Genomic DNA, 66,130 nt, shown 5'->3' with positions numbered 1-66,130 from the left:
ATTTGTGGTTTTGACTTTTGATAAAAATGTTTTTTAGTTTACTAATTAAACAAGTCTCTCCGTAAATCCTTTTATCACAGGACTTATATTATTATTAATTTTAAGTATCTTCTAGAGAGAAAATAAACATTAATCAGTAAGTACATACAACTGTGATTGCAGCAATGGTGGACTTGGGCATTCGAATTCCAACAAATCTGAGCTTTCACTGCAATGTGACTTTTTATCTAAGCTACTCTCTATACATTAAACTTGTCGCCATAGTCATATGTTATGCCCTGTCCTAGCCAACGACTCCTACCCATAGAGAATGGGTCAGGTAAAGCCCGCAGCCGACCCGATGATCATCAAGAGGGGTAACAGTAGAAAAAAAACCCCACATTGTCCGGCACCATCAGTTTTTATTTTCTGACCCGACCCACCCGTTACCCTGCTTCATGATTATCGGGTCGGCTGCGGGTGTTACTTGATCCATTCTCTACGGCTAAGAGTCGTTGGCTAGGACGGGGGATAACATCTTATATCTGTCGCGCTGCAACAGTTGAAGACTACAATTAGGGACGGACATTTTATACCCAATGTTGGTATCATCATGGTAATCATAACAACATTGGGTAATAAGCTCTATGTGGACAAAGAATGTACATATAAATAAATTAGTTCGATTATATAATCTAAAGACCTAATTACAAAGACAGTATGTGATTTTGGTAAAGCAACACTTTTGATATTAAGAGTCATTCGATTCGTTGATTTTTTATTTTTAAACCTGAATATTTACAAGGAATCGGAATTCGGTAAGAAATTAGATTGTGTTTGGTCTTTACATTGTGAATGGAATTAGTTTATCTAATGTCTAATTCAATCGTCTCATTGAAGGTTGAAGACGGAACTTGTTTCAGGATTTGGTTTGTATACTTGTGATTTTGGTTCTTAACAGTTTTAGCTCCTGATTGCTTGGATTTCAACCTGAATTATCACTATTTTATGCAATTGATGTTTTCAGAAGATATAGCAACAAGTTTGTTCCCAAAAGGCAAAGCTATTTCATGGATACACAATGCCAATGGAGTTATATTTGTTGAACTTCACATCAGTTCCAGTCCATTGGATTAAATTCACATTGTTTACCAAACCATAAAAACAAAAGTAACACTTTACTCTTGTTCATAATTTGGTTGAGGCTGAGGGGTGTGGGGGGCGCGAGAGGGGGCGCGAGTGGGGGCGCCAGCCAATAATATTGTGACGTGTGGCAGAGAGAGAAACTTGATAAGATGGGTGTTGGTAGTGGTGCTCGCGCCCCGGGACATGGTGTGGAGGGGTGCGAGAGGGGGCGCGAGCGGTTTTTTTTTTATTTTTTTATAAATGTATTAAAAAAACGTATTATTAAAAAAACTCATAAATTATTTAAAAAAACACACATTAATTAAAAAAACACATTAATATCTAAAAAAAATTAAAATACTAAAAAAAAACATTATTCTTATTCTTCGATCAACCTCTTCCGGATACGTTCCTTTTGTTTTTTCCATCAACATTTGGTCGACCGGATTTAGGTTACTGAAGTCTCTTGTAAGGAAGTCCAAATCTCTCATTCTTTTTTTTTCCTTTTTGTCATTAGAGACCACCTCCATGGTTTTGTTGAATTTATTTGGTATGTTATTATATAGAGAAAAAAAAAATTTTTTTTAATAAAAAACGAGCCCAACGGCTCTATTCACGCATTCCCAGACCTCCTTCACGCTCCCCCAGCCGCTAGCCCATCCGCGCCTGCCTCTTTTTCCGCGCTCGCGCCCCTTTCGGGCCCCTCTCGCGCCTCGGTGGTGTGGTGCTCGCGCCCCGGGGCGCGAGCGGCTGGCCTCTTGCGCCCTTTCTCGCGCTCCGCACCCCTCAGCCTGATATGAAATGTTTACATTGCTGATATAATAGCATGCCTTCTACCTTCAGCTAACATGAAATGTTTACATTTTCAAATTAAACAGAGCCTTAACGTTAATACAACCCACAAATTGCAATAATACAAGCATATTTTGCACTCAATCAAAACCTGTATTTTCATATAATTTAAGTACATCCCGTTTTATTCTCTATTTAGCTTGTTGACTAGGAAGCTTCAGTCAGTTAATTCGTTGTTTATCAAAAGGAGTTCTCAATTGCATCAAACATATGAAAGTACAAAAAGAAATTTGGCCACAGAGCATAAGAAGATTCAAATTAAACTGTCTTAAACATTAAACCATGCCCCCGAGATGGAGACTAAACACCAAACCACAGATAAAACAAAAGACAACTAAATACAAACCTAGCATAATCACCCTAACCACCAAATCCATACAAAGTACGTCCTTGACGTTTCAAAGCATAAACCACATCCATCGCCGTCACAGTCTTCCGGCGAGCATGCTCCGTGTAGGTCACAGCGTCTCTGATCACATTCTCTAGAAAGATCTTCAGCACCCCACGAGTCTCCTCGTAAATCAACCCACTGATACGCTTCACGCCTCCTCTGCGAGCCAACCTCCGAATAGCGGGCTTGGTGATGCCCTGGATGTTATCGCGAAGAACCTTCCTGTGCCTCTTGGCTCCGCCCTTGCCCAAACCCTTGCCTCCCTTACCACGGCCAGACATTGTCAATTGAGATTTTGAATTTGAAAGGAATTGGAAGATTTGTGTGTTGTGGTGGATTTGGATGAGGTTTTATAGATGGGGGGAGTGGTAAAAGGCGGGATTTGAAATATTTTGAGTTGTTGGGCGGAGAGTGGAAAATGGGAGGGAGAATGGGTGCCGTTGGATTGTGAGTTTAATGGACGGTGGATGAATGGTTTAGGATTCCTATCCGCGTCGTGTGCTTTCTGTCGGACTGTAACCATGTGTATTTGGTTAACTTTTTGTTTATACCTAATGCAATTTGATGTCATTTTCTTATACTTAGGATCCTTCCACGTCATTCTTTTATACGGCTCGTATATAGCTATACGGTCGTATAACACCTGAATCATGTCAGTTTGTGTCGGAGCTTGTCGGTCATTGTTTGTGGTGTCGTATAGTCCTATACGGGCCGTATAGATTTATACGAGCCATATAGACAATTTTTTAGACATAATTTTAAATATTAATACGTTAATATGGCCGTATAGACAATTTTTTAACAAAATTTTAAATATTAATACGTTAATATCTTACATTTTAATGTATTAAGTACATAGCATACTTGGTTAAATATGATATTTTTTAATAGAATAAATTGTCTATTAACATTTACCTAATATACTCGGCTAAAATAATTTGTAGTTGTACCCCGAGAGCAGTCGGCGGAGCCATCAGTTGCGGAACTTGAGGAGCATAGGTGTGAGGTGCAAAGTTTTGAGAGATCGGGGGTTGGTAAGTTTGGACTTGGTAGGCTTGGCTCGTGTAGTATGGTGCGGGAACAACTTGGGCTTGGTGAACATAATATGGAGGAGGCATCACATGGGCTTGATTGGCACGGGCTAGCAATGGGCACATATTGCGGAGATGACTAGGATCTCCACAATGGTAGTAAGCACGGGTATTTGGAACACCGACTTGAGCTTGGGGGTTATTGGTAGCTTGAGGAGCAGACGGTGTGGGTTGTTGTGGAGCGGCTCGTGCATTTGGAGGTGCACGGCAAGTATTGGCAAGATGCCCATAACGGTTGCACGAGGTGCAAAGACGGCAAGTGGTTGATGCGGGATGATGGCGGTTACAGATCGAACACAAAGGGTGCGGTCCAATATACGGCTTCTTGTTGGGTGCATTTTGGTTCGGGGCTTGGTTGTTGGGTTGGTTTACGGCATAGTTTTGGTGATGAGTCTTGCTTTTTTGTCCATTGTTGTTGTTCTTATGGTAACGGTTAGAGTTGTTGTTTTGGGCAGGCTTAGGGTCAGCTTTAGCATCAGTAAAGGATTCGACTTTACACTTTTCAGCAGTAGGCTTGGAGTCCTTTCGGGACAGTGTACCATCTCGAATGTGATCATCAGTCAAGAAAGCAGCGAGGGTTATAGCTTCCTCCAGCGTGAGGGGGTCTCGACTGATAACCGCGTCACGAAAAATATTAGGTAGTCCGTAGATATACTTGCGGATACCGCGGGATAACGGGGTTACAAGATGAGGTACCACCCGGCTCAGTTCCTTGAATCAGTTCGAGTAAGTAGAGTTATCGCCACCAATTTGTTTCAGCTCCCAAAACTCCGTCTCGAGCCTTTGCAGTTCATGCTCGGGACAAAACTCTCTCTTCATAGCTTCCTTAAGCTCCTCCCAAGGCATGGCCAATGCTTCATTTATACCTTGGAGGTTCTTGAATGTGGTCCACCAAGTAAGGGCACGTTCCTCGAAAACGCTGGTGGCAAAACGAGTCCGTTTGTTGTCCGGACACTCGCTATGGATAAAGATGTTTTCCATCCTCTCAAACCAGCGAAGGAGTTTAGTAGCATTCTCCTCGCCAAGGTAAAGAGGAGGTTTGGCACTCGTGAAATTCTTGTAGTGATAGTTGTTGGTGGGTGCACTCGAAGTACTGGATCCATTCGAGTTGATATTTTGGAGTTGAGCCACCACCTCGGGCAAAGCAGCGGTGAACTCCATGCGAGCAGCTAAACGACGATCATGAGTAGCCGACGGACGGCGGTTTCTACGGCAACGAAGTTGAGAAGACATTCTACGGGGAACAAACGTGGAATATTATAAGGATTGGGTAAGTTGTATAAACGAGTCAATGAAAGACAATGAGGAAATGTGACTAATACGTGTTAGTGACTTGTCATGACTTGAGGGCAAGTCGCAATTTAAAATAATGTAAATAATGTTTGAGCGTTTAATATGTTTCTTCCAATTTAAATGAAAAATAACCAAAAACATACAACAAATCAAATTAAGTGAGTTGGCCTCCCATGAGCTTTCCATTGCAATTTGAATGACCCAACTAAATTGTAAAACCAAGCTTCATGTATTGGGTCTCCCATGAGCGTTCCATGGTAGTTTAAATGACCCCAATTACATAACGGGACTTATATATTGAGAATTGGGCTTCCCATGAGCGTTCCATGGCATTTTATTGGCCCAATTAAATAACGATTAACAAAAAATTTGAGTTGGTCGGCCCATGAGCATTACATTGCATTTTAACTGACCCAACTAATTAACGAATTAACAATTCAATGGAGTTACATGGCCCATGAGCGTTACATGGCATTTTAACTGAGTCAACTAATTATCGAATACACGAATCAAAATGAGTAGTCGGAGAATTTCGTGAATCACCACGGTGATATCTCCAACAAAATATCGAATCCAAACAGGTTATGAAATGGATAGTTGGAGTGCTCATGGGTTGTCATGGATTTTCCACCCAACTAAAAATTTAAAAATAATTAAAACGCAATTTTGGAAAGTTTCCGAATTTAGCCACGAATCACCGTGAATTCGGTTTTTTTTAGGAATGCAATCGTTGATCGGTCACATTTGATTCACTTAAGGTCCGGTTGCATGACATATTGTCCAGCTTTGGCCTAGGGACTCGGGTACTATGGTCGGGTTATCCTCCAGGTAAGGAAAAGCGTCTTACCTTTGGTTCTCGGAACCGTTTTGCCAAGACCCAACTCACAGTTCTCTAGTCCCCTACGGCTACTAACCAAACATGTCATACTCCCATGCCCTAAGGAGAGAGAGTGAAAACAAATCTTGGGAATTCTTTAGAAATTTCCCAAATTAAAAATGCAATTTACTAAATATATTAAAAGATTTTTAAAGATTTGGAAAATATTTTGAAAGTGAGGCATAGCCTCAGATTTGGTGTGTGCAATAATTACCAAAAGTAAAAGATCTAGTGAATACTTATCTAAAAATAAAAGATGTAATAATAACTAACTACCAAAATAGAAAGATATAATATATAATTTCCAAAAATAAAGATATAGCTAACAAATTACCTCAAACGAAAGGATATTGTAAATACTTATCTAACTAAGCTACAAACAATTAATGAGCAAATAACATAGTTCAGATAGGCACGTATGGGTTCCTAACATATGACTAGGACAATTTCTAACCACCTATCTTAAACCTTTGGCTTTGATACCAATCTGACACACCCCAACCTAAGGCGGAAATGCCGGGGCGTGAGCATAATTGCTCATAGCTCGAGGTAACTATCATGCAATAATGGCGACAATATCTAATAATTAATTTATTTCATTTAAAACAAAATATCCAAATATAGCAAATAATTCCAAAACAATAATCCATGACAATAAAGGTAATAATTCAAATAACTTAAAATTAATTTGTTCTTGAATAAGCCTATGGTCTCAACTAGCAATCCATGACTTCAATTCTTCAATTCAAACGATAACCTGCATATACGTAGAAAATACAATAGGTTTGTCAACAATAATGTTGAGTGAGCATGTCATTAATTTTTGCAATAATATATAATATGAAAAGATAGCAAAACGTAAATAAAGTGGTAATAAACCAAACTAATGAGCAAATAAAGTGTCAAGCGAACCATTGCCAAGTGAATCGGGCGCCGGTTAAAACTAGACGGTCGTATGATCATACTATAATGAGAACATGGTGGACCTCTCTGAATGCGCAAATTAAACAAGTAATCAAATAGTAGCATTTATGTCTAGCGATTCACACACAATATAACGTTTGCTAATGATTAAGATATGTATAATATGGAATACTATAAGTACGTATACGCCCCCAAAACGTTTGAAAATGTGTGAAAACGGGGGAATGACAAACTCACCTTAGTAATAAGGGAGTTAATAATAATTAAGAAAAAGAATAACGAGTCTTCTCTCTTGATTGATTCCAGCCAATCGTAAGGGTTCAAGGATATGTTTTGTTTGTTAATGGAGGGTTTTGAACCTTGAAAGAGTTAAGAAAAGTTTCGTGAGCATAAAGGCTTTTGAACTCACAAAACAACAAGAGTGCAAATTCACCTATGATGCCTCTAGAACTCGTGACTATTTTGGGCGAATGTCGGGTCGTTTCTGCACATCAAATGCACCTGGGAATTCAACCAAACTAAACATTAATGAAATCCTTGGAAGTGGGAGAAAGAATCAACGAAATCGGAGTTTGTTTGATACCTTAAACACGATGACAAAGTAAAAGTATCACTGCAGTATCGGTTCTTGCGCAGTATTGATGTTAAGTGGATTTGAAGGTCGAAAACTTGATAAAATGAAATGAGGCCGGTGTTAATCTTTCAGGAGGAGATTGAAGGTTAACATAGAAGAAGAATGGAGTCATTTAGTTGAATTTGGAGTGAGATATGGGTCTTCAAAGTTGACTTTCAGCTACTGGTAGAATCTAGGATAGAGATAGTGAAAGATTTGGTAGATTTTGTAGGTATTGGAGTGGAGTGTAAGGTTGTCCAAGATATTGAAGAGTCCAAGAAGTTGACTTCTAGATATCTTTGCAAGATTTGAAATATCTTTGCTAAGTCAACTATCATCTAGAAGGTAAATAGATAAAGAAAAAGAAATGCAGGAAGGAAACGGTTTTGTAACTTTAAAATGTTATGACTAGATACTTGGAATTGCATATGTTATTTAGTAGAGAATCCAAGGGGTTATATTTTTAGGAGAGTTGGAAGTTATCTCAAGAATTGGATAAAAAAAATGTATGACTTATATGTGTGTGCATATCTCGACAGATTAAGGAAAAAGGAAGCACGTGTATTGTGTTTTAATATATCTATAATTATGTCATACAAATATGATTTAATTTTGTTACTTTTTAAAAATATATGGATCTTACTAGGTTATACATGCACTTTTGTAGTATAAATAAAGAATAAACATTAAATAAATCATGGAGGGCTGAAAGTGAATACTTATAATTGCAAAATTTTATTAAAGATTAGGATCCGGAAGATGTTCGTACAATGACAAAATGAAAGCAAACGAATATGGTAAAAACCCGAAATGTTACATTCTTAAAGTTGCATCTTATTTGATGCTTCAACTTTTTCTGAGGTTTTCCCTTTGAATTATTGTCAGATGTGGAGCTATCACAAACTTCTTCCTTTCTTGAATGAACAAATTTACTTTGGCTTTTCTTATCAGATTTTGGTTGACTTTGATTGATAGAATTATCCTTGATAGCTTCTTGTATCATTTTATGGATTTCATCTTTATATTGGGCGGGAAGTTCCTTATTTTCGTTGTTAACATTCTCTTTGCTTCAAACTTTATTGGAAGGATTATTTTGAGAGTTTGTACTTCCTTCTCTTGACATACTACAATAAAATTTTTAAAGATAAGTTCAATATTCGAGGAATTCAAAACATATCCTTTATTTATATTATTGTAGTTTACAGAAGTACACAACATTATTATTATTAGCCACACTTATTACAACTATTACAATTCTTATTATTTATTTCTTCCAACGGCCGTTTATATTTGATGTATGAAAAGTAGAGTAGGTTTTCTCTAACTTATCTCCCCCAGACATAATTTGTCCATAAAATTCAAGCCTTTAACATATATTTAATAGAGCAGATGTGTAATCATTCATTTTTTAAAATCTTAGAACCTTATATTGTTCCATTCATTTCTAGCTATAGGGGGGGTAATGAATCTCTTTGATGAATAAATCTGCCTTTTAATTCTTTCCATAAAACACTTGGATCATCATAATTAAAATACTCCAATTGAAGCATTTCATCGATGTGTTTATGGATAAAGACATCAGCTGTTGCTCTATTTTGTCCATCCAGCGTATTGTTTTCATTAATTACATGTAACACATCCATTGATTTGAGGTTTCTTTTGACATTTGCTGTGCATGGCATATAGTTATCTCCAGAACTTTTGAGGGCAAAAAATTCAAGCTTTGCAGTATTCGTCATTTTATTACTAAACACAAATTAGATAAATATTAGGAGTACATACTTATTAAAACTGAAAGAAAATACAAAGGTAGAACTATAAATAGATAAAGGAAAAAAGAAAAGATTAAACTCCTTAGATGGAAGATTACAAATTAAGAACAATAAGATATCATCATTATGATGGTTAACATTAAAACTGAGCGAAACATCTTTCAAAATATTATTTTGGGTATTCCTGAGAAGAAAATTTTTTGTATTTGTGAAAAAATTGAGATTGATAATTGGTTATTTGTAGCGAAAAACTTTATAACCGTTTTATAACGGCTATATGGCCGTTTTATCAACGGTTATATATATATATAAATTATTTTGTAAGTAATAGAATAAATGAGATCCAAATGATAATCTATTAAATAAGATGTAAAATAATTATGCATAATAATAATAATAATAATAATAATAATAAACTTGTTTATGATACATAAATAATCATTAGTACATGAATAAAATTTAGTGTGCATAATAAAAGTTATAGAGATAGTAAATACAGGTTAGAGAGTTATTAGTCCCATAATTAGTAAAAGTTTATAATAAGATATCTTTTATATTTGTTTTGTTCTATCATTATAGTTATCTTTTTAATCATTATTAATGATACGCTTACCTTGTTTATAATTGACGTCTTCTTACTTGGTTGATCTTCTTGATTAAGCCACAAGCGATTCGTGCTGATAACGTGTTATAATATTACCACAATTAAAACAAGGTTGAATATATTCAAAGAAACTTTAAGATGGTATTCTAAATTCACCAATGCAATTTACTCTTGCATTTTATCTACTATCTATACACCATAATGATTTACTATTGCGGGAACATGAACATTAAATGCAAGTTGAAAATCTTCATCCATACACCAAACACGTTATAATTCACCAACACGTTTATAACATGACTTTGTTTATTTTCTGTTTCCTTTTTTATTCTCTATAGCGACTCTAGTGTATTAACTAACTTAGTTAATACCGACCGAATTCCCACCACATCAAATCTGAAAACGTTTTGATACCCTTTCAGCCATACCACAACTATGCTTTTGAGATTTCTTGATCTTTTGTTATGGCGAGTACACCGATACCAAAAACGTTTCCGCCAACGTTAATACACATGAAAAACTGCTCGAGAGTAACGGTAAACCAAACGCGAGATAGAAATCCTAGTTTTAAATAGATATCACATAACGCCTCTTGAACCCCTTTGAACAGAAGCCACAACGAGATAGATCTATACATATCAGAGAGAGAATGAGTAAATTCGACCCATGGCCCGTGTTCTTCAATCGTAACTGGCCCTTCCTCATGGGATTCGCCATCACCGGAACCATCATCACCAAATTCTCCCTCGGCCTCACTGGTGAGTATGCTTTTTATTCCATCAACCATCTTCAAGTTCATATTCACTAATTTATACTATATATAATACATAAGTCATGGGCAAATTAAGACACCTCTTTTTTAAATAATTTACAACTTATAATGCATAATGCACACATTATATAGCATGTAAGATAAGGACAAACTTGTCCATTAAAAAATATGCCTATAAATAGTTACAACATTACCCCCTCAACTTTACTCAACTTTTGTAAATTTAAGAAATAGTTACAACTTTGGACCTTCATCTTTACCGATGTATTTCTTTTAAATTTAATTGTTAACCAACTTCCCACCAATGATTTTCCAGCGGCCGTAACTTTTTCATATGTTAATATTCTTTTAAGAAAATTACACCATAAAAATGAGCATTTTATTGTCTTTAATTTGGGTATGGTATTGCTATTGTTTATTCCAATTAAAATTAGGATGTTACGTATGGGTCGGTTTTAACAGCTTCAAAGTTAAGCAATAAGTCAAACCGTCGGTTCATATTTTTTCATTGAAAACCGAAATTGAATCGTTGAAAATTCAAACTGAATCGTTACTAATGGTTTGGTTTCACACATTGAGCTTTAACAATAAGTTTACCGACCGGCCCGGTTTTATATGGCCAATTTTCAGTATAAAGCATAAACCAAACCGTTTGCTATGGTTTGAACATTCTGAAACCAGTTGACCAAAAGTGATGATCGGTTTAAACTTTTTAAGGTGTCAAACGAACCTTGAACATCCGTAATTTTTACATGATTACTAGAATTTTCTTTCCCCGCCACATCGCACGATCATCCATCAATACTATATATAATGTAGCACTCATGGGCAAATTAAGACACTAGGTTGTTAAGTAATTTACAATATTTAAAACTTTATGTACACTCTATAAAGCATGTAGCATAGGGGCAAAGTTGTCCACTACAAAATGTGTTTTACGCAAATTGAATTTGTTAGAAAATAGTTACAAAATTGGCCCTTAAACTTTATTAACCTTTTGTAAATTTAAGAAATTGTTACAACTTTTACCCCTCATCTTTACTCATGTATTTGGCAGGTTTATATATTTTCTTATTTTTCTTCTATATTACGTTTAAGGAAAAAACAGAGCTTACCGATGCATCGTATTTATTTTTGTCGACGTTTCCATATAAAATTTATTCTATAATGAGGTACGGTTTATAATGTACAAATCACAAAAGCATTATTGTACAATTCAAATATGTAACTATAAATCAATAAAATGTTTAAACACATAAATATACATTAAAGTATAACCCATGTTATGTTTTAGTTTATAAATTCTGAAATTACAAATTCAGTCCTCCATTTATACAACTCACATTACAAAAACAAAGCAATAAAATCAACTTAAATTAATGTTGTATGAATTTGTAACGGCTTCATAAAAAAGTATGAAGGCCAAACCTAAACCGTGGGCATAACCGTTAGCAATGGGTTTTCGTCGAAAACCAAAAACAACCGGCCAGAAGTTAATGGAAAAAACTAACCGTGAAATCAAGCCATTGACTAGTTTGAACGGTTTTACGGTTTTAAATCAAACAACGAACACCCATAAACTTGTTACATGATTACCAAGGTATGTGTTTCTCGTTGCATTGCGTGGGCATCCGCCTAGTTAATAATTATGCTATGCCACAGAGGAGGATAGGAACAACTCCGTCTTTGCCCAAAGACACAACAGGTACCATATCATATCGTATCATATCCCCTGATTTTTATAACCCTAGATTTTTAATTTAGCTCCATTTCTTTAGCTTAATAATATTAAGGCAGCTTCTGTAATTTTGCAAGATGATGATCTTGAATTATTGTTCAATAGTGACCATGTTGAAGCTTTTAATTATTTGTTGATTATTATTGCAATGAATCTGCCCGTTCATCTCTTTGTTGCCATGCATTGTGTTTTGTCTCTCGTGCAGGTGAATGGCTGTTGAATACGCATCAAGATACAATATTTTTTCTATATGTTTACTCGTGACTATGAAATTTGTATTGGTTTTAGTTTCAAACTGTTCTGAATGCTTCATCAGTAGTACTAAATTTGAACAGAGTTAAATAATTTTTGTGCTGTTATGAATGTATCCGGTTGCTAAACCGTGGAGTGTATCTGGCTTCTGCTTTGAGAATGGTTATTCTACGGCCTTATGTGATGTTGTTGTCTAACCATTTTTAAGTGTGAAATGAGTTGACACGAGCCACCCTTATTACACTAGCTAATTTTGGACGGGTCTAATCTAAATGTGACCAGTGACCGGTAACGACACCCTCAACTGTCACTGTCTGATACCATGAGCTAAACCGATTTTGATAAGTTTTTACATCACTGTCTGTTGTCACCATCTACGACTCCAAGATCGTCTCCACCTGCTATCACCACTGGCCATTATAAATACAAATAATGATGATTTTAATTTGATTTATTTTCCTAAAACAGCCCAATTCAATCTAACTTCATTTTTGTTTGGAACCTGTTTTTGATCTGTTTTGGTCAAAAACACGACTTTTTTTTTCAAAATAAGCCGTTTGACCTGTTACTTTATGTACCATTCTGCCTTGTCGGGCAGAGTCGGGCTTGCTATTGATCTGCTTGATGTTCAAAAGGACAAATAAAAAACAACATTACAAGTAGAACAATTCCAGTTCCGCCTTGTTGATTCATTTGATGCTCAAAAGGACAAGTACATTGCCAAATTACAAGTAGAACAGTTCCAACTGTCTTGTGCTTACTATTGATTTAATTGATATTCAAATGGACAAACAAATAGCAAAAATTACATGTAGAATTCATTTGATGATCAAATGGAAAACAAATAGCAAAATTGCATGCATAAACATTCCGCCTGTCTTGTCGGGCATTTACTATTGATTCATTCGATGTTCGAAAAGACAAACAAATAGCAAAATTACAAGTAGGACCAATTTATTTGATTTGGAGAATAAAATTTTAGAAAGCAAAAACAAAACACACAACTGAAAAATATCATCACATCAAACACTTGCTTGTTTGTTTGCATGCTTATACCTACTTGGCAACTCCAAGCCTTAGCCTGAAATCTGCCTCCATGAGAGGAAGACCATCACACAATTTTATCTTGGGCTCCCATCCAAGCAACTTCTTAGCATTCGTGATGTCTGGTTTCCTTTGCCTTGGATCATCCGGCGTGTTCTCCACCATCTTAATCTCTATTCCCGGATTTATAAGCTGCATTTCAACACATATTTTAAACTCATCCCTTTCAAACAAATCAACAAACTAAAAGGAAAAAGGAAAAGAAAAACTAACCTCTTTCACTGTCTCAGCGAGCTCAATCATTGTAAATTCACCTGGATTACCAATATTAATCGGCCCGGTGTTCTCCCCTTCCATCAACCGAATAAGCCCATCAACCTATATAATCGTGAAATAGTCAATGTTTAACCACACACAGCCAATCATATATCCATATTATTTCATGAAATACCATATCAGAGACATAACAAAAACTGCGAGTTTGGGTTCCAGGAGCTTGAACAGTCAAAGGTTCATCACTGCAAGGATTAAACGAGTAAGAACATAAACTTAGCTATTCAAATAACAAATTTAACCTCTTTACAATTAACAGTTAATACTTACCGAAGTGCTTGAGCAATAAAATTACTAACGACACGCCCGTCATCTATGTTCATCCGGGGCCCATAAGTGTTGAAAATACGAGCGATTCTAATTTCTGTAAAATAAAAAAAAGGATTAAACACAATTAATTAAATCGAACTATTAGTATACATATAATAGCTGTAACATGTTACCGATTCCATGTTGCCTATGATAATCGAACATCAAAGTCTCTGCCACACGTTTTCCTTCATCATAGCAACTCCTAACCCCTGCAAATTACATCAAAGAAGCAAAATCAAATTTCATTGCTTTTACTTACATTATTTCAGAAATTTAATCGAACATTCTGCATATAACAAAGACAAACGATCACGTGGGCTTACCAATCGGGTTGACATTACCCCAGTAGGTCTCGGGTTGAGGATGCACAAGAGGATCACCATACACCTCTGAGGTTGATGTAAGCAAAATACTAAAAATACAAATAAATGTCATACATAAACGCACATCCCAAATACCACGAGAATCCAACGTTCCAAAATTTATATAAAATATTAAAACCTTGCTCCAACTCGCTTTGCAAGACCAAGCATATTCAGCGTGCCAATCACATTCGTCTTTATCGTCTGTCACACGTTACAGTTCCTTAAAATCCCAATTATAATTTTATCCTAGTTTCAAAATGCAATGAAAATGAGGACACACACGCACCTTTACGGGATTGTGCTTGTAAAAAATCGGCGAAGCAGGGCATGCAAGATGGTATATCTGATCCACCTCAACCAGCAACGGTTCCGTGACATCTGCAAAGAAGTATAGAATATTGTTATCATTACAGAAGAAGAACATTTACTACCAAATGCAATTAAAAATTAGTAATTTACCATGACGAATAAGCTCGAATCTTGTGTGACCAATCCACTTTCTAAGATTGTCTTTTGAACCAGTAAAATAATTATCAGCAACAATCACCTAAGTGTCAAACACATACATAACACGTATAAAACAAGTATGAGATACGATATAACACATGAGTTTTATGGCGTGTAAACACGATACCTCATTCTTTTCATTTTCCATTAGTTTGTCCACTAAGTGAGAGCCTATAAATCCAGCACCACCAGTAACCAATATCCTCATATTTGACTGCATACATATTTGTAAGTTGAGTTTATAATAAAAGTGAAGTAGTAGTAATAATAATAATAATAATAATAATAATAATAATAATAATAATAATAATAATAATAATACCTGAAAGAATTTGGAGTTACGGAGAGGAGAAGGGGTTGGAGGCGGTTTTGTAGCTTTGTGATCTCCATTTGAAGCCATTGTTAAAAGCCGAATCTGGAAGAAGACAGTAAAGGTTTAAGTTGTGTTGTGTGTGGAATCACAGATGCAAAGAGACACTCATATAAAGAAGAATATGAATGAGTTACTTACAATCTCACCAAACTCGGAGTTATTATTATTAATTGAATGCTTGGATATGACGATAGGAATGGAAACCTAATGATGGCTTCTCCATAACAAACATCACAACTAACGGAAACATGGAGAATTTAATAATATAAAAATTGGTTGTTCAGTGGAAGTAATACTTACGCCAGCTTTGAGAAAGTCAAAGGATCGTCAGCTCAGCAGACACGATGCCACCTATCGATGGAATTGGAGTTCGAAACTGCGTGTGATTGTGTTCATCTGAAACCAATGGTTTGTTGTTTTGTTGAGTTTGAAACTGATGGATTCACTTTCTTTTTTAGTCTTCGGGTGGACCATGTCAGGTTCGTAAAAGTAAATAGTAAGGTGCTGTTTGTTTTTGAAGACAAAAATTGTCTGCAATCTGATTTTATCTGATTTCATGTCTGCAACTTAAGATGTGGTCTGAAGGTCTGCAATCTGAAAATATAATACTGTTTGTTTTATAAACTGGGTATCGTCTACATAAGCTGAAAATTAGTTACCTATCATACATATCACAGTAAATAGAAGTCATTTAACGTCTGTAGACTAGTAAAATAGCTGGTGGTGGGCGATGGACGGTGGTTGTGGCCGACGGGTGGGTGGTGGTGGTGATGGATGGTGGTGGTGGTGATGGACGGTGGTGGTGGGTGGTGGATGGTGGTGGTGGTGGTGGTAGTGGACGGTGGTTGTGGCGGACGGTGGGTGGTGGTGGTGATGGACGGTGGTGGTGGCGGACGGTGGGTGGTGGTGGTGGACAGTGGTGGTGGCAGCGGCGGCGCACGATGGGCGGTGGTGGTGTTGGACATTGGGTGTTGGTAGGATGTTAAGAAGTGTGAAGATGTTAAACAATAGCTTTTTTTTAAAAACCATAAAAGCAGTTTGCAGATCTTATTTAAAAAAAAAAACAAACAGTCTTCAGAATCTTATGTCTGCGCGCCCACAGACATAAGCCTCCTGCAGATGTTTTAAACAAAAACAAACACCACCTAACTGATTTTGATTTGTGAACGTCATATTGGTGTCGGTGTGACTTACTTTCATAAGATTTTGATTAAAAATAAACCTATTTTGACTACTACATTTCAACTTTAGTCATGGTTAAAAAAAATACCTAAAATAGTCTCTTTTTTTTTTCCGGGTACGACGGAATTTCAATACCGTCCGAAAGAAATTGTGGACATTTAAAATTATGCCACGTTTCAACGTATTAACATGGACCCGACGAAATTCGTTAAAGAACCGTCGGACCCGACGAAATTCGTCATCTTCAATATCTCAACCCCCTTAACCTCCATAACCTACCTTTATATCTATCTTTCTTATTTCTTCACAAAATCAAGCAAATTTATAATATAAATTGCTTAGTTTTTCACATAGTGTTCAATTTCAAGGCCCTGCTTGCGGTGCTCACATATAATGTATATATGTGTGAATCACCCTCGGGTGAGCAAAAGTGAAATTACACTAATTTTGACGTTATTTTACTAATCTCGTGAAAATAACGTTAAAAGTGGCAGAAGATTAATCAAGCATCATGTGGTGGCGTTGATAGCCGAAAGACAAGGGTACATGCACCAGTCGGGCTGGTGTCCCGATGGTTGAGTGTTATGTGCCTTATGTCCAAGGCTTGATGCAAAAATACTATCGAGCCGTGGGTCTCACTGGAAGCAGCCTCTCTATTCATACGGGGTGGAGGTAAGGCTGTCTGCATCTTACCCTCCTCAGATCCTACCATAACTTTGCTATTGGTGGGATTTACTGAGTACAATGATGATGATGATGATGATGATAGTGTTCAATTTCACTCTAGAATTCAAAATCAAAACCTCCCTGAATTGAAAATCTATGGTTCGACAGACCAATTAAACAGACGGATCTGACGCAAGCATGAAACTTAACTGTCGGATCCGACTGTTTATTATTATGTGGCCTAGAACACGAATCCGTCGGATAGTTTAAAAAACGTCGGATCCACCGGAAAATTTGAATACGTGTCAAACATTTTATAGGCTATACTAATCCGTCTGATCAACTCTTGTTTCTGTCGGACCTGATGAAATTCTTTGGTTGGTCAAAGTAGACTATTTGGGGAATTTTCCCTAATAAATATCAAGTCTTGGTTTTGGATCGCTTCAATCGGTTTGCCAAGAAGACATTCAACATAACATTGTTATTTTGTTTTTAATAATCTATAATATATATAAACGAAAACCCAAAAATTATATGTGTCGCAATGTGGTCGCTCCCCCTTTTATGGAAGCCATTAGATTTCTTGATGTTTAAATGGAGGTCTCTCATTGATTTAACCCAAATTCATGGGTATGGGTCTTACCAAAACCATATAGCTCTTAAATGGGTTATAACATCTCATTAAATTAAAAATTAATCTTACCAATTATTTGATATGAAAATCCTATAAAATAGGGATATACTAAAATTTAATATTCAATTTAAAAAGAAAAAGATATTATTTATAATTAATAAACAATTTTATAGTAAAAAACATAAGCGAGCCATGGGTCACAAAATCCAGATAGTTTTTAAACGGATTATAACATATCATTTATTTATGAAACTTTTCATCATCAAACCCTAAGTATATTATTAACTTTTTTACAATAAAGAAAATTAAAATCTAAAAAATAAATATTAAAAAACGAAAAATGTAAAACAACTATTCTCTCAAGCCATTAGATTGCTTTATTTGTAAATGAAGGCTTCTCACACATTTTACCCGAATTCACGGGTAAAGGTCTCACCAAACCCAAATAGCTCTTAAACGAGTTATAGCATCTCATTATATTAAAAAATAATCTTATTAAATATTTGATATGAAAATCCTATAAAATAGGAATATACTTAAAATTAATATCCTATTTTATTTAAAATTAAGAAACAATATTATAATAAAGAAATAAACGGGTAATGGGTATCACCAAACCCAGATAGCTTTTAAACCGGATTATAACATATCATTTATTTGTGAAACCACTTTATCATCAAACCTCAAGTATATTAATTAGTAACTTTCTTATAATAAATAAAATTAAAATCCAAATATACATATATAAATATTAAAAAACGAATGATGTAAAACAACCCCGTAATACGGGGGATAAAATCTAGTATGTATTGTGTGTGTGTGTGTGTGTGTGTATATATAACTATTTTCTTGACTTGTAATTGTAAATGGCTTTAAGGCCAACTTGTGTTTGTTTTAGTTGCTTATTTTTATTTTTATACTTGTGACACTTTAATTGTTAACATCTTATTGCTCCAAAGCAAAAGGAGTCTCATTCGGCAGAAGAATGAGCTAAAGTAGTGCTTAGTCTGCTAAGACAAAGACAGTGTTAGTCTCATCATAGAAGATGGTCACGTGCAATAGTGTGTGCTATTGAATATGTTGCATTTGGTAATATGAGGGGGCACTTATAGTGGTTTTCGGGTCCTAAGCTCTACTCAAGGAGTAGATATAGCACATACCTTCATTTTCCTTTAAGGAGTTAAGTAACATTCTTTTATGCTTCAATAACCTTGGGTTAATCAATACTTCCTTTTTGATGTAACTTGTTGACTCTACATTATGGCAAGGAGGCTTGATATTGTTCACCAACACCCCTTCCTTATATTCGTGTTAGACTTTGTTGTCTTCATCATACGGCTAAAACTTAGTCATTTAGCATCCTTATTTAAGTATAAACCTCATTGGTTATCACACGTCCATGTTTCTAGAAGACAGGCAAGGATTGCTAATAACTCATTCCTTGCTGCTTGATGGCGTGACCAAGCTGATTACTCTCCTATTTTCTAATGGTGTATTGCATATTGCAAGAAAAGGAAGGCATTTTGCATTACCTTGTCATCAACCCCTCATTCAATCACGATGTTGTACAAAATAACTTGGGAAGATAAGCCATCTCTGTATTTTTTTTTCTTCTTTTTGAAATGGAAAGAGTGTAGAAGATATAGTTTGTAAAGAAGAAAGATGGGTTGAAATTCGGTAATGCTCAATGATAATTATAGTTTTTTTTTTGTTTAAATACTAAGTCATTACCGGTGTTTAATAGTTAGAATTGTTTATAACTTTTATACACACACACACACACACTAATAAAAGAATACCACTTTGTGCCACTTGTCACTTTCTCATCCCTCCTCACAATTTTAAACCCATTTTCAATATATGGTTTCATTTCCGGATCCCGCATGGGTCTTACCCGACTCAACTATTCATTTCTGGATCTATATATTGTTATAACCTTATTTGTTTTTATTCAACACAATCGCAACCCTCCCCGATTAGAAACCTAGGTCCTCCTTTCTTTCCAAAATGTCTTATTCGTATGATAAATTTTAGGGTTTCTTACATACTAATTAAACACAAAGAATCTCGACGTACGAATTTGTTTAAGGATCATTTCATCTGATAAAGTTAGGGCTTCTTACATAATTCAATGTTACATGAAGTTAGGCCTTCAAGTGTGTTCTTCGTATCTCGCTACAAGAATTTAAGGCTTGAGGTGTGTTCCTCAACGCTAGATTTGTTAAGATTTTTGGTATATACTTTTATGAAATTCGGTGGTCGATAGTTGTTTAGAATATTTAGTATCTTATTTCATTTTTTATTAGTCTAATTCACTGATGGAGTTACACTGTTTTGGTTATAAGTTTGTTAGAATAAACAATATAGGGTTAATCCATTTTACTCTATTATGTTGTTGGATCACGTGCAGAGATAAAAACATTTTACTCTATTAGCCTATTTGATGGAGTTCCTAATCTTATGTATTTGGAGTATATGCTCAAATAGCTATAGAATTATTGTTCTTTAAAATGGTATATATAGCATGAATGATATGTTCTAATAGCTTCACTTTATAAGTATTGGTTACTTAAGAAGGTGTCACAAGTTATCTACTTATGCTTTGCATTGAAGAAACATGCAGTACTATATAATAGTTTTATATAATTTACTATAAAACGATTACAATAAAGTGGCAGGCAAACGGGCAACAAGCTGCGCCGCAACCCCCTTTTGAACAGCAAAGCCAATCCTGCTAAAAACGAAGCTTTGGGACCTAGAAGCTGAAGAGGTTCCGTGTACGACGCGCTGAACCCTACTAAAAAATTTCACAGCCTCTGGAGCCAGAAAACCAAATGTATCAAAGGCAAATGGTAGAAAGACATGTTGATTATCTAAACAAGCTTTCTCGTGTTTAACAACTTTGCCCGATTCAGCCTTCAACGCAGCCTGACCCACAACAAACCCACGGTCCCTGAGCCCAACAAGAGGAGACACTCCTGTAAGATCCACACAAGCGTGTTTCCCCCCTGCCCACCCGAACACAAGAATATCAGCTGGTCGTAAAGTAGACCTCCCTTCAATAGGATCCGTGAGAAAGTTAACAGGGGCCTCCTTTTTAGCAGAAATCCCTGCACGTTTAAGAACATCACACAGAACATCCCTAACCAGATCATGTCTGTATTTAAAGCCAGGCAATTCTTTGCAATGCACCGCATGATCACCAAAAGAATCCAAACAGACCTTACGACAAATTGGGCAAGGTTCATCCGTCGGGAACATAGGGATCATTAACCGGTACTTAAGGATAGCCTGATACTCCAAACCCGACATACGTTGGCCTAATCCTTCAATGGGGATGGCCGTTAGAAAATCCTGAGCCCGAGGAGCCCAAAGGCATTCAAACACCGCCTTTTGGCGAGGGGATAGATCAAACTTCACTTCTAAACTCTTGACGATTCCACTAAATAAGGCACTCGCCACAACATGTTGGGCTTTAGGGGGGGCGGTGTCCTTATTAGAGAACCCGCTAAGATCAAAATCTGGAAGTGAAGTACGTAAACGATCCATCGCACACCCATAATCAGAGTCCAACCCATAAATATCACAACCCCGAAGAATATGGTCTTGCAAACACCACGACTGTGCTCTCGAAGCCACAAAAGCATATGTAGATACATCCTCGGCCGAACAGAGACCCAACCCCCCATAACGGATCGGAAGTGATGCCAACCTCCATTGGAGATCCCCAAAGAACGGACCTCCACAAACCACGATGTCCTCAATCGCCCTCCGAAGACCATTGTCAAATATAGAAACAGCTTCCCCCACATACATAGGTTGGCATGTTCTCAAACCGAACAAAAGCTTGGCGACTCCCATACATGAGCGAAGCAAAAGAAGCTCGCATTGAGGATCCCGAAGTCTTGGGAGACAGCTCATCAGTTCCACAGCGCTAGATGCTCTTTTCATAGCCAAACTGCTGATAAACCCCGCATCCTGGCTTACAGCACCACCAAGGAGTTTCACGCCAAGCACCGGCCTTCCAATCCCGCAAGGGAACAACCCCTCCTGTGTCTTCACCCCATTGCATGTTGGCCAAAATAACTCTGTTTTCTTAACGTTTAATTCAAGACCCAAACGAGGCCCCTCAGACCTGATAATATCTAATGCTTTGGCTACCTCTCTAGTATCCCCGATAATCGTGCCATCATCCAAGTACCAAGCATGAAAGAGAAGCTTGCACCGATCTCTGATTTGGTGAACAAGTGGGTGCAAAGCTAAGGCAAAAAGGAGAGGCCCAAGAGGGTCCCCCTGTTGAACCCCAGTGGTGGATTTAATGAAAGTATCACCCACATATAACCTAGCCGACTGCCCATATAAAAAATCCACCCAAAGAGAAATGGAAGGACATCGACTCCGAACCTCATGTAGAAGGGTCGTCCTATCAACTAAGTTGAAGGCATTGGAGAAATCAACAGTAAGCATAGCCAATGACCCATCCGAATGAAACTGATTTAGAAACCTGTTCGCGCTATGAAGCACGGCCTCTGCCCCACTGGGGACTCCCACCCCAAATTGAAAGTCACCGAGGTATTTAACCATCTCCTTCCCGACACCCCTCATAGCCACCTTAGAGACCAACCGCCTCCAAATGGCCCCAACGGCAATAGGTCTAATCCCATTGTCCGGTTTAAGCAACGGCGTAAGTGGGGCAGAGGCAACAAACTCTGCCAACACCTTAGGACACCTTCCCCCCAAAAATAAATTAACCACCGCAGAGATAGCCTTGAGCAAACCATCCGCAATCGGAGACCCCTCTCCGCACAACGCATCTAAAATGTGTTGCGCTCGCAAACCGTCCCGCCCACACGAAGTCCCTTTAGGGAAAGACTTAATGCACCCAAGCACACTATCAACGTCCACGACAAGGGGAGACTCAGAAAGCAAGAAAGCAGGCATAATCGGAGGTGCCATGATGGGATGCTTGGATGTTGAATATTAGCCTTTTACTTCCATTGATACGATTTTGGGTATTGTTTATTAATTTAAGTTTATGTTGATTAATAGGGATTTGGTGGCAGTCTTAGAACCAAAACCCGAGGTGGTTTTCCTCCAAGAATATGGAAAATCTGAAGATCGATTTATCTCAGCCAGATGCAAACCCACCCTAGCTCCGCCTCTACCGGAAGCTCTGTTGATTTCAAAGGTAAAACTCATGAATAACATACTTTCTATTGTTTTTGTTTGGCGATTCGCTTGATTTACAAACATTTTAGTACGAACGAACCATAACTTTCAAAATATTAGGGTTTTTGAATGGTTCGTTTTGATTTACGTAACATATCGATTTAGTACCTTATGTTTTTTTACTTCAATGGTAGGTAGTAAATTGATTTGATTTTGTCTTTCTTTCAAGAAATGTAAACCCTAAATATATTTGTTTGTTGTTTCCTTCAGTGATTGATGTGGTTGCATTGGATCCATGTGAGGATGATTTTGGCATTTCGCTTAAAAGGTTCTTATTGGCCCATGTTATGTAAACCCTTAATCTTGAAATTTTGGTATATTTCGTCAATTTTAATGCATAATTTTGAGTTCATTGTAAACTATCAGCCAATATTTTGATTTAATATTTAGTGATTACATAAAAAGATGTACAATTAATTGGATTTATTCTTATTTTTTTAAAAGTTATACAATTTATGGTGAAAAAAAAAACTCTCAAGGTCAAAAGCATAAAGAAAGGCATACAGTTTCTTGGCCTCAATGAGTTACTTTTAATTTAATCACTAGATTGAATCTTATTTCTATGTTTTTCAATTTATTTCTATAAAATGTCAATTTTATATTAACATTTTATTGATTTTGTTATGTGTGTAGCCGAATAGGCAACGATGGAATCAATGCAAGCATTGTCAATAGTAATAAAGAAAACTTCAATATACAAATTTGTTGGTTCTGTGGTTCTTATTCTTTCATAGAGTCGAGTATAGTTTCATAATTTTAACTTCTTTTTTTATTTCAGCTGTTTAATTTATATCTTTATTTTAAATGAATACAAGGATTACGATCTGCACAAGGAATTGGAGTTGTGTTAGTGTTATCTTCATTGTTATTTGGGCACAAGAACAAACGCCTTACTGGAATTTATTCTCTAAAGGTAGATACTTATAACAACTACCTATCTATTTATCTACCTTTTTATTTATTATGATAATAGCATTACCTGTTTATTAGTACATTATTAAGGTGTTTAGTATGATTTATATTCAAAATATGAAACCTACACACAATTTTAAAATAATACAATTAGTACAAATCATATCTTTAGTATGGTTTAATTCACAACCCCTGTTAATGTACTTTGTTTTATTTTTACATGATGAGCTTAAAATCTATCATCAATTGATGTTACGCTTATGAACTTATGATGGTAAGTATCAAAATTTGATTATGATATGCTTACTAAAATTCACATCTATATTTGTCAAACTATAAGTCAAATATGCAGTCCAACTTTCCGTTAGTTATTTACAGAATTTTAACATTATGTTTTCTATTAGCTGACCTTTAACATTAGTATGTCTTTTTCATTTATCCTGGCAATTACATTCATATGAAGAAGGTATATTGACTAATGCGAAAGTTTTATTAAGATTTATGAATTGCCTTATCAAAAGTTCCAAGCATACATGGACAAAAGATATTGATTCTTTATAAACAAGGTATTAATCAATACAATCACAAATGTAAACTACAAAGAATTTTTTACTAATTTGTAGCATTTGTGTAAAATTATTGTTTTGTAATTCGTGTAATTTTAATGTAAATTGCCATTGTCTTAACAATCTATGATAATTGTGTTGTTGACTGTATTTTGCTTAATGACTTAATTTTGAAATTTTCATCTATTATCGTGTAATACACGGGCCTCAAACTAGTATAGTTATATTAGATATAGAATTCATTTTTAACATTCAACAAACGTCTATTGAGCGCCCTCAATGAATTTGAACCATGGTCTTGAATAATACAAGTGATTAATAATAATAATAATAATATATCATATATGTTACTAGAAACGAGTCAATTACGAGTTTGTAAAATTACTACCTCGTTCATATAAGAAAATAATAATAAAAAATGATTCCTTTTTTCATATTAAGGTTGATTGCCTAGCACTTTGTAAATGGTATTACTATGAACATAGGTGTCATGTTGTGGCTGTAGTTTAGTGGTAAGAATTCCACGTTGTGGCCGTGGAGACCTGGGCTCGAATCCCAGCAGCCACACACACAATTTTTTAGTTTCTTTTGTTTTGTATAGTACAGCTTATTTATACATCCATCATACTACTATATTTTCGTCAAAATTAAAGACTAACCTTTCCATCCTTTGTTGAGACTTATGAGACCCTAAATAAAATCTCCTTTGGGATTCATATGTTTAAATGTATCTCAAAATATTTTGTATTATTAATCTGAATATTAACAATTTATTAACGTAAAAGATAAAATCATGTCTTTTTCAATAGAAAGAGGGTTTGCAGAGGTTTTTTTTTGTTTTGCCACTGTCGGTATCGCATATACTTACATACCAAAAGACCAAAACCAAACGGAAATATGACATTTCAGTTAGAATTTATAACTACTATATTTTCGTCAAAATTAAAGACTAACCTTTCCATCCTTTGTTGAGACTTATGAGACCCTAAATAAAATCTCCTTTGGGATTCATATGTTTAAATGTATCTCAAAATATTTTGTATTATTAATCTGAATATTAACAATTTATTAACGTAAAAGATAAAATCATGTCTTTTTCAATAGAAAGAGGGTTTGCAGAGGTTTTTTTTTGTTTTGCCACTGTCGGTATCGCATATACTTACATACCAAAAGACCAAAACCAAACGGAAATATGACATTTCAGTTAGAATTTATAACGAACGGTTAAGTTCTTTAGTTATTTGAGAATGTAGAATGTTAGGTTGACGAACAGTTCCTTTTACATCTGGGGCAAGCAAAGCTCGTTTCAATATTAAATCCAACATAAGTTTGTTGATTTAGAATAGACGAGAAAAAAGAGACAACTAGACAAGTGATTTTATTTAACACATCTACAAGTAACCATACTTCCATATATTCGAACTCTGGTCTCCTAAACTTGGGTTCTTATTTAAACACTGGATCATACAGTGGCATGCATAAGAAATATATTATTGCATGATAACTAAGTTATCCGATAAAACATGCATTATTTACTCATATTATAACTTCTAAACTCGGACGACTTTCAGGATCAACTATTCCAGCAATAAGGGCAATCAACACCCATACCATAAGAATCCCAATAACCGCAGCTCTTAACACCCGCTCACACCCTTCATTCACGTCACCAAACTCATGATCTGGATTGAATCTCTCAAATCCCACACCATCTGCATTTAACTGTCGGTTGCTTGTAAATTCGTCAAATTGAGGTAGCTGCATATGAGCATTGCTAAGCTTTGAACATCTTGAACATCCACATTCTCCACCAAGATATGACGGGAACGTCTGCAGGTACTCCGAGAGGGTATTTTTGTACATTTTCCCTACTATTTTAAGCTTTTGTCGAGTTGCAGGTCTCAGAACCTAAAAAGCAACGTAGCAAGTAAGAATATCATAACATAATAATGTTGTTCATTTAAATTAAAGATTTATAAGCTTACTTGAATGAAGGTTTGTGCAATCACTCTGCCAACTGGCGGAAGCCGAATAACAAACAAACAACCGAGACGATTTGGATAGTTTTCTTGCAGAGTAACTGAACAGGATCTAAGTAGTTGCATTGGGAATCTTAAAGATAATCCTTCACAATCCACCAATACTGTGATTTGAGGATTTTCAGCATCAACTAAATGTAATATTCCATGTTCTACCTGCGATACTGTGATGGCAGATATTGTTATTGTTGTTATTATCGTTATAATGATTTAAGTTTATCTAATTGTGACAAAAATATACCTATTGCTTGTGCAAAGCGAGGCCTGTCGCCAGGTGGCAAGCTGATGCAAGCAACGAGACGAATGATAAGACAGGGGCGGTTATTGACATCAGATCCATGCCAAAACACCATATTTGACCACATCTCAAGTTCTTCTTCTGAGAGAATTCTATACGTCTCTCTCCAACGTATTGACTTTTTTACTAACACAAGCAGACATGAAAAATCACCATTCGCAGCAGTATGGAATCTACGAAGCTCATCCTCGTTTATTCTGCATAAACATCCTTCTGTCATGCTTTTCTTGCAAAAAGAAACAAAAATTTCGAAGAAAATCAAAGATGCACCAAGCCACCAAATAACCTTTCTGGTAAACAAAGACCCTGTTTGTCCAGCTCTCTGTAAAGATCAATCAGCCAATTTGAAGATGCTTGATGGGACTGATCTTCACCATCGTCCCTGCGAAGGACATGAGTCACATGCCAAACAAACATAAACAGAAGATGTTTGACTGTTCATTAACACACACACACACACAACACACAAAACAATACACAATTATACTTCTTCACATACGTCACGTTAATATCAGCCTGTGTAGGAGGCAACACGGGATGTGATTCTGATACAGTGTTAAGATCACTTCTATCTGAATTTTCTATATCATCTGAATTTGAACCATTTTGCGCTGACTGATTAGAGAAAGTTGTTGCAATAGAGAGCACTAGCAATGGCCTTGACAACATCTAAAACCGAGAAATTATTATTTAATAAGTAACTAGACAACATTAAAAAGGATATCCAGGTGATCTTTCTGTTATCAACTATGCCTTCAAACGAATTGAAGGCTCAATGAACCGTTCAACAGGAAGTTCTTTTATTTAATAAAAGAATGAACATAAACAAAAAAACTCTGATCATTTAGTTAAATGAACGGACATGAACACGTGCCTTGTTCTATCATTAATGCTGATGAATGTTTGTCCATCTAGTTCTGTTTATGTCCGTTACTTTACATTTGTTTAAGTTCGTTCGTTTACGTTCGTTAATAAATATACTTAAACGTTTTAGGCCCAACACGTTGTTCGCGTTTACTTTTAATTGGTTTCAACCAAGTTATGTTCGTTCGTTTACGCTCATGAACTATTCGTTTACACAGTTAACAAACTAACACAAACGAATAGGGACATATTAGTTTTCTTAGCGAATGAACAGAAAACATCGTTCGCTTAATTGTTCGTGTTCGACCATTTGTTCGGTTCGTTTACTGGCCTACATGAGATATAAAGTGAGATAAACACATACATGTGCCCCTCTAATCAAATTCCTGAACGGATCCCACCTTTGGAGCCATTTAAGTGGTGGATAGCATAAAACTTGTAAAGCCTGCAGACCGGACCATACAAAAGGGTACCTGGCCTTTGATAATCTCCTTACGGTCTCCAAGGCGCCAACTTTCAGTAAAAATAATGACACGTCAATCGCAGCCGATTTTCTCATTTTCCCGTTATTTAATAATAATAAAGGTATTTTCTTTAAAGACGTGTGGGAAAAAGATTTAGAGCTAGAAGCATCTAAAGTTAATTTGGAATCCTTTTTGCTGGTAGCTGAACTTGCTGCTTTGAAGTTTGTTGTTGGAACATGATTTTGAAATGCGTCTCCCATTGTAAAGAAAACTGGTTTAGTGATCTTGTCACTCAGAGAATAATATATGTGACCAGACCCATACTTTTCACAGTATACAGATGTACACCTACAATTTAAAAACGTAAACCAGTTTAATATGAGGTGAAAAACCAGATGAAATCAAAAAGATATTGTAGAAACAACAGAGAGCTAAACAAATGAGGATAAACACAAACGGACACTCAAATTCATTTCATTTCTTTGTCCCTTCAGTTTGCAAGTTGCAACTTAACAGTTATACTCTTTATAGTTTTTTATATTACAATAAAAGGATCCAATTACAAGGGGCAGGTAAGCGGGCAACAAGCTGTGCCGCCACCCCCTTTTGAATGGCAAAACTGATCCTATTGCAAACAAAGTTATCGTTCTTCGGCGTCGTTGAGTTACTGTGCACGACCCGCTGAACTCTTTTCAGAAACGTAGCCGCGTTGGGGGCAAGAGACCCAAATGTATCAAAAGCAAAAGGAATGAAGGTGTGTTGATTGTCAACACATGCCTTCTCATGTACCTTTAGTTCATATTATGCATTTCTTGGTACTTACCTTGTCTCCAAAAGGAGTTCAGATTGGACTTTAGGATGTCAGATATAATGCATTTAGAACTTCAACAACTAATTCAGTTTTTTCGACGGTAAACTTGATAAATTTCATAATAATTAACTACTCTTAACAACATAAACAACAATTAAGCATATTGAAGTTAAAAAAAACTACAAATATTCATGGTTTCTGATTCATCTCCATAGTAAAGACAGCACATTCCTAACCAGAGGGGTGACTTAGTGGCCCAGACTTATTCCTACTAGAAGCAACCAATTAAGTATTATACTACCATCCCATGATCCCAATTCAACACGAGTAAGTAAAAGTTGGAAGTCGAATAAACTAATAAATTATAACACCTTCGCCGCTTATGTCGGTAGTATAAGTATGCTATCTCAATTCAACACATTACTAGCCACATGGATGACTACATGACCACAGTCATTAGTGGTCAATTACATGAATCTTCAAACCACATTCACCTGCGTATCAGTATTATACAGAACATGCATGATGCATCCTTAGTTAAGCTTCATTCCAGAAATAAACAACCCACTACCAGAAATATACATATGCAAATGCCTATATCTAGAAAACGGAGATTGTAAGAACAAGAAAATATATTGAGCACTATCTTGATTCATCACAACAACACTTGCATCTTGCATTAACTATTGAAGTTAGAATACATTCACTTAACTTTGGAACAAAATCTGTGTTCAGGATATAGGTGCCATCCCCGAAAATCGCTAACAATTTTTGGACTGAAGACGAGAGAAAATTGAGCCTTAAGTAATAGTTTTCTTTTTTTTTTTATTAAATTTTTAAATGGGCTTAAATGGATTGGGTAATTGGGTTTATACATTAAGAATACATATTATTTTTCAAAAATATACGCATATAAAAATTTAAAAAAAAAATTCGGGCCTCGCCGCCATCTCTGTCTAAAGATTCCCTGATTTCAAATACAACAACATTATGCTGAAACAAAACTTTTAATTGGCAGGTGAATTGAAAACTAGATCTGCTAATTATTATTTAAATAATTAAACAACAAATCTTCACCTTCAGAGGCGAATGAATAATTAATACAGCAAAGAAACCCTAGATCTTCAAAGCTAAAAGTTATGGAAATCGCAGATAATCATGACAGCCAATAAACATCAAAATTAAATCTAAATCAATAACATCCGATTAAATAAACAAACAATAATGAGAAGATGTATGTATATGTATGAAATAAATATCGTCACCTGGAAGAAGAGCTGAATCACTCATGGAATCGATTGATCTCAGATTGGAAATTAGTGAAACCATCCACGTCAGTGGGACACTTGGCTATCAACCTTGACTTGAATCTCCCTAATTATTAATTTCGTCTTTTCATTTAACACACCATGATTCTTTCATGTGCTTAGACTATGACCTTTACACATTTTCTCTACAACTTCAGTGTTTGGTATTATTAGTTAACACTAACATCTACAATGTTGACTAATATGAACTAGTTATCCTGAAAACCCAAATTGGTTAAATATTTGAGTTTCATAAAAAAAATATATAATTGAGTTTAAATACTTACGACTATTAGTTATTATTATTATTATTAGAGTGGGGGAACCAATGTGTAGGGGTATGGTACTAAACCCGGTTTTACGACCCTAAATTTATTATGTTTGGCTTATTTTATTATATGGACTAATACAATGTTATTGGGCTGAGGGGGTTTTGTGGAGGTAACCCTAACTGGGCTAGGCCCATTAGGGTACCATGATGGTGGCCATGAGACTCTATATAAGGAGGTCTCCACCTCCTTATTAAGGGGTCATGCTCAATAAGAGCCACCACCACTTTTTTGTGTCTGTAAACAAGAGATCCTCATGATTTCTTAGCAGTCACCTCCACACCCCGAAAAACCATTGCAGGTCTCAAGCAACCGCAGAAGAAGATCAAGACGTGGTTCGTTCATCTCGAAAATCCGTGGAAACATCGTCATGGATCAGGTCAGATTCATTTCATGCATCGACATTGGCGCCATCCGTGGGACGGCAACGAACTACCCTTCGATCTTCATCTCGGCTGTCAGATCTCTCCCAGGGAAAACCCAGATCTGGAAGTTTACAGAAAAAGGCTTCAAGGCCTGTTCTATTAAAGCTCAAAAAGATCCATAGATCTAAAAGAGGCTTCCAGATCTGTGCGAAAAGAAACTGCCGGACTCGAATGATCAAGTCTCCGGATCTGTGATGGTTTTAAATCTGCTCCGAGCTTCAGATCTATCCAGATCTGATTTACAGATCTAGATCTAGATTACAGACCTGGATTTTAGGTTTAAAATTGCAGGTCTAACTCTTAAATTGCAGATCCAAAAATTACCAGACTTCCGCCGCCATGTACGCGCGTCCGCGGATTCTCATTCCGCAGCCGTGCATGTGCCGCCGCGGGAACCACCACGTGGGTTTCGCGCAAAAGACCTCCACCATGTGGGTGTTGCGCAGAAGACTGCCATCACGCATGCTCGCCAGCGGGTCACCATTCCGCCGACATGCGTGAGCGCCCGTGGAAACCACCGCGGAAACCACAATGTGGGTTTTGCGCAAGAGACCTCCGCCATGCACGCGCACTCGCGAGTCACCACTCCATCGCCGTGCATGCGCGCATCAGGCCTCGCGCCAAACTTAAAGGTTGGGAATCCTCATAATATCCCATATGGCTACACGCCAAACTTAAAGGTTGGGAATCCTCATAATATCCCATATGGCTACGCGCCAAACTTAAAGGTCGGGAATCCTCATAATATCCCATATGGCTACGCGCCAAACTTAAAGGTCGGGAATCCTCATAATATCCCATATGGCTACGCGCCAAACTTAAAGGCTGGGAATCCTCATAATATCCCATATGGCTACGCGCCAAACTTAAAGGCTGGGAATCCTCATAATATCCCATATGGCTACGCGCCAAACTTAAAGGCTGGGAATCCTCATAATATCCCATATGGCTACGCGCCATACTTAAAGGCTGGGAATCCTCATAATATCCCATATGGCTACGCGCCATACTTAAAGGCTGGGAATCCTCATAAACCCATACGGCTTCGCGCCATACTTAAAGGTTGGGAATCCTCATAAACCCATACGGCTTCGCGCCGAATACAAGACCGAACGCGGCTCCGCTCCGTTCAACTTGCACACCACCATGATGCTTGAGCGCAATCGCATATCACATGCTCATGCACCACATATGCTCACGCATCACATATGCTCACGCATATTACATATGCTTACGCATCACATGCTCTCACATATCACAGTCTACGCGCACGCGCACACAACATCTGCGCGTGGCGCATAGCGCAAAGTCTACGCGCACGCGCATGCAACATCTGCGCATGGCGCATGACACGAAGCCAGAGCCTATGCGCACGCGCGTGCAACATCTGCGCGTGGCGCATAGCACAAAACCAAAGCCTATGCGCAAGCGCATGAAACATCTGCGCATGACACACAGTCTACGCGCACGCGCACACAACATCTGCGCATGGCGCATGACACAAAGTCTACGCGCACGCGCATGCAACATCTGCGCGTGGCGCGGGACATAAAGTAGCTCGTAAGTCGCCTCACGCGCAAGCTTTATTATTCTTATAGCTCGTAAGCCGCAACTCGCGCAAGCTCAATTATTATTATAGCTCGTAAGCCGCAACTCACGCAAGCTCCATTATTATTACAGCCCGTAAGTCGCCTCACGCGCAGGCTTTATTGTTCTTACAGCTCGTAAGCCGCAACTCGCGCAAGCTTCATTATTCTTACAGCCCGTAAGTCGCAGCGCAGGGCTGTTCATGAGTCGAGCCAGGGTGGGTTAGAACTCGAAATTAAACGAAATAGCTTAGCTAGGCTCTAGCTCGATTTTGAAGTTAAACGAGCTTAAGATCGAGCCAACGAGCCGAGCCATGACCCGAGCCGAGCTTGGGATGGGCTTGTCTTGTTTACAAAAATGAGCAAACTTAGCTCAGGTTGTTTCAAATCAAGTTTTTTTAGCCAGTGTTATTCGAGCTTTTTGAACGGCCATAATGACTTTTGGGGCCTTAAATTCAAGACTGTTTTGGGCCTTGATTTGTTTATTGAGTCCAACTCAACTAGTGAGTTGGTCCAACACAACTAGTTTTAAAAGTCCACTGTGTAAAAGAAAATAACAAATAATTTATATATCTATTAAAAAATTTGTTTTGCCCCTTTTCTATTGGTCCATTTGATTAACTTCTATAAACACAAAGCATTCTTAGATTTCTTGATAATATAATAATTCAAAAATAAATTTAAAAATCACCAATATCATTTTGAAACTTAATTTGCATTTATGTCTATTAACCATATGTTACTTTGTAATTTTGAATTCATTTTGAAACCTAATTTGCATTTATGTCTATTAACCATATATTACTTTGTAACTTTGAATAAATGAAAAGAAAGGACAACATGGATTTTTATCTATTTAACTTTAATTTTTAAATGTTCTTCAATCAACAGAAAATTTTCAAACGGATTAATCCCAACAAGTAGGTTATATATTTCTTTTTATGTGTGTCTAATTTCATTAACTTAACTCATATAAATTATTTGTTGTTCTTTTACCAGGTTCAAGGCATCTATATCTATATATCTATTAAAACATGTTTTGACCCTTTTCTATTGGTTCATTTGATTAATTTCCATAAATACAAAGCATTCTTGTAATTTCTTGATAATATAATAATTCAAATATAAATTTGAAAATCACCAATATCATTTTGAAACTTAATTTGCATGTATGTCTATTAACCATATGTTACTTTGTAATTTTGAATTCATTTTGAAACCTAATTTGCATTTATGTCTATTAATCATATATTACTTTGTAATTTTGAATAAATGAAAAGAAATGACAACATGGATTTCTATCTATTTAACTTTAATTTTTAAACGTCCTTCAATCAACAGAAAATTTTCAAACGGATTAATCCCAACAAGTAGGTTATATATTTCTTTTTTATGTGTGTCTAATTTAATTAACTTAACTCATAGAAATTATTTGTTATCTTTTTCTTTTACTAGGTTCAAAGCATTAAATAAACAACTAAGAAAGCTACACGTCTTCTTTCCTCTCATACATAATATACACAAATGCAAACTTCTTTTGTTTTATTTTGGCTTTGTTTTCATTTATATTTCTATCATGACTATCTGCTAAAAGTTCAACTTTGTATACATATATTTCTAAAAGAATAAAGATGTCTTTCAACTATAATTAGTTAATGTTCTTCAATTTAGATGGAATTTTATAGATAAACTTTATGTAAAATTCAACACTTTATTACATAGTATATTAATTTTTTAATTATTAGTATATGGTTAAATGCTTTCTAATATGCCAACAATCAAGCAATATCAGAGAAGATGAGGACAGAGTCAAAAAGTAAAAATCCTGGTTTATTATTTCAAAAATTAAGAAACTATACAAGGAGGTTGGATTATATACATCATGTATATTTCTTTTGATCTTTTTTCTTTTCAAAATTATTCAACCACATTATAACTTACTATTTTCCCTTTCTTATTTTTTATAGTAAACTTTGCATTATAACATTAAATATTAGTTTCTAACTTTTCTTAAAACTTGATTTGTGAGTAGTGACAATGTATTTGAATGCCATTTAAAAGTTCTTTATAAGCATTCTACTATGTAATGTAATCTTTTATAAGTCTATATCTTTTAATTTTATGTTTCTGTTTGAATTACTTGCATTATAAATCATGTTTCCGTCCCAACAAACAAATAAAAAATATACTGTCGTTTGAAATTATATATGTTTAATTGTTTGTGATTTATATGGTTCGTTATCTTGAATGTATTGCTTCCATGAGTAGGATCACTATACATTTCTTGTAAATCTTATAAAATTATTTTATTATTATATATTGATTTGTAAATTGTATTTTAAAGACTCAACAAGTTAGAGGGTTGACAACGAGAGATGGATACCCTCCACCTGTATTTGAGGTTGAGTGTGTGTCGGTTGAGTTCTAGAGGCACGAATGACCGATTTTTGGTGTTATTTCATGGTGAAGAAATCGAGTACCTAAGTTCTGATAGTGTTAGTGATGATTTCGATCCGGCTTTTCCGTATTTTCCGTAAGAAGTAATCATTTAAGAAAATATAAAAGAAGGAACAGTCTCGAAGCAACTAGGTGTAGAAAAGAACCTTAACACCGCCAAGTAATATATTTAAATTTAAAAAAATAGATAAGTAGAAGAAATATTCAGCACGTACCCTCTCCAAAAATATGACATTTGCCCGGTGTTAAGAGGCAGGAACATTCTGGAATTCAACCTCTTTTCCCTTTATAACACCGCCCATCTTGTTCCACTTTTCATTCACAAAAACAAAGGTGAAGGACCAGCTATCGGAATTGATCTCGGAACAACATACTCGTGTGTCGGCGTTTGGCAACATGATCGTGTTGAAATCATCGCTAATGACCAGGGTAACAAAACCACACCCTCTTATGTCGCCTTTACGGATACTCGGAGATGCTGCCAAGAATCAAGTCGCCATGAATCCAGTCAACACTGTTTTCGGTATCATCTCTTTCTTTCTGTTGCATGTTAAATTTTAAAAAATTTTAGTTAGTATCTGCATGTCTAAATCGGTAATTTGTTATATGTTATTATGCAAATGCCAAGCGTTTAATCGGAAGGAGATTCTCAGATCCGTCGGTGCAGAGTGACATGAGGCACTGGCCGTTCAGAGTCGTACCCGGCGCCGGTGACAAGCCCATGATCGTGGTGTCGTACAAAGGCGAAGAGAAACAATTCTCTGCTGAAGAGATCTCGTCCATGGTTCTAATCAAGATGAAAGAGATTGCTGAAGCCTTCCTGGGGACCACCATTAAAAACGCGGTGGTCACCGTGCCTGCTTACTTCAACGACTCCCAGCGTCAAGCCACCAAGGACGCCGGTGTCATCTCCGGGCTTAATGTTATGAGAATTATTAATGAGCCGACTGCCGCCGCTATCGCCTACGGGCTGGACAAGAAAGCTCCCAGTGTCGGTGAGAAGAACGTGTTGCCTTTGATGTGTCTTTGCTCACTATCGAAGTGAAGTCGACTGCGGGTGACACGCATTTGGGAGGTGAGGGTTTTGATAACAGAATGGTTAATCACTTTGTTCAGGAGTTCAAGAGGAAGAATAAGAAGGATATTAGTGGGAATCCGAGAGCGTTGAGGCGGTTGAGAACCGCGTGTGAAAGAGCTAAGAGAACGCTTTCGTCCACCGCTCAAGCACCATCGAAATCGATTCCTTGTACGAAGGAATCGATTTCTACTCGACTATTACGCGTGCGAGGTTAGAAGAACTGAACATGGATTTGTTCAGGAAGTGTATGGAGCCGGTGGAGAAGTGTTTGAGAGACGCCAAGATGGATAAAAGCAACGTTCATGATGTGGTTCTTGTTGGCGGGTCTACTCGTATCCCGAAAGTGCAACAATTGTTGCAGGATTTCTTCAATGGGAAGGAGTTGTGCAAGAGCATTAACCCGGATGAGGCAGTGGCGTACGGTGCTGCGGTTCAAGCAGCGATTTTGAGTGGTGAGGGTAGCCAGAAGGTTCAGGACTTGCTTCTGTTGGATGTGACGCCTCTGTCTTTGGGTCTGGAGACCGCGGGCGGTGTGATGACGGTGTTGATACCGAGAAACACCACCATCCCCACCAAGAAGGAGCAGGTGTTTTCCACTTATTCGGATAACCAGCCCGGGGTTTTGATCCAGGTTTACGAGGGTGAACGAACACGAACCAAAGACAACAATCTTTTGGGGAAGTTTGAGCTTTCCGGGATCCCACCGGCTCCTCGTGGAGTTCCGCAGATTACTGTGTGTTTTGACATTGATGCTTGTAGGGGTATGGTACTAAAACCCGGTTCTACGACCCTAAATCTATTATGTTTGGCTTATTTCATTACATGGACTAATACAATGTTATTGGGCTGAGGGGGTTTTGTGGAGGTAACCCTAATTGGGCTAGGCCCATTAGGGTACCATGATGGTGGCCATGAGACTCTATATAAGGAGGTCTCCACCTCCTTATCAAGGGTCATGCTCAACAAGAGCCACCACCACTTTTTGTGTCTGTGAACAAGAAATCCTCAGGATATCTTAGCAGTCGCCTCCACACCCCCGAAACCATTGCAGGTCTCAACATAGCAGGTCACCGGCGCAGCCGCAGAAGAAGAAGATCAAGACGTGGTTCGTTCATCTCGAAAATCCGTGGAAACATCGTCATGGATCAGGTAAGATTCATTTCGTGCTTCGACATTGGCGCCATCCGTGGGACGGCAACGAACTGCCCTTCGATTTTCATCTCGGCTGTCAGATCTCTCCCAAGAAAAACACAGGTCTGGAAGTTTACAGAAAAAGGCTTCAAAGCTTGTTCTATTAAAGCTCAAAAAGATCCATAGATCTAAAAAGAGGCTTCCATATCTGGGCAAGAAGAAACGGCCTGATTCGAATGATCAGGTCTCCGGATCTGTGATGATTTTAAATCTGCTCCGGGCTTCAGATCTGTCCAGATCTGATTTACAGATCTAGGTCTAGATTACAGACCTGGATTTTAGGTCTAAAGTTGCAGATCTGACTCTAAAATTGCAGATCCAGAAATTACCAGACTTCCGCCGCCATGTACGCACGCCCGTGGATTCTCACTCCGCAGCCGTGCATGTGCCGCCGCGGAAACCACCATCTGGGTTTTGCGCAAGAGACCTCCGCCATGCACGCGCACTCACGAGTCACCACTCTATCGCCGTGCATGCGCGCATCAGGCTACGCGCCAAACTTCAAGGTTGGGAATCCTCCTAATATCCCATATGGCTACGCGCCAAACTTCAAGGTTGGGAATCCTCCTAATATCCCATATGGCTACGCGCCAAACTGCAAGGTTGGGAATCCTCCTAATATCCCATATGGCTACGCGCCAAGGTTGGGAATCCTCCTAATATCCCATATGGCTACGCGCCAAACTTCAAGGTTGGGAATCCTCATAATATCCCATATGGCTACGCGCCAAGGTTGGGAATCCTCATAATATCCCATATGGCTACGCGCCAAGGATGGGAATCCTCATAATATCCCATATGGCTACGCGCCAAACTTCAAGGTTGGGAATCCTCATAATATCCCATATGGCTACGCGCCAAACTTAAGGGTTGGGAATCCTCATACCATCTGCTCACGCATCACATATGCTCACGCATATTACACATGCTTACGCATCACATGCTCACACATGTCACAGTCTACACGCACGCGCACGCAACATCTGCGCGTGGCGCCTAACACAAAACCAAAGTCTACGCGCACGCGCATGCAACATCTGCACGTGGCGCGTGACATAAAGTAGCTCGTAAGCCGCCTCACGCGCAAGCTCCACTATTATTACAGCTCATAAGACGCCTCGCGCGCAAGCTGTTATTATTCTTACAGCCCGTAAGTCGCCTCACGCGCAGGCTTTTATTATTCACACAGCTCATAAGACGCCTCGCGCGCAAGCTGTTATTATTCTTACAGCCCGTAAGTCGCCTCACGCGCAGGCTTTTATTATTCACACAGCTCATAAGACGCCTCGCGCGCAAGCTGTTATTATTCTTACAGCCCGTAAGTCGCCTCACGCGCAGGCTTTATTATTCACACAGCTCATAAGACGCCTCGCGCGCAAGCTGTTATTATTCTTACAGCCCGTAAGTCGCCTCACGCGCAGGCTTTATTATTCACACAGCTCATAAGACGCCTCGCGCGCAAGCTGTTATTATTCTAACAGCCCGTAAGTCGCCTCACGCGCAGGCTTTATTATTCACACAGCTCATAAGACGCCTCGCGCGCAAGCTGTTATTATTCTTACAGCCCGTAAGTCGCCTCACGCGCAGGCTTTTATTATTCACACAGCTCATAAGACGCCTCGCGCGCAAGCTGTTATTACTCTTACAGCCCGTAAGTCGCCTCACGCGCAGGCTTTATTATTCACACAGCTCATAAGACGCCTCGCGCGCAAGCTGTTATTATTCTTACAGCCCGTAAGTCGCCTCACGCGCAGGCTTTATTATTCACACAGCTCATAAGACGCCTCGCGCGCAAGCTGTTATTATTCTTACAGCCCGTAAGTCGCCTCACGCGCAGGCTTTTATTATTCACACAGCTCATAAGACGCCTCGCGCGCAAGCTGTTATTATTCTTACAGCCCGTAAGTCGCCTCACGCGCAGGCTTTATTATGCTACAGCTCGTAAGACGCTCCTCGCGCGCAGGCTTTATTATTCTCAGCTCGTAAGTCGCCCCCAGCGCCAGCTCAATTATTATTCTCAAAGCTCATAAGACGCCTCTCGCGCGCAAGCTTTATTACTTTCACAGCTCGTAAGCCGCCTCGCGCACCAGCTCAATTATTATTCTCAAAGCTCATAAGACGCCTCTCGCGCGCAAGCTTTATTACTTTCACAGCTCGTAAGTCGCCTCACGCCCCAGCTCAATTATTATTCTCAAAGCTCATAAGACGCCTCTCGCGCGCAAGCTTTATTACTTTCACAGCTCGTAAGTCGCCTCACGCGCCAGCTCAATTATTATTCTCAAAGCTCTTAAGACGCCTCTCGCGCGCAGGCTTTATTATTCTTAGCTCGTAAGTCGCCTCTCGCGCGCATGCATTATTATTCTCATAGCTCGCAAGTCGCCTCTCGCGCAGGCTCTATTATTATAGCTCGTAAGCCGCCTCACGCGCAGGCTTCATTATTTTTACAGCTTGTCACCATCATGGGGAAAACCTCCCAAAACTCAGACAATAAAGACAAGGCCAAAGAAAAGGGAAAAAACCGCCTCACACCTTATAAAGTCCAGCGCTCCACCTAGACGCTTGTGCGCCCAGGAGCAACACTGGACTTGGGGGGCTTGTAGGGGTATGGTACTAAAACCCGGTTCTACGACCCTAAATCTATTATGTTTGGCTTATTTCATTACATGGACTAATACAATGTTATTGGGCTGAGGGGGTTTTGTGGAGGTAACCCTAATTGGGCTAGGCCCATTAGGGTACCATGATGGTGGCCATGAGACTCTATATAAGGAGGTCTCCACCTCCTTATCAAGGGTCATGCTCAACAAGAGCCACCACCACTTTTTGTGTCTGTGAACAAGAAATCCTCAGGATATCTTAGCAGTCGCCTCCACACCCCCGAAACCATTGCAGGTTTCAACATAGCAGGTCACCGGCGCAGCCGCAGAAGAAGAAGATCAAGACGTGGTTCGTTCATCTCGAAAATCCGTGGAAACATCGTCATGGATCAGGTAAGATTCATTTCGTTGTTATTGGGCTGAGGGGGTTTTGTGGAGGTAACCCTAATTGGGCTAGGCCCATTAGGGTACCATGATGGTGGCCATGAGACTCTATATAAGGAGGTCTCCACCTCCTTATCAAGGGTCATGCTCAACAAGAGCCACCACCACTTTTTGTGTCTGTGAACAAGAAATCCTCAGGATATCTTAGCAGTCGCCTCCACACCCCCGAAACCATTGCAGGTCTCAACATAGCAGGTCACCGGCGCAGCCGCAGAAGAAGAAGATCAAGACGTGGTTCGTTCATCTCGAAAATCCGTGGAAACATCGTCATGGATCAGGTAAGATTCATTTCGTGCTTCGACAATGCTAACGGGATCTTAAACGTGTCTGCTGAGGATAAAACCACTGGGCAGAAGAATAAGATCACGATTACTAACGATAAAGGAAGGTTATCAAATGAGGAGATTGAGAAGATGGTGCAGGAGGCGGAGAAATACAAGGCGGAGGATGAGTAGCATAAGAAGAAGGTGGAGGCGAAGAACGCGTTGGAGAATTACGCGTATAACATGAGGAACACAATCAAGGATGAGAAGATCGGGTCATAGTTGTCGGCTGATGATAAGAAGAAAGTGGAAGATGCAGTCGAGGAGGCGATTAAGTGGTTAGATGGGAACCAGTTGGCGGAGGCTGAAGAATTTGAGGACAAGATGAAGGAGCTCGAAGGGATTTGCAACCCGATTATTGCAAAGATGTACCAAGGTGGTGCTGATGGGTCGGGTATGAGTGGAGGTATGGATGATGCTGGCGCTTCGTATGGTGGTGCTAGCGACGGTGCCGGAGCTGGGCCTAAGATTGAAGAGGTGGACTGAGATCAATAAAGGGATGAATGTTGGCTTTATGTTGAGCAGTTGGTTTGGATTGTAATGTCATTTGGTTGATAACATTTTTTTGTTTTGTATTTGAGCAATTGTGAGTTCATAGTTCATCAAAGACTTAAAAAACTGTTTCTTTTATCTTTACAAAGCCCCACGGGTTGTGTTTATTTTATGATCTAGGACTTGATTCTATATTTACAAGGCTTCAAGTACTCACTATCGCTGTTGACTTTCTAAAAAGTCAAATCCTATACAAACAAGAATTTTGGCCATTCGCACTATTCTACTTCTACAATCTACAAATGATATGATATGTTTGTCCGTGAGTTAGTGGCTCAATTTTGATCCCATTCTAATACCTTTAGTAAAATTTGAACCTCTTTGTTCCTATTTTGACCCCATGGCCTAAAAGATTAAGACTTGCTTAATTTTCCTTTAAATACATCCAAAATTCCAAATTTAACTCGCAACACATTTAGGATACATTTCACATTCTAAATATTATAATGAATAACTGCTGCTTAATACAGTTGGCTTAGAAGTTTTAACTTTTAACAAGTGAGAAGAAGCACTAGCTACTGGCGCGCATACTTTTGGGCTTCATTATATTAACCGCAACCGGTTTAGTATAGATTCTGAACTCCATGGACTTCAAATTGAACTTGTAAACAATTTTCTTGTTTGGGTCTTGGACTCTTGGGCCTACATCCTAGTGGTCATAACTCATCAGGACATGATCACATGAATCAAGTTAATCACTTTTTTTTTGTCCACTTCCAAGAATGGAAAAATGTCTCACTTGAATTTAAACTAGATCTTTTACCTGTGTTTAGCGGCGCGTGGCAACTTTCGATCATGCATATGCTCTTTTTTATAATGTTATACAAAATGCCAAAACTAACTAGTCATTTGCATGCAAAAATGAAATGAAAAGCTAAGAGTTTGACAAATATAAAATGGCCAGATACGCACTTCCATTTAAACGTTTGATTGATCTGGTCAAAAGGGGTTTGTTTTATCCATCAGAAATTCAATTTGCTGTTTTTCTAGACAAAGCTGATCGGATGCTCCATGTCGGTTTTCCATATATTGTTGAACAAATAGTTGTGACAAGAACATCAAAGCATGATCTTTTCAGCAACTATACCAAGTCGGATCATAAAACCTTACCCACAAGTATGTAAAATATTCATCAACTATTGATGTGTGTGCTAGCGCATTTTTTCATGATGTTTTCATTCTATTTAACTTACCTCTGGCCCATATAAAATTGTTCATGCCCGTTTTGACTCGCATACATTTGGTCACAACCCATTATGACCCAACCCTAGTCGACCTTTTTAAAAAAGGCCCGTTTTGACTTGAGAATGGTATGACTGCTTACAGGCCTGCCAACACTGATCCACTTGTTTTGACTACAACCTGTTCTGGCCGATACGCCGAGATTAGAAGACTAATTTCCTTATTGTTTAGTATTGCTGCCTTTCTGGTGAAGTGGTGATCACTCACATTACCGGAAAAAGTATCAATATTTATTAGTTGAGAAGGTTACATACAGCAAACCAAGAACCCGAATCATAACGAGAATTAAGAGAGTTACATCCACATTGAGTCTCAACTGATAGAACAATTGATACAAATGCAGTTACTCTTGTTTCAAACAACTTTCTTTTTAAGATAAGGAGCTGCTAATTAATATTTAATCTAATAGTTGCATGAATGTTGCAACAATCACAGCCCAAAAAACCCCAGAAATGCGTTAACGGCAAATTGTAAAGTTGCATCATCATCTTGTATTTAGCAAAGTTACACCCCTAACTACACTACTAACTGTAACAAGAAATCAATAGCAGAACGTCCACATGAATTTTGTTGCCGATTGCATCACCAAACTCGTCTGGAATTCAAAATGTTACATTGAAGCTCATTAATGAGCCAACATGTTCCCTAATTCATTGTAAAATCTGTGTGAAGTGAAAAATAACTAGGGACATGTGGGCACAAGACTCATTGCTATGCATGAAGGAGTGAACAGAGAGCACAAGGTGGATCTTAATGATAGTTCAGCTATTCACAATCTTCAAGTACATAAAAGGAAATAGCGGTAACCCACCCGCGTTTCGCTGCGGGCACCGACCGATGTAAAAAGTAACCAAAGTATAAATCATTAACAGGCTAAACACATGATCCAAATACATATATATTTGTATCTTAAAACATATATTATTTGTACGTTAAACAACCGGCCATTTCACTCACATTTGATAAAGAATTAAACATACAGAACTAAATTAACTTCAAATAATTTTACTTCAATAATCTAGGTCCATATTACTTACATAAATTTTATATAATTAATTCTGAATACATAGGGACAAAAACATATATAGCTCAAACAGCAGGGACCAAAGTTGCACATTGTGCACTTTATATAAATCTATAAATACATAGGTCTATCAAATGCTACTACATCAACCACATTTTTGTTATTTTTTATAGTTCAAATTAACAAATATAGAAACTAACTTTCAGTGGGTGTCACGTAACAACCTCTAATTTGACCTCCCTAATGGGGCGTTTGGTTCGTGGAATTCGTTGGAATTGGAATTGGAATTTCATTTTGAATTGGAATTGGAATTGGAATTTGAAGGAATCTTTTAAAATCCTATATGTGTTTGATTGATACATTAGTTTATGGAATTGGAATTCAAGGTTATAAAAAGAGACAAATTTACCCTTTAGAATTACAAAATAAAATAAAAACTCAAACTCAAATATTAATGAAAAAATATTTTTAATAACCACAAGGAGTGATTTCTATCAAGCCATAGTCACCTTCGTCGGATCTGCACAACTCCGTCACCGGTATGTGTCTGTAAAAAAACCACCGGAACAACCGCCGGTTTCCATAACAGCGCGAAGAACCGCCGGTTACCATTACTGCCGGAACAACCGCCAGTTGTTATAACAAAAACTTGATGGAGTCGGTCGACATCTTGTAACAGTGGTCGCGACAAGATGTGGTGGCTTGGTTCAGATCCCACTTGGTTCAGATCTGGCGGAAAAATGCGGGTGTGGCGGCGACGCTTAGGCGGTGTTTCTTGCCGGAACTACGTTGATGGTGGTGTTGACCGGAGAAAATGGTGGTGACAGTGGTTGCTTAGGTTAGGGTTATTTGTGTAAAGTCCCTAACATTCCTTTAAATCTTTTGGAATATAGAAGGAATTTAAATTCCATTAGTTGATGAATTTGGTTGGAAATTAATTCCAATTCCAATTCCAATTCCAATTCCAATTCCAATTCCTTCTTTATCTAACCAAACCGGTCACACAAAGGAATTCAAATTCCAATTCCTTTGAAATCCTCCAATCAAACAGGCCATAAGAGTACTGTTAAGTGTGGCAATCTTGACCCAAATCATTTCAAATAAGTTAATTTGGGTTGTTTTAAAAATTATATGGGTTGGTTTAGGTCATAGATTTTAACTAAATGGGCCAAAATGGGTCACTTGAAATTCTACCTTATTTTCGGGTCAAAATGGGTCGACAGATTTAAAGAAATGGGTCGATGTGGGTTAGTGTCTTAAGGAAAAGTGGCAGGCTCGGGTTGAAACGGGTTTTGGATTGGAACGAGTTCGGTTTAGATTTTGGTTCGGATTACGATTCGAGCCGACACGAGTTTTCGCACTAGACGGGTTGGGTTTCGGTTTCCTTTGTTTCTTTTTGGTCGGTTTCAGAGTAGTGGACGGGTTGGGTTTCGGTTTCTTTTGTTTGTTTTTGGTCGGTTTCGGATTCGTTTTGGGGTTTTTGTTTCGTTTTGGTTGGTTTTTTCAGTTTCATTTCTGTTCGGTTTCAGTGTTCTAGTTTCGTTTTGATCGATTTTTTCTGTTTCGATCAATTCAGTTCAGTTTTGATTTTTTGTTTAGTTTTCGTCGAATTTTCGGTTTCAGTTCATTTCTCGGGCTTTTTTTTTGAACTAGGATAACGGAGGAAACGTTTTAGTTATTTTACTTTTTTCATTTTTGATTTATATTTTGAGTTATGATTTTTTTTTATTATTTTTTGAGAGGTTTTGATGTTAATAAAAACCTTACAAAAAAATTCAAAAATATTAATAAAAAAATCAGAACTCAAAATATAAATAAAAAACGAAAAATGTAATAAAAACTAAAACGTTACTCTATTGTCCTCGTTCTTAAAATAAAAAAAAAACAAAATGATCCGAAACCTGTTTTGACCAATTCCGACCTGAACGAACCTCTTGACCCTAACCCGTTCCGACCCGAACCAAAACAACCCGTTTTTTAGTTGACCCACTCCGACCCTAACCCGTTTCGATCCTAACCCATTCCGATGCATGGCCCGTTTCGACCCAACCCAACCCATTTGCCACCACTAAGTACCTTAGAATGCTAAAGTGACACCGGCCTAATCTTAATGTTCGAAAAGATTGAAAGGGTCCGAGAGGTCCGATCGTTTCACAATATGATGTACACAGCCTTATCCTAATATCCTACACTACATATTTTTGTGCAGAAGGATGTTTTCACGGCTTGATCCCAGGTCATGAAGGCAAATGTTAAGAATGCTGTTAAAGATTACTAACCAAGTAAAAGTAGAAGAAGGCTATTTCGATACTTTTCAAAGTATACAGTCTCTGCTTAAAAGATGAGATTTTTGAGTTTGGTGAAATTAGCATACTAGAGGGAGATTTAAGAAACTGGGTTTATGTTGAATACCTCATTTTGTCTAATGAACTCCTTTTTCTTCATCTTTTATATCTTAATTCTAACACAATTGAGTTTTGAGTCATGTCAAGTTTCATAACAACTGAATTGAAAATAACATTAGATTTGAAGAAAGGATAGTTTAAATCAACTTAAACCTTCACTCAAAACATCATATTCATTATTTCAAAAGCATCATACTACAACACCAGAAACTAAACAACTAGAAACTATCAAAACCCAAAAACCACCACCACAACACCTTAATCCACCTCCTCAATCTTGGGTCCAGCACCACCGGCTGCGCCACCAGTCGAAGACTGCCCCTCCTCATCCATACCACCCATATCCGGCCCACCAGCACCACCCTGATACATCCTAGCAATAATCGGATTACACACTCCTTCAAGCTCCTTCATCTTGTCCTCAAATTCTTCAACCTCCGCCAACTGGTTCCCATCCAACCAGTGGATTGCCTCCTCGACTGCATCTTCCACTTTCTTCTTATCATCAGCCGACAACTTTGACCCGATCTTCTCATCCTTGATTGTGTTCCTCATGTTATACGCGTAATTCTCCAACGCGTTCTTCGCCTCCACCTTCTTCTTATGCTCCTCATCCTCCGCCTTGTATTTCTCCGCCTCCTGCACCATCTTCTCAATCTCCTCCTTCGATAACCTTCCTTTATCGTTAGTAATCGTGATCTTATTCTTCTGCCCAGTGGTTTTATCCTCAGCAGACACGTTTAAGATCCCGTTAGCATCAATGTCAAAACACACAGTAATCTGCGGAACTCCACGAGGAGCCGGTGGGATCCCGGAAAGCTCAAACTTCCCCAACAGATTGTTGTCTTTGGTTCGTGTTCGTTCACCCTCGTAAACCTGGATCAAAACCCCGGGCTGGTTATCCGAATAAGTGGAAAACACCTGCTCCTTCTTGATGGGGATGGTGGTGTTTCTCGGTATCAACACCGTCATCACACCGCCCGCGGTCTCCAGACCCAAAGACAGAGGCGTCACGTCCAACAGAAGCAAGTCTTGAACCTTCTGGCTACCCTCACCACTCAAAATCGCGGCTTGAACCGCAGCACCGTACGCCACTGCCTCATCCGGGTTAATGCTCTTGCACAACTCCTTCCCATTGAAGAAATCCTGCAACAATTGTTGCACTTTCGGGATACGAGTAGACCCGCCAACAAGAACCACATCATGAACGTTGCTTTTATCCATCTTGGCGTCTCTCAAACACTTCTCCACCGGCTCCATACACTTCCTGAACAAATCCATGTTCAGTTCTTCTAACCTCGCACGCGTAATAGTCGAGTAGAAATCGATTCCTTCGTACAAGGAATCGATTTCGATGGTGCTTGAGCGGTGGACGAAAGCGTTCTCTTGGCTCTTTCACATGCGGTTCTCAACCGCCTCAACGCTCTCGGATTCCCACTAATATCCTTCTTATTCTTCCTCTTGAACTCCTGAACAAAGTGATTAACCATTCTGTTATCAAAACCCTCACCTCCCAAATGCGTGTCACCCGCAGTCGACTTCACTTCGATAGTGAGCAAAGACACATCAAAGGCAACACGTTCTTCTCACCGACACTGGCAGCTTTCTTGTCCAGCCCGTAGGCGATAGCGGCGGCAGTCGGCTCATTAATAATTCTCATAACATTAAGCCCGGAGATGACACCGGCGTCCTTGGTGGCTTGACGCTGGGAGTCGTTGAAGTAAGCAGGCACGGTGACCACCGCGTTTTTAATGGTGGTCCCCAGGAAGGCTTCAGCAATCTCTTTCATCTTGATTAGAACCATGGACGAGATCTCTTCAGCAGAGAATTGTTTCTCTTCGCCTTTGTACGACACCACGATCATGGGCTTGTCACCGGCGCCGGGTACGACTCTGAACGGCCAGTGCCTCATGTCACTCTGCACCGACGGATCTGAGAATCTCCTTCCGATTAAACGCTTGGCATCTGCATAATAACATATAACAAATTACCATTTAGACATGCAGATACTAACTAAAATTTTTTAAAATTTAACATGCAACAGAAACCGAAAACAGTGTTGACTGGATTCATGGCGACTTGATTCTTGGCAGCATCTCCGAGTATCCGTAAAGGCGACATAAGAGGGTGTGGTTCTGTTACCCTGGTCATTAGCGATGATTTCAACACGATCATGTTGCCAAACGCCGACACACGAGTATGTTGTTCCGAGATCAATTCCGATAGCTGGTCCTTCACCTTTGTTTTTGTGAATGAAAAGTGGAATAAGATGGGCGGTGTTATAAAGGGAAAAGAGGTTGAATTCCAGAATGTTCCTGCCTCTTAACACCGGGCAAATGTCATATTTTTGGAGCTGAATATTTCTTCTACTTATCTATTTTTTTAAATTTAAATATATTACTTGGCGGTGTTAAGGTTCTTTTCTACACCTAGTTGCTTCGAGACTGTTCCTTCTTTTATATTTTCTTAAATGATTACTTCTTACGGAAAATACGGAAAACTTCCCGAATACTGTTGCATTTCAATACATATATTGAGAAAAATGTATACTGAAAGAATTCAAAAGAAAAAAAAAATACATATATTTTTTAAAAGGGACTTTTTTGTGTTTTGATTATCACACTCTTTAAATTCAGAGTCGTTTCACTCTGGTTAGATTATGATGTCTTAACCGGACCAACGCTTGCTTCAGAGTTTCGCTTGGGTGTTTTCCCGGAAAACCATACCGTCGACTGCCACAAGAGTAGAACTCTCTGACGTAACAAACAGTGGGACAAAAATCCGGGTGGACTCAAGATTCAAACTGACAACCTCGTAAGCTTTAGCTTAAATCATTCGTTGTCATAATCCATCAAAAGTGACACAAGTGATGATCCAACTTGGATCTCTACTTAAGAACCTAAATCTCCTGTCACTAGGCCACTGATACATTTCAATCATTTAATTAATTAGTCAACCAATTTTTAGTAGTAAATTACAACTAGTAAATGATACCGTTGCGACGGGAGCATCACAGTGACTCGATTTTAATAATTATTTTTACTTCTAAATGTATGTAGAAATACGACTGTCTTTGTAAAACTAAAATGCCGTGGAGAAAATTAAAAAAACATTATATTTGACACATTTTTTATCATGCATTGCATGAGCTCGGCATTGAATCAAATTATATTGAAGCATACTTAGAAACATTGTCGTTTGTATTCAAATTTAGGTTAAGATTAAGTTGCGAAAATAAGTTAAAAATATATAATATTTGACCTACATCGATTTTGAATGAAACTTCGGTTCAAACGTAAATAAAAATAAGCATTCATGATCGTATATTTGAAAATTAAGAAAACATATTATATTAAAATATGTATGAGTAAATATATTAAAATCAAAAGTTAATTATATAAATAAATAAAGTAAGTGTGGTGTCAATAAGTAAGTGGTTTGAAGTTTGTGAATAAGTGATTGTCTGATAATGAGCAAGGAATATCCGTCTTTCTGCTAAAGAGGATGTATTGAACTCATGATTCATTAGATACTTTTTATGAATGTCAACTAAGTCTCGTAAGTAAATTGCTCCCGGTTGTTCAATCATTTGATAACCAGAGTCATTCTTTGATAAATGATCACTATGAGTCAGACTCAATAAAATTTGATCAATCCTTTTTTCTGTCGTTAAGGTGGAGAACTGAACAAAGAATTCTCTTTTTTCATCATCAATCGAATCACTGTTTGCAACCCAGGATTCTATTTTATCATCAATCCAGTCCCCGTTCACGTTTTTTCTTTTTCTTATCAATGAATAAATCTCTTTACTTGTATGACTTAGATGTCTCGTATTTCTCGAAAAAGTGATTCGATTGATGGGATTTGGTATGATACTTATGACATCGATAAGATTGATATTCAAATATTTCTTCTTTAATATATTTACTATTTCATGAATAATGACTTATGTGAGTTAACTATCATTTGCTTTTTAATATATATATATATATATATATATATTTATAATATATATACAAGGGAGATTTCAAATGAGAACCTCTTTGAGTTTTAAGAATTCGAAAGAACTCAGTGTAACAATTTTTTTTCGAAATTTTTTTTACACATACGTAATATATGTAGGTTACATATACGTAAAAAGTTTATAGAATTTTTTACGCGCCGAGTCGACTTATTACACATGTGTAACGGACGTAAAAATTAGTGTAATCACTTACAACTTTATTCTCTCTCATACTTTGATTTTTTAGTTAGATTTAATCTCAACCACACAATCCAATCCATTTAATAAAATGTGTGGCTAAGAATTAAGTTATTAGGTTCTTAAAACTCAACATGGTTCTTAAAATATCCCTCCCCAATATTATATATATAAGGTGGGTATGACTATATATTATTGTAGCATACCGGTCGTATAGGCTAGATGACTTGCATGAATCTCATGGTATGTTAATCGAGTTGACCTATGGGACTTGTAAAGTTGTAGAGCTTCAACAAGCGTCAGACATAACATCTCGACAGACTTGTCAAGTTGGCAAGGCATAAACTCGTATAGCTAAAAGAGCCTGATGTATGGGTTTCGAAGATGGTGTATGAAAACAACCACCATATTTTAGTTTGTTATTAAAAATGAATTGGCATTTAGTTGGATTAATAATTCCACTCATTGAAAGGAAAAGAGCATGAGTTCGAAAGTTCGAATCCTAGACATCTATAGGTGTAGAATATAACCAAGTCGTACCTAGAGTCCTAGATGAGCTGCTGGTTTTGTTAAACTAACATAAAATTATTAGTTAAACATGTATGAGCAGTATTTTCTTCTCAAACAAACTTTTGGACTCACTCTAAAATAAATTTATTTTCAACTTGAAGTGAGATTAGAATTACCATCGAAAACTTTATATATAAACTTAAAATTCAAAAAATTAGATGACTCAACCCGATAAAAGATCTTTATTAATAAACATACAAAAATACCAAAACTATGACCCTAGTAAAACAAAACTTACATTTGTCTGATTGCAAAACTGCATAATTGTTTATACATTGTGCTTAACTTAAAAGCACAAACCAGTTATTATGTAATTTTTATCTCACTCTTTTTATTGTATTTGCGAATCTCTATAATAGAATAATATGATTTTCACTTTTAATAACTTAAAATAAAATATATTCTCTTGTATATTCTATACATGATGAAATTTTCTTTATTTGATAATCATCATCATCATCATCGTACTCAGTATATCCCACCAATAGCAAAACTATAGTAGGGTCTGAGGAGGGTAAGATGTAGACAGCCTTACCTCTACCCCATAAGGATAGAGAGGCTGCTTCCAGTGAGACCCCCGGCTCGATAGTAGTTTTGCATCAAGCCTTGGACATAAGGCACATAGCACTCAATCATCGGGACACCGGCTGATCGGTGCATGTACCCTTGTCTTTCGGCTATCAACGCCACTACATGATGCCTGATTAACCGTCCGTCACTTTTAACGTTATTTTCACGAGATTAGTAAAATAACGTCAAAATTAGTGCAATTTCACTTTTGCCCACCCGAGGGTTCACACATATATACATCATATGTGTGCACCGCAAGCAGGGCTACTTTATTTGATAATAATAATATAACAAAGAACTGAAAGGTGTGAGGAATTAATGAATGTAATATTAGACACATATTGGATTAAATTTAATTTGCATGTTAATATTGATTTTTATTTTTGGCACAACAAGAACAAGAAAATATATTAGAAAATGTGCAAGTGTTTCCAACGGAGGACTAGAAACAAGATAAAATCAAGAGTCGAAAAACAAGAAAAAGACAATAAAAAAACAAAAAAACCCATTTGACTAGCCACTCAAGCCATGAAACAAGATGGCAGGGACCAGGGAGTTAACCCAACCGACCGGCGGACCTTAGTTTTAACGAACCGAACAAACGTCCTCTAGTTTCTTTAACCGTGTACTTGGTCTGGAGAGTCTAAGTACTAAAAATCTTATCGTTAATTTAAATGAGTGGGAATACATTTTAAAATAAATAAATAAATATATAGGATTGAATTAAGTTATTACTAATACCTAAAAATCATGTATATTTTCAAAAGCTCATATTAAAGTTCTTTATTTTCTGTAATTGAAAAAAGCAGTTTTGAAAGTTGAAACCGAAGTTGGTTTTTGGGCTATGTAAAGTGAACTTGACAAATGACAACCCTTTTTTTTTCTAATTTTACAATAGGTTAATACAATATATCGGCCCATTTAGCATAGCCCACAGGCTACAGTCTATCGTAATCCAAGTGTTATTAGATTGGATTGGATTGGATTGTTGGATGCTTAAATGTTAAAAAGAAAAAGTAAAAAAATCTGGTTCATGGTTCGAAAAAATTCTGGAATTTGAACTATTGATCCAAACTAAAACCAGTCCAGTTTCAAAACTGAACCGCCAGCTTATACCATTTTTGGATCCTGGCCGTTAAAATCCGGTGAAAACTAGCCTTTTATTCTCTAAACGACCCTAGAGCCATTTTAAGCTTTTTACGATTCAGTTAAAGCTCAATACAACAAATGTTATAATGTAGTGTGTTTTTTTAAGGAAGATGGAAATATGATTTTGAAAAACCAAACAAATTCATATTACAAAGCGGTGAAATATGCCCCGACTGAGGATCAAGCAACAATGTCAAAGGATGCCAACATATGGCATTTCGAGGAATGTGTGACTAGGGATAGGATGGCATTTTTATTACGACTAAACTCCAAACAACGACAGAACAAAGCGGTCATCATATTATATTTGGGGATGAAATTAATGCAATTAGTTTTTGCTAGCTAGGGAGTGACAGGAAAAAAAAAGGTGAAAATTGAAAGTGATGTGTAGTATTTCCTTAGTTAGAAGTGTTTCCAACCAAAGATGATAGTTGGAAGTATTTAAATCCAATAACCCATATACTTATCGTAATTTCAAGAATGATACTAGCTTTTGGTCCCTTTACTATATTTTAAGAGTTAGAACCCAAAGTTTGCATAAACAACATAATTATCTATCAAGTTAAAAGGCTGCGAATAAATATTCTGAAACAATAAGCAAAATTGTTTCCTTTCCGGAAACAGGAGGTTACATATTAAGAGATGATACAAGTTAGAAAAGAAAAGGAGAAATGAAAAGATAAGCTAAACCAATTGGGAAGTAGGGGTGTAAATTTATCACACAACATGAAAACACAACATGAATCTAACATGAAATTCATGAGTTTAGGTTTGGTATAACGTGCTCGGATCAGTTTCTAGTTGACATGTGAAACCGTTTAGCTAAACAATAAAACATATTGTCTTCGGGTCAATCTACGAACATGCATGTCGTGTTCAGGTTCACGTGCTTGACATGATTTTCAGGTTCGTGTCAAACTAGACCAGTCAGCGATACGCGAACACACCTCATTTAGCACCCTTGTTTTGAAGTAATATACGCACTAATTTAGTTATTTTCTGTTGAATAATGCTTGAATGATAAATAAAATTACATTGTTTATATTTAAGATATAAAGTTATAAAGTGGTCACGGGAAGGAAAGTTAAATAAACAAGAAAATGATATGAAAACAAGAAGGGAAAATTCCCAAAATAGCTCTTTTTAGAGAGAAGATTCCCAAAATAGCTCTTTTTTCTTCAAAATAATTTAAGATTTGGATTGGGAAGACGCATTGGGAAAAGATAATAATAATGAGGGACCAGTCCAAATTCTGAAGGAAAGTAACGTAACAGACGGGATATTGGAAAATAATGAAATTAAAGTTCAAATTATTTTGTAATCTTGGAGCAAAAGTCCAAATTTTTCTTTCAAAAAACCGTCTTGAGAGACTGTTTTTTTATGTTTCCTACCTTTCCCGTCCATATTTTTAAATTCTAGGAAAAAGAGATTTTGAAATCTCGTCTTGAGAGACGTATTTATGATGAATTTGTTCTTAACAGACGAGATTCTTTCTTTCTTCCAACCTTCATGCTACACACACACACACACTTATACATACATACATACACGTACATATATATAAACATATATATATATATATATATATATATATATATATAAATTCCGTATATATATGTATGTATGCGTGTGTGTGTATATATTCCGTATATATATATATGTATATACATACATATGTATATGTATGTATATACATACATGTATATATGTGTATATATATACATATATACATATATGTGTACATACATACAAGGTAAGGTTAAAATGAAAACCCATTTGAGTTGTAAAAACCCGCGAAAACCCTATGTAACATCGTTTTTTTTTGTTACATGTAATATATGTTGTAACATTTAATACAAAACATCGAAACATAAAAAAAAATGTTTTGCTATTTTTTAACATTTTTTTACTAATTTTTATATATGTTTTTAGAAGAGATAAAAAGTTATATTTATATTTACATTTTTTATTCACTTAAATTGTGGACCATAAGATTTAAACATTAATTAAAAACATGTAGTTGAGAATGAGTTTCTAGCGTTTTCACAACTCAAGTGGGTTTTCATTTTATACTTAGCCCATACATACATATACATATATGTATACATACATATACATACATATACATATGTATGTATATACATACATACATATATATATATACACACACACACACGCGCATACATACACATATATATGGAATTTATATATATGTATGTATGTATGTATGTATAAGTGTGTGTGAGTGTAGCATGAAGGTTGGAAGAAAGAAAGAATCTCGTCTGTTAAGAACAAATTCATCCTAAATGCGTTTCTCAATAGGAGATTTCAAAATCTTTTTTTTCTGGAATTTAAAAATATGGACGGGAAATGTAGGAAATATAAAAAAACAGTCTCTCAAGACGGTTTTTTAAAAGAAAAAGTTTTGGAAAAATTTGGACTTTTGCTCCAAGATTACAAAATAATTTGAACTTTAACTTCATTATTTTCCAATATCCCTTCTGCTACGTTACTTTCCTTCAGAATTTGGACTGGTCCCTCATTAATATTATCTTTTCCCACTACATCTTCTCAGTCTAAATCTTAAATTATTTTGAGAAAAAAAATGCTATTTTAGGAATCTTCACTTAAAAAAAAGGCTATTTTAAGAATTTTCCCAAACAAGAAAGTGGGCAAGTGATGAAGTGGGCTTAATAATTAATTTGTCACGACATGGAGACTTTTTGGCACATTGTGTTCTAGGTATATGCCAATCATGTAATCTCTTTACACGTTGTATTCGAATTAAGAAAACAAATAAAAAGCACATAATAAAGCAAATAAATCAAGAGTAAATTATGTAGTTGGTACGTATGCTAATATCATATTACACTTTGAAATAGTTATCACTACTATTTTTACCTCGCGTTTTGCTACAGGAGGTAACATTTGATCAACTATTTAGATTATTCTTGCGTCGCGGCGGTACATAGACTTGTGATTCTTCATCTCTATCCACGTCATTGTGGTTCTAAATTAGGGTCCCAAGTTTGACTTGTTAGCGTTACTACAATACTTTAAAAGTTACTAATAAGCACTAAACATAAACAGTCCCAAAATATATCTATTTATTAAAATGGTATGTAGCAAAACATATAAAGTGACTTTCATTACATTGAATGAGCAAAAATTTGTTTTAGTATTGTTATAACCAGCTTTCATTACATCAAATGAGCACGAAGTTGTTCTAGTATTGTTATATTTGTACATTGTCGTATGCATGTTGACCCATTTAAGTAAGCGTGCATGTTTCGGCTATAAACCGGTGAAACGAGTAAAGGTGAGAATTTTGGCCTGTTTTATATGGGACTGATTGTCATCTGCATTTTAAATAACAATATTAAGATGATAATATAAATTCCCACAACAAAAACATTATGCCCAAAAGGTAACTTAAAAAAAGTCTTGTAGATGTTACCCAATGCCGAGAGAAGGGTGCTTTCGTCTTTCACCTTAAGCTCATGGTGCTTCCACTCGCTATGAACATTGTTGTACTTGACAGATGCCGAGAGAAGGGTGCTTTCATCTTTCACCTTAAGCTCATGGTGCTTCCATTGGCCATGAACATTGTTGTACTTGACTATGTATGTCTGCATGTAAAATAATAACGAACTTTTGCATATGGTGATGTTAACATTTAACAAATCTTGAGTACTATAGCCACTGCCCCTACTATGCACAGCTAAATCAAAATGAGACATTTATTTTGACATAATACTATACAATTTATGCTAGTACAAAGGAAATAAGTCCAAAGCATCTAAAAACACATGCCATATTACTCAAAAAGTTAACGTAATAAAATGACGTACACCTAACTTATATTAATAATGGTGGCAAAAGCTAATGCCAATGTATAGTGTAGACAACATCTTCAATTACAAAAACAAATAGCAAATGCATATACTATGTAAATACATAGCTTAAATAGACAACCACAACTGAAAAGCAACAAAGAAATAATTCAAGGCTTTAAAACCCATGCTTCAAGAACTACGAAAGCAACTGACATTTTATCGAACACCTGGTCTGCACCTAAAAAAACACTACCTAAAAGCATAATTTCAGCAACTTCAATTTCATCAATATACGTCCTAAAAGCCTAATTTAAAAAGTCACCAACACCAAACAATATGAAAACACACACCTGAGATTGAATTAAGGTCGGATTCGAGGAAAATGTGAATTAATATGCAGCTTCTTATAAGTCCCCAATTGCCTTAAACCCTAGAAATCGCCCGATATACTAAAGGTTCCTAATTTCTGATAAGGTTTTGGTCAAAATAACATCAGTGACAAAACTAAGTTCTAAGACGACGGCGATGGAGTGTGACGGTGTCAGGCGTCGGAGCACTTGCAGAGGGGAGAGGTTTTGTGTGTATGAAGGAAAAGGTTGAAGACATGTTGCCGCCGTTGTAGAACAAACGGTAACGGATTAGAAAATGCACGCAAATATTAAGGTTGTGTTCCCAAGCTCCTTAACGAAAGAAAGGAAAAGAAAGGGACGGAAAGAAAAAAGGATGTGCGTTCCCAAGTTTTATTTTGGAAAGAAAAGATAAAAATCTTGTGTTCCCAAGTCTCATTTAAGGGAAGAAAGGAAAGGAAAGGAAAAGCAAAGAAAATATTATGTTTTGAAGGGTTAATGCTTTCCTTCCAATTTGGAAAGAATAGGATGGAAAGGAAAGGAAAGGTAATTATATTAAATGAAAGGAATGGAAAAGAAAAGAAAGTTTTCCTTTTCTTTCTTTTCTTTCATTAACTTAACTCGGGAACGCAGCGTAATGGAACATATATACGTGAAGAATGGTTTAGTAGAGAAGATAGGAGACAAATTAGAAGTTAGTTATATCACTACAACATGGCACCAAATTAGAAAAAAATAGAGTTGTACAGACTGTAGAAGAAGTAGTACTCCTCATCTACAGTGTGAATATGTGAGACAACGGTGATTTGCAAATTAGTATGTATATAATACCCCTTCACTTAAAAGACTAAATTAAATAAAATTAGAAACCCAACATATTATATTTGACGATGTGGAAAATAATATTGTTAATAGATACATCATTTTTCATACCACTTATTCTACTCAAATATTCAACGTAAATAAGCATACTCCATGGCAAGATTGTAATTTTTGAGTTTTTTTCTTTTTTGAGAAACTTATGATTTGCCTCCTTGTACTTTATGAGTGGACGCAGCTTATAGGTCCATTCTTGATTTTGCGCGTATTATACGCTTATCGTTTCTGGGCAGGCTCTCTTTGACCCCAGCCGTTAGTTGACTATCCTTTGACCCGTTAAAAATGTTGAAATTACTTTTTACCCCTGGATCTTCAATAATATACGTTCGAAATAACACCATCGTCTTCATCTCATCCGTCCTAATATCATATCCGGCTCAATACTCATATTCGTTGGAGCTCGATGTCTCAATACTCTTCCTCGCTGTCTTCCGGCTCACAATCCAAGTCACATGCGTTCAATCAATCTGAGGTGCGAAGCTCGTGTGGTGCAAGGACTTTTTACTGAATCTCCATGACCAAAGCAAATCCGGGACGACGATTCTTATGTTGTGTAAGTGTTTAATTAGTCACAAATTAGGGTTCTTGCGTGTTCATCAGGCTTGATTCTATTACTTAAGAACTCAAGATAATTAAATTAGGGCAATTGTATGTTTTTGTCAAATTGATTATGTAGATGTTTATGTCAAACATATAAACTTAAGAACTTGATTATGTTGTCTTGATTATGTGGAGATAGTGCAGTTTAGGTTGATTCTTTGTTGATATGTTAAATTCATCATAGAAGGGGAGTTGTGGATGGCTAAAGTGGGCTGATGATCCCACTTGTCTCAGTTGTGAAAAGGTAATTCATGTTATGGCGAAGATGGTGAACAAGAAAGATGAGTTTGCAAGAATGATAATCAACGAAGTAACAAGGTTGAAGATGTTAGGAATTAGTTGGTTGTTATTCTATGTGTTTGTTTGTGTTTATTGACTAGTTGTGTAGTTTGTATTTGCAGTATCGGATAATGTAATGTTTGTACTTGTTAATCTAGTTTATGTGAAGACTTTATATTCCTTTAATCCCTTTAGTTGTTTGTGTTTTGCACATTAGCAGTCATGTTGTAGTCACAATGAAATTGTATAGTTCGAGAATGATGCAGGGGAGTTGGGAAAGCATGATTGTATGGTTGACAATGAAGCGGGTTAATTACAAGACCAGATTGTTGAAGTTGACAAAGAATGGGTCAATTGGAAGAGCATGAATTGCTGGCTTATTTAGTGCAAGAAGATGAAATATTCAAACAAAATGAAGAACATGAAATGGAGCTGGGCCATGATTATGACCCTTAGGTTTTGAAAGCAGCTTATGACTATACTATGGCCGGAGGAAGATTACTATCATGATCCATATGAAGGCGAGCACAATTGGGACTCTGACTGGTCAAATGATGATTGCCATTAGAAGTAGCAGTGTAGTTGATTTCTAGTAGTTGTAATATTTGTACTTTAATTGTACATAAATGTTTGTACTTTAATTGTAGAGTGATTTGTTACTTTGAATAAGTTGTTCTAATAAAAGTGTTTTGATTAAGTTTCTTTTGACTTGGAAGCATTTGTCAAACCATCACAATCACAATGTCAGACAACTAGTTTTAAAAATGTGATATAACAAATCACAATTAACATTCCACATAAAAATGTCATAAAACAAACCTTCATAGCATACTACTAGTTCAAAACCATAACAACATAAACCATAACTGTTTTGATATTGTCTAGCACAAACCACCCACATCCACATCATAACAGCTCACCTTGTTGACATCATTAGGGTTGACTTGGTTGGGGAGCTCCTTACGTGTTTGTAACCGTATCTGGTGGAGGCCTGCAACTCCTGATGTTGTGACCATACTCTCCACAATTTTTACATTTCACACTCTGCCCCACCCTAGTCAGTTTGCCTCCTATAGAAAACACTTCTTGAACCTCCTCTATTGTCAATTTGTCAACTTCCTATTCTCTTAGCTGTCATCTTCTTTTTTCTCATCCGGAACCTTCTTCCTGTTCTTCTTGAGCCTCCCAGTCTATGTGAAAACAAAACAAAAATAAAGTCAAATTGCTTAGTTGTTTGTCAATTGTTGCACATACTAGACTGCTACTTACCTACTTATGATGTTTATGTGGAATTAATGTTGTTGGGCACTCTAAACGGGTCCACATGTCAGGCCCTGGGATTGGCCTGATTTGGTGCACATACACTTTCCTCCAAGTGTCTAACTAGCATGCTTCATCAACCCACTTTTCTAGTGGACCAACAGGGATGTTATTTTTCTTCCATGTCATATAGAGCTGCAACCCCATGTTTGCATGGCATTTCTATCAAGTCCCACCTTATGCATGCGCAGGTCCTGTTCTCCACATTCACAACTCAGTGGCTCTTAATACTTTTAACCTACCAACATAGTCACCATATTAGCACATGATGTTCATAAAATGATACTATCACAAAGAATGCCATGTTCTATAATGTTACTTGGTAAGTAGCTTCATCGACCATCATAACTGATAAGCTATTTTCTTATGCTTGTATTTCATCCTAGAGTTTGGTTGCATACGGTTTTAAGGGGCACTTAGCAGTTGCTTGTATTTTCCTCACTTTCACAATCCTCTTTGTCATATACTCTTTGATAGACTCTAAACATGTTATGACAGGCTTGTCCCTTGCTCCAACCAATTGGTTGTTAAAAGATTCACATAGGTTGTTCAGTAATGTATCACTCTTTGCCCTTCCTGAAAAATGTGATCTTGACCAACTTTTAGCTGGGATTTCATTAAGATAGAGAAACAAATCAAGATTAAGTTTCTTAATCTCCTCTATAACATTGTTGAAGTAAGGGACAGAAGTGGCAGAGGCTGCCCTATAAAACAAGCATTTATACACATCTCCACGCCAGTTCTGCCTAATGTTTTCATGAATGTGTCTACAACAAAACCGATGCTCGGCCCAAGTTAAAACTTTCTCAAGAGCTGGAATGAGTCCCTACAAGTTTCAAACTAACATTTTGATGTACTATGAGTTTGCATATAATGTTTAACAAAACTTAAATCAAGACATACCTTTTGTCTGTTACTAATAAAGGTGAAATTAGCATTAGCAGGAAAGTCAAGATCATCTCCAATATACAATCTCAGGTTGCTGTATTATTTGGTGAAATCATCTTCCTTCTTTTCCCTAGCTACTAGCTTAGCTCTTCTCACATTTACTCCTGAAACCTAGATTTGGTGTTTCTGCTGGATTTTTACCTTCAATAATTTGGCAGCTATGTTCGGATTTGTTTGAAGCTCTGATTCAATCTCCTTGGCAACTGTTGACATGGTGTACAAACCGATAGACAGACTTTTTAGACACTGATGGTTGGGAATGCTTTTCACACACCAACTATTTTCAATAGAGGCTCTTGAAATCTGCATAACCCAAGGGCAAATGGGTTTGATTTTCCTTTTTGATACCTTAGGCTTCTCCTCACTTGTCACATTTGACCCCTGACCAGCAATCAAATTGGGATTGATCCCCAAACATATCACACTATACCTTAATGGAACACTTTTCTTGATATGCATATCTCTTCTAGCATGAAGAGCATAACTCTTAACCATCTCATTCAACTCATCCTTTGTCTGTATTAGTTATTAATTGACCAGCATAAAAGGGAAAATCACCATTGACATTATTCCTTTGTTTCCCCTTAAACTGTAACATCTCGGATTTTTCATTTATGATTAAACGGATATGGGAATGTAATTCGGATCTTTCCAACTATTTAAAACTTGTATTTAACTTGGTTTAACTTATTTTATAATTCCATAACTTTCATTTATGCCAAATAGCCCTTATAAACTCTTAAAATCGTTTAAAATGGCTTAAAATGCATTTTTGGAACTTCAGGGACTAAAACTATCAAAAATCAAAATCTGGTAGACATCCTTCCTTCGCTTAGTGCAAAGGAGGAACCCCTCTTTCTTCGCGTGGCTCGAAGCAGCACCTAATCAGCCAAAATCATTTACGATTCTCGTTTAATGCTAAATGTTTCTCTAAACGACCCTAAATCATGAAAATTAAGCTACAAGTTAACTAATCTAATATTATGAAGTGTCTAGATTCATTCTTTGTGATTTGATCGATATATTGAAGATCACAAGACCCGATTTTGTCAACAATATCTTATTTGGTTTCCTAAACGAGTCGATTTCTTATTCTACAAGTTGTACCTCTGATTATTTAAACAAACCACATCTCCAAACCCTAGAATGTTACAGAAATATTATCTCTCAGCCATCACCCTTATTACACACTCGAGTTCTTCTCCGTTTTTGTTATATTACTCAAGATACAAGTGTTCGTGTTTGACTTTCAAGCATTCTCAACATTTGACTTCCGTTTCTCATCAATTTAAGCGTTATCCGGGTAAGTTGCTTTCTGTAAAGTTGTTCATTATTGCTCACTTGTCAATAACCCTCAATCAATTTCTGATATTGAGGGGCATTGACGGGTCAATTCAATTAGAACCCGTTTAAGGGCATATTGGTCAGCAACATTGACCAATCAATTTCTCACACTTCTGGTCGGAACCAGACTTCAGTCCAGAAGACTTTTATTTTTGTTTCAAGATTTTAAGGCTACTGACCAAAATCTTACTTCCGACTCGCTGTTCGGATTCTGGTCAGTACCAGCTCGCTTAAACGTTAACCGGAGTTATAGACATCCGTTTGGATCGATTCCAGCGGCTATGTTCTCGGTTTTAATCATAGTTTATTATCTCTAAATTTCAGGTCAATTCAGTTTATCTCAGTCAACACATTAAAGGATGGTTCGTTCGTTTAATCGTGTTTTTATTCTTATTTCTCGCATACTCGCCTAAGCAATAAGGTGATATATCATTCCCCTTTTATTTTACTGTTTTCTAATATTTTGGAGACATATGCGTATCTAAATTATATTTTTATATCATATATATACACAAACTTGAAAATGTAAACATTGTGTGTATTTCAATAAATGTTAATTGCTACTTGTTTTACTGTTTACTTTATCGCATTCGGAGATGTCCATCATAATCACATTAAAGTATGATCATACGCCGTCTTAGTAGCCAAAGCTCGCTCACATAGTGATGGTCAGCCGACAATCACATTAATATGCTAGTCTTAGTATCCAAAAGCCCGTTCACATAGCGATGGTCAACCGACAATCACATTAGTATGCTAGTTATAGTAGTCAATGCCCAATTCGCAAGGCAACGGTCAACTGACACATTATTCGCTCATGGTTTGATTGATTATTACTCACATTATTTTGTTTGCGTATTTAGCATTTATTATTTATCATTTATTATATATATTATTATTAGTGTCGAAACCGGTGATCATCTCACTCAACATGTGTTGTTGACAAATCTCTGTTTATTTTCAACGCATATGTAGGTTATCAGTCGATTTGAAGCTAAGTGAAAAATGCATAGGAAGACCTTAGAAAATAAAATAAAGAATATTTGCTCTATAATTTAGTTAAGGATTATTTATTTGTGTGGAATCATTATTGTCATATTTTGAAACTTGTGCACTTTATTTAAATTTTGAAACAAATAAATTAATTAGATATTGTCATATTTTATATTGCATGATAGTACCTTGTGAGCTGTGAACTACGGTTCGCACCCTGACATTTCTGCCTTAGGTCGATGTGTGACATGAACTTCCTTACCACACTATCCAACACAGTAAGACTCTCATCACCAGAGCTCTCATAATCGTCAATGTCAAGATTTAAACGATTTCCATCATTATTATGATTGGTGTCTTCATGCACATCATAATCAACAATAGCCTTATACAGTCCCATGCCAACTTCTACATCCTCCAAAGGTGTTTCAAATTCAGCTGTATGATCATGATCTAAATCACCTTTATCTGATCCATCATGTGCATCATAATCCTTCTCATCATTACCTCCACCATCACTATCACTCAATTCTTCAACATTTGACCGGATCTTGTGTATGCCTGTCACATCCCAACCTAAGGCGGAAATGCCGGGGCGTAAGCCGATTATTCACAGCTCAAAGGTACTATCATAAAATAAAAATGACAATATCTATTAAGTTAATTATTTCATAAAAAGGTGCACAAATTATCCAAACATGACAATTAATCAAAAAAAGTACATTATTCTAAACAAAATTTAAATATAAATGGTCTTCTTTAATTCCCTAAGGTCGTTTCTAGATGTCCATCACTTCATGCTTCAAGTCAAACGATAACCTGCATATACGTAGAAAATAGAATAAAATTTGTCAACACTAGGTTGAGTGATATTATCACCATTTTTGCATGATACAATAATAAGAAAAATAAATAAGAAAAAAGAAATAAATGTGGTAATAAACAATCAAACCATAAACAAATAGTGTGTCAAGTAACCATGCCTCAGGAACACGGGCTATAGCTACAATGACTAAATGTGAGTTATCGGTTTACCATCGCCAAGCGAATCGGGCTTTGGTTACTAAGACGGCGTATGATCATACTGACTTGCTAGACTTCTGATGGGCCTCTCCGAAAATGATAGAATATAGGCACATAAGCAAGTAACAAATAACATTTTATCGAAATACACACAATCATTCGTTTGCTAGTTTTGTGTAGGTATGTAGTATAAATATGAATTAGATATTAGTACTAGTACACATATGTCCCCAAAACTTATGAAAATAGTAAAATAGAGGGGGATGATAAAACTCACCTTATTTCGTATGCGAGTAAATAAGAATGAGAATAAACGGTTAACAAATAAATGAATCGTCCTTTAATGCGTCGAACGAAATAAATCAACTGAACCTGAAACTTTGAGATAAGTAAATATGAGTAAAACCAAACTCGTTGCCACTAGAATCGTTCCAAATGAATGTATAGAACTCCGGTTATGATAATTCAAACGTTTAAGCGAGCTGGTACTGATAAGAATTTGAACAACGAGTTGGAAGTCGAGTTTTGGTCAGTAGCCTTAAAATCTCATTACGAAAATAAAAGTCTTCTAGACCGAACGTCGTTTTTGACCAGAAGTGTGAAAAATTGATTAGTCAAAGTTGTTGACCATTTTTCCCTTAAATGGGTTTGAATTAAATTGACCCGTCAATATCCCTCAATCTTAGAAACTGATTGAGGGCTATTGAATAAGGAATAATGATAGATGATTTACAGAAAACAACTTACCTAGAATGCGTATGAATCGATCGAAAAGTGAAGTCAAAGGTTGAGAATGCTTGAAAGTCGACACGAACACTAACAATCTTGAGTAAAATAGCAAAAACGAAGGTGGAATCGTTTGCTTTATGAGGATGACAGCTAAGAGGGTTTTTATTATGGTTTAGGGAAGTATTTGGCAGATGATTTATGTCTTGTTTATATAGGATAGGTAAACACAAGTTAATTTTAGTTAAAAAGCTCGTTTAGGAAACAAATAATCAATTAATGACAAAATCGAACCAATTAACAATAAAAATTCGTTTTTAATATTTAAGGTAAGAAAATGGACATGCTATAATATTATATAACTTATCTTGGGACATAAGTTTCGAGATTTGTGTCAAAAATAGTCTATGTACTTTTATAAATGCGATTTTTAAGCGATTTTAAGAGTTTCTAAGTGCTATTTGGTATACTTGAAAGTTATGGAATTATAAAATAAGTTAAACCAATTTTAATACAAGTTTTAAATAAAGATCCGAATTACATTCTCGAATCGGTTTAAACATAAACGAATACAAATACGAAAAATTTGAGATGTTACAATGCCACTGTTTTACCCGCAGGCATGCTAAAAGCACTATTAAATCCGGATACATGTATTAGATTGGTTTTGCCACGTTCTAAAAAAATCTCAATAATGTGACTACCGCCTCTAACTATCTCATAAACATCTTTAAAATGATATTCTTCATCCAACGACTTTAGACCCAAATCCAAACAAACAAATGGATGTTTGTAATGAAAGTATAAACTTTGCCACAACCGTATTGTAATTTATAAAGTATTTCTTCTAACATCCTTTTACAAAAAATTTCAACCTCGACATAGTCAACAAAGCTTACATTACCTCCCTCGTATTTTTTTTGGCTCGGTTATGAACATGCCTCCATGGAAAAGCTTTATGGGGAACATTGTGTTACCATCAACTACAACAACCATTAATCAAGCAATAACACTAATAGTTTGGAAATTATGCGAATTGAGTAACCGTGAGCACCTACCGTACAAGTCATGGGGTCGCAATACTCACTTTTAGGCCTAATACTAAATGAATCGACCTCCATTGCTACACCACACCAGCAATCGATCGTTGATTGATTAACGATTGAAGCTTCGATCAACAAATTATGGGGAGATAAGGAGTTATGGAGGCCGAGGACTCTAATTTGACCAAACCAATAACCTAAATCGGAGGATGTAAATGATTAATAAGGGTTTCTGGGAAAAAAGACAGTCTTGTCCTTAGTCGTCGACGGTCAACAGACGGTAAACTAACAGCTGGGGGTCAGAGTGAGCATGCCTAGAAATACAGGGGTATAATAAACACAAAATCGAGAAGGGACCTGTAAGCAAATACGCCCACCCATAAAGAACAGGGAGGCAAATCATAATTTTCTCTCTTTTTTTTGCTTTCCACGTCCTTCGTGTATGCCGACGTCAATAGAA

At 36.9% G+C, this 66,130-nt stretch overlaps 3 protein-coding genes, 1 non-coding gene and 2 pseudogenes across 5 annotated transcripts; 2 read left to right on the top strand and 4 right to left on the bottom strand.

Moving 5' to 3' along the window:
• Window positions 1–2,316: 2,316 nt before the first annotated feature.
• On the bottom strand, window positions 2,317–2,628 carry LOC143563615 (histone H4). Its single transcript, XM_077051115.1, has one exon. It carries the CDS (start codon window positions 2,626–2,628, stop codon window positions 2,317–2,319), a length of 312 nt encoding a protein of 103 aa, XP_076907230.1.
• Window positions 2,629–13,309: 10,681 nt separating this feature from the next.
• LOC143564254 (UDP-glucuronic acid decarboxylase 5-like) lies at window positions 13,310–15,247 on the bottom strand. The gene is made up of 11 exons (XM_077051588.1): window positions 15,167–15,247; window positions 14,972–15,058; window positions 14,797–14,884; window positions 14,624–14,715; window positions 14,474–14,538; window positions 14,296–14,384; window positions 14,104–14,181; window positions 13,931–14,024; window positions 13,779–13,845; window positions 13,601–13,705; window positions 13,310–13,519 (listed from the first exon to the last, which is right to left on the bottom strand). The coding sequence occupies exons 1-11, from the start codon at window positions 15,242–15,244 to the stop codon at window positions 13,340–13,342; spliced, it is 1,023 nt and encodes a 340-aa protein (XP_076907703.1). The 5' UTR covers window positions 15,245–15,247; the 3' UTR covers window positions 13,310–13,339.
• A 9,654-nt stretch (window positions 15,248–24,901) lies between these two features.
• On the top strand, window positions 24,902–24,973 carry TRNAH-GUG (transfer RNA histidin (anticodon GUG)). Its single transcript has one exon. It is a non-coding gene; the product is annotated as a tRNA-His (tRNA).
• An 877-nt stretch (window positions 24,974–25,850) lies between these two features.
• Window positions 25,851–30,198, bottom strand: LOC143564245 (phosphatidylinositol/phosphatidylcholine transfer protein SFH9-like). Its single transcript, XM_077051582.1, has 7 exons — window positions 30,148–30,198; window positions 27,972–28,419; window positions 27,243–27,412; window positions 27,030–27,125; window positions 26,687–26,940; window positions 26,392–26,609; window positions 25,851–26,314 (listed from the first exon to the last, which is right to left on the bottom strand). The coding sequence occupies exons 2-7, from the start codon at window positions 28,329–28,331 to the stop codon at window positions 25,943–25,945; spliced, it is 1,470 nt and encodes a 489-aa protein (XP_076907697.1). The 5' UTR covers window positions 28,332–28,419; window positions 30,148–30,198; the 3' UTR covers window positions 25,851–25,942.
• Window positions 30,199–35,469: 5,271 nt separating this feature from the next.
• Window positions 35,470–41,194, top strand: LOC143565474 (heat shock cognate 70 kDa protein 2-like; annotated as a pseudogene).
• A 4,906-nt stretch (window positions 41,195–46,100) lies between these two features.
• Window positions 46,101–48,079, bottom strand: LOC143565465 (heat shock cognate 70 kDa protein 2-like; annotated as a pseudogene). Its single transcript, XR_013141078.1, has 2 exons — window positions 47,891–48,079; window positions 46,101–47,807 (listed from the first exon to the last, which is right to left on the bottom strand). The product of XR_013141078.1 is annotated as a heat shock cognate 70 kDa protein 2-like (transcript).
• Window positions 48,080–66,130: the final 18,051 nt, after the last annotated feature.

This window comes from Bidens hawaiensis, unplaced genomic scaffold (assembly GCF_021521415.1).
Source record: "Bidens hawaiensis isolate Kalapana, Puna unplaced genomic scaffold, B.hawaiensis_p1.1 tig00001206_1, whole genome shotgun sequence".
NCBI lineage: Eukaryota > Viridiplantae > Streptophyta > Magnoliopsida > Asterales > Asteraceae > Bidens > Bidens hawaiensis.
This window is presented reverse-complemented; position numbering and strand designations above follow the sequence as displayed.

What these genes read in the sequence shown, in the direction of transcription:
- LOC143564254 (XM_077051588.1), bottom strand. Translation starts at nt 15,244, where the DNA reads ATGGCTTCAAATGGAGATCACAAAGCTACAAAACCGCCTCCAACCCCT. An exon ending in GCAAAGCGAGTTGGAGCAAG is followed by an intron (nt 14,385 to 14,473) that starts GTTTTAATATTT and finishes TTGTATTTTTAG; the next exon opens with TATTTTGCTTACATCAACCT. An exon ending in TCATAGGCAACATGGAATCG is followed by an intron (nt 14,025 to 14,103) that starts GTAACATGTTAC and finishes TTTATTTTACAG; the next exon opens with AAATTAGAATCGCTCGTATT.
- LOC143564245 (XM_077051582.1), bottom strand. Translation starts at nt 28,331, where the DNA reads ATGGGAGACGCATTTCAAAATCATGTTCCAACAACAAACTTCAAAGCA. An exon ending in ATTTGATTAGAGGGGCACAT is followed by an intron (nt 27,413 to 27,971) that starts GTATGTGTTTAT and finishes TCTCGGTTTTAG; the next exon opens with ATGTTGTCAAGGCCATTGCT. An exon ending in TCGCTTTGCACAAGCAATAG is followed by an intron (nt 26,610 to 26,686) that starts GTATATTTTTGT and finishes CTGCCATCACAG; the next exon opens with TATCGCAGGTAGAACATGGA.
- LOC143563615 (XM_077051115.1), bottom strand. Translation starts at nt 2,628, where the DNA reads ATGTCTGGCCGTGGTAAGGGAGGCAAGGGTTTGGGCAAGGGCGGAGCC.